Here is a 72,089-nt window from a genome sequence, read left to right on the forward strand (position 1 = left end):
GCTGGCACAACACTGATCATCAGGTGTTGATGTGTGATTGAAATGCCTTCTAAATGCCCTCGAGGAAATACGGTTCCATAGCGGAACTTAGCTGTAAATATCTTCAGTAATGTCTCCAAGGATTCCTGCCACCATCCTAACCTACTTCGCAACGCATTTAATTCCAGTAAGAGCGAAAGTTTCTAGTATGAAGCAGAGAAAATCGGAACATACTCGGAGGCCGGCTTTAGACAGCTCCATTTAACGCATTCGCCGGTAATGCTGAAGTTTTCACACAGGCAAGGTTGTCATATTTCTCAGATCAAAATAAGGAATATTAGCATACAATTAGCCTTTAACATACGCCAGAAAAATTCATATTACGAAAGAAATTATCTTGCTCAAAAATGTAATAAACAGACGAAAACTGTGCATTCATTTGGATTTTCAGTCACTCTCCTAAACATTCAAGATCAGATTTTGCACATCTAAATAAATACACAAGCGTTTATTATATTTCAGCACATGAATAACAAATATCTATGAAATCTACAGCAGTCAAAGTTTAAGCAAACCGTGATAGATACATGTATTTGCTTCATACATATTTTTCTAAAATACGATGTTTTTTAAAAAGATGCAATGTATGTATGATGAGTTTTCTGCAATACATTGCAAATGTGTAAAAAAAAATTAAATGTTTCAAATAATCACCCTCTTTCATTCTTACAAAAACGTAGCCGAATATACTAACTAAATATAAAATAAGAGTTTTGTCTGTTCATTGCTCGGAACTTAAAAAGGGTGGTATTTCTGTATCGGTCGTGCCGACAGTAACAAGGAAATGCACTTCATAATTTTACGTAATTTGTCTGTCTGTGTGTATGTACACGCATCACTAGAAAACGTCTAAAGACAAGTCGCAACAACCTAGGCCAAAAATAATTTTATTCACGCCGAGAGAAATGGTAGTTTAGGGGAAGGCCTAATTTTTAAAATTCTTAAATATGTGTTATTAGTGGTCCTGTCGATAAATACTGGATAAATGAAGTTATATAGTATTAAATTTCCGATCATTTATGTCTTCAACATTTTTACCGTACCGGCTATGAAGAGAGATATTCATGAATTTGGATTTTTGCTGCTTAAGTCCATATCAGCGCCGAGTCACAAAAAATGAATGAAGAGAATTTAATGAAAATCGGAATGTTAAGTCGGGGAATAAGGAACTTTAGTCTACGCGCCGTAATATCACAGAGTCGAAAGAAAACTAAATGTGAAGGCCTACGATATAGAAAGCTTATAAAATGAATCAACAATAACATTACATTGGCCATTGTTTATTGTGATGTGCTTTGTGTCTTCTGTTGCCACTCATCTCCAATAGATGGGATTAACGTTGCGTACCGATTTTTTAAAATTTGCTTTACGTAGCACAGACAGATATGTCTTATGGCAGAGGAGCGTTCATGGCTATCTGCGGCCTGGTCATTCCAGCACTGGGACTTTGGACTGTTAGATCGGCACCGTAGTAGTGTTCGTTAAAAGTGAGAAAATATGCGGTTTTTCATTTGATCGAGTATTTTATATGATAGCATTGCTTTTAATCGCTACATTCCTACTGACGTTTTTGTAATGACCTATGTTGACTTCAGTTAGAAAACCACACAGACAGTCTTTCTGAGACTCCAGTAGCGAAGCACGGGTACATCAACTAGTACTAAATAAAGTAACCAAGATTACCGTTCTAGTTGTTCTTCTTCTTCGCTCCATATTATTATTATTATTATTATTATTAGCCTACCAAGCGGAATGGCACTGCATTCGGGAGACACGTGGGTTCGAACCCCAGAGAATGGTTTTCTGTGGTTTCCCATTTTCACTTCCAGGCAAATACCGGAACAGGTAGTAATGATGATTCTTGTTTTAAGGGGAAGTACAATTGGGCAACCATCCTCTATAACTCTAAGGGTCCGTCACTTCGAAAATGAAGGTATCGGTCATAGAAAGACAAAGGCATCGAAGGGCGTGAAAATGAATGACTCGGAAACCTAATACCGTCGAGGTCGGAAAAGAACAAAAGTTGGCCATGCGAGCTCGGATAAGATAGATGAAAGTAAGGAGCCTGGCACCAGGCCCCGTGGTCGCCAACCCATGCTCGCAAGTTGAGAGCCACTGGGGTACCATTTAGCCGCCTATTACAACAGTCCGGGGATACCGCCTCCACCCACAGTGGAACAATACTGAGACGCTCTATTTGGAATTCTGACAAGCCGCTGTATCTTTTTTTTTTTTTTTAAGGGGCTGCCTGGCCGAGGCGGTAAAGGCGTGGTCGGTTCGCCTGGAAGGACGTGGGTTCGAATCCCCGTCAGGAAATCGTAAAATTTAAGAAACGAGATTTCCACTCCCGGAGTTACACATGGCCCTGAGGTTCACTCAGCCTACACAAAAAATGAGTACCAGGTTAATTCCTGGGGGCAAAGGCGGCCGGGCGTAGAGCTAACCACTCCACCCCATCAAGTGCCGAGGTTACGGATAGTGGAAGCCTTTACCTTCCACCCCTCCAACGGCCTTCATGGCCTGAACGGAGATGACTTTGCTTTGCATTTTTAATTTCTCTTCTTTTTTTTTTCTTACAATTATTCGCTTTACATCGCACTAACACAGGAAGATCTCACGGCGACGATGTGGTAGCAAGGGGCTAGGAGTGGGAAGGAAGCGACCCTGGCCCTAATTAAGTTACAGCCCCAGCCAGCATTTGCCTGGTGTGGAAATAGGAAACCACGGAAAACCATCTTCAAGGCTGCCGACAGCGGAGTTCGAACTCACTATCTCCTGAATGCAAGATCACATCTGCGCGCCCCTAAACGCATGGTCAACTCGCCCGATATATGTTTTCTTCTTCGCATCATTATTATTCTTATTAACGTTTTCATTATTAAATTAACTAATACTGATCCACAGTTTTTAAAATTAAATGATTCATTGTAATATGTTACAATAATAATGTTATTGTTTTGTTTACAGCCCCCTAATTACTTTTGCGGTTTTCGGAGACGCAGATGTGCTGAATTACGTCACGCAGTTCTTTTTCGCGCCAGTAAACCTACTAACACGAGGCTGACGGGTTTGAACACCTCCAAATACCAGCGGAATGAGCTAGGATGGAACCTGCCAAGTTGGGGTCAGAAGGCCAGCGCCTCAACAGTCTGAACCGCTCAGTCCAACTATAGTATATTTTCAAAGATTGTTGTTGTTATTATTACTATTATTAATATTGTTATCATTTGTGTTAATTTCTACATAGGCCTAGCAATTACATAATTATCGTATTTACAAAGCAGTATGCTATTTTATTTCTTGTCTCTTATGTAGTATATTATACTTTTTATGTACAGGCCAATTATTTCAATATATCAGTCCAGGAATTCTGACAGGTTCAGATGTTATTTTGGTTAGATGTAAGACAGGGACAAGTGCTCCTATCTTCGCCATGTAAAATACATAATCTGTATATTATCTATTCTCTTGAATGTGTTTTCGATTCTGACATATATTTTATCGTCCATGCGTCAATCACCAGTAGCGGCGATTGGGATTTAGAAGTGGTGGTGGTGGGGGGAGCACAAAAATATGTAGACAACAAAAATTACCCGCGTCCAATAGACATAGCCCGCGGGGGAGGATCAACATTGAAAAGAAAAAAACATTGCTGTAAGAAGTTTTTGATGTCCTCTGAGCGAATTTCGATAGAGACGTAAAGGTTGACAGTCTACCAACTTAAGTGTGGTAATAAAAGTACTATACAGTAACGCTCTCAACTCTCACCAAAAGAACAATAATTACGCATCTAGAAATACGGCGTGATTTATACAGTCAAAAAGTAATTTAGTATTTGCCTACACACTAGATAGAACTGAACAGACACATTGATTGAGTGGGATTGCCAGGCAGACGAACGTGGGTAACCTTGTTAAAAATATACCCCTGCTACCCTTTGTGACAGAGCATGCTACACATTGCTCCGCGGGCCTCCACTACTTGCTGTGGTGATGTACAATTCGGTTAGCAGCGACGAACGCTTTTTTTGGGCCATTTTCCGCTAAACATTTTTCCTCATTATAAAATAAATTAAAGGAAAGAATTTGCTGAAAAGACATCCACGTCTGTTATGTAGTTGTTACCGTGATTAGCTGCCACCACCGGAGGTCGGGTTCGATTCGCGGCTCTGCCACGAAATTTGAAATGTAGTACGAGGGCTGGAACGGGGTCCACTCAGCCTCGGGAGGTCAACTGAGTAGAGGGAGGTTCGATTCTCACTTCAGGCATCCTGGAAGTTGTTATCTGTGGTTTCCCACTTCATCTCCAGGCAAATGCCAGGATGGTACCTAACTTAAGGCCACGGCCGCTTCCTTCCCTCTTCCTTGTCTATCCCTTCCAATCTTCCCATCCCCCTACAAGAAAAGCAGCTCGATTTGTTCTGGGTGATTTCCGACAAAAGAGTAGCGTTACAAAAATGTTGCAAAGTTTGGGTTGGGAAGAATTGAGAGAAAGAAGAAGAGCTGCTCGACTAAGTGGTATGTTCCGAGCTGTCAGCGGAGAGATGGCGTGGAATGACATTAATAGACGAATAAGTTTGAGTAGCGTTTATAAAAGTAGGAAAGATCACAATACGAAGATAAAGTTGGAATTCAAGAGGACAAACTGGGGCAAATATTCATTTATAGAAAGGGGAGGTAGGGATTGGAATAACTTACCAAGGGAGACGTTCAATAAATTTCCTATGTCTTTGAAATCATTTAGGAAAAGGCTAGGAAAGCAACAGATAGGGAATCTGCCACCTGGGCGACTGCCCTAAATGCAGATCAGTATTCATTCATTCATTCATCCTGTTCGGCATAGCAGGTTAGGCCGCCTGGGCGAGGTACTGGTCTTTCTCCCCAGCTTTATCCCCACCAACCCAATGTCTCAAGCTCCAGGACACTGCCCTTGAGGCGGTAGAGGTGGGATCCCTCGATGAGTCCGAGTGAAAAAAACAACCCTGGAGCGTAAACAGACTAAGAAAGAAAGAAAGAAAGAAAGAAAGAAAAGACACCAGGGTAGGCAAATTTTAAAAATAATCATTCCGTTTCAGGTGGCTAAAATGGAATAAAAATGTTATTTTTGCTCCACAAAGTGGGTGGGGGACTGCCACCCCTCATCGCCACTACTGTCAATCACTCACCACTATGTGCATTCAGGACAGTCGTCCATATGGCAGATTCCCTACCAAGTGTTTACCCAGTCTTTTAAAAATAATTTCAAAAAACTTGGAAATTTAACGAATATCTTCCTTGTTAATTTATTCTAATTCCTAACACCACTTCCTATTAATGAATATTTGCTCAAATTTGTCATCTTGAATTCCAACTTCATCTTCATATTATGGCCTTTTCTACTTTCAAAAACACCACTCATCGTCTACTTATGTCTTTCCACTCCACTGTCAGCTCGATACATACCACTTAATAATGCCAATACTGTTGGTCCGTTATTGGACATTATGTATTAATAAATTTTAACCACATGAAATAGTGGATGATATTGTATTGTATTGAACAGGTGGACCTATAAATATTACAATAAAATGCTCTAGCCATGCGTCTTGGTGGGTGTGCTAAGTACCAACTGATTAGCCCAACTTAGCACACAGGGGTGAAACGCTGGCAACCAGGAACGAGTGAGCTGGAAAATTTATAATGTCCAATAACGGACCATTATATTGGTATTACATTAGGTCAAGTTTGTTGTTTCTTAAATTTTTCAGCTTTCTAATGGGGTGAATCAAACCCATGTCCTGGGTGAACCAAGCATACCTTTACGGCTTTGGCCAGAAGCCCTGTTTATCAACGTAGGAAGTAGGGAAGGACTACAAAGTGTGAAAAATGCCATCGGGTTTGGAACAGAAAAAGGGTATGTATAAACTTTAACCACATGAAATAGTGGATTATATTGTATTGTATTGAACAGGTGGATCTATAAATATTATAATAATATTTGAGATATACGTCAACTTCAATACGGAACCAAAATGGGAATAGTTACCTGTAACTTGGCTAGAGCATACCGTGGAGGCCACTGCATAGGCTACGTGGAGCCACCAGCAGTGCCAATGCACTATGAGAGACTTTGTCCTCATTACCAAAAATTGATGACTGCTTGGCCATCAGACGATATAGATGTTGATTCCCATAGGGAATCTGAAATATTTGTCCCGAATGAGTAAATTTATAATACCAATATAATGGTCTGTTATTGGACATTATAAATTTTCCAGCTAACTCATTCCTGGTTGCCAGAGTTTCACCCCCATATGCTAAGTTGGGCTCATCAGTTGGTACTTAGCATACCCACTAAGACGCATGGCAGATCCCTGTCACCCAACCACAAATCTTGCATCCAGTTTCCCCTCATACTCACTCCATAGTCTCATTTAAATACCTGATCATCCTTCAGTAAATATCCTTCGTTGATAGCTGGTTTCAGTTGACCAAGAGAGGTCAGATAGGAAAGATAAGAGGAGGATGGCACACACAAGTTCGAAGCCCCTATTAGTTGCCTGTTGGAGATACCATGGATGTATTTAAGGCTTCCAGCCAAAGGAGGAAATTTCTCTTTGTATGCATTGACTCTCGTGTTTCAAACCCCAAAGTGTTTATTCCTCGGAGTGTAAATCTTGGCAGCCTCTTATCTGTTGCCTGTGTCTCTTTTATATTATTATTATATAATGTTGGTATTTTAATCACGACAGAGGTTCCTCCTAACAGTTCTCGTCTACACGATATCAACTGGCCTTGACCTTCAAGGTTGCCTGTCACTGATACCATGGCACAGCCAGCAGCTGAACAGAAGGGTGAAAGACATCATTCAGCAGTGAACAACACCAGAGGTAAGTAGCTCTTCTTTTACACCAGAGTAAAAAATGCAGAGTTGTTTTAAATGTTATGGCAGAAATATTGGTGAATAAAACTGTAGATAAGCCCAGACCCGAGATATACTGTCTAGAGTGCACTGTGTCTTTCAGAGGCATAACGAATCACCTGCAGAAATTATAGTTTGATAGCCCCTCACAAGAATTGTACAAAACCAATCAATAACACACACAAACTTAACTGCAGGAAATACGAACAAAACTTTTAACGCAAACTATATCGCTTTAATACAGTACAGTAATTGAAAGATTAAAACACTAATTCATAGATTTTATTTTTAAAGTATCTTGCAGGGATTGAAATACATCTACTATCACTTGTTTTTCAATTTTTAAAACTCACATCAAAGTCTAACGAAACTGGGCCAAGCAGCATGCGGTTTGGGATGCTAAAGATTTTTAACGTATACTTTTGTTCCTCGACTACGGGTATATCACCCAGAGTATTTAACTTACGATTATGTTTAATGTCTCGATTGAAGATGAAAGAGCAGGCAACCCGTTGCTAAAAAACTGAAAATGTGAAACGTAGTTTTCATGAAATAGCAGTTTAAAGTAAGGCAAAATTTGTGCAAAATATGTGACGTCACACGCATACTCCATTATAAGATGGTAGTGTGGGCTCAGTTGGAGGTTAGCTGTCGTCGTGAATATGTCGTGGTCAGTTGTATACAAACACACATTTAATAATGGAAAAGAAATATTTGATCTAATAAGTCTATAAAACCCTCAAAAACTGCGGCCATTACATTAGTGACAGCCTACCGCCTATTCTTTTCCTTTTATTTACAATTTGTTTCACGTCGCACCAACACAGATAGGTCTTATGGCGACAATGGGACAGGAAAGGATCAGGACTGAGAAGGAAGCAACGATTGCCTTAATTAAGGTACAGTCCCAGCATTTACCCAGTATGAAAATGGGAAGCAACGGAAAACCATCTTTAGGGTTGCCGACAGAGGGGTTCGAACCCACTATCTCTCGAATGCAACCTGATATCTGTGTGTCCCAAACAAAAGTATTTACGATTTCATTGAAACTGTCTTGGGTAATATCACTTCATAGTTAGTTCTTTGTCAGTTCTAGTTCAAAAATGATTGTTTGGCAGACGAAGTGGTAACGGTAAGAGCTAGAAACTGATTAAATGCTGTTCATAAGTCTGGGACACTTACAGCTATGACTAAGTTATCTACTACTAGAGTAATAGCTTTGTTAAGCCTGTTACAGAGATTGTCAAGATGATAGATCGGATCCCAGTAATTATTGGGGTATATCTCTGCTTGCTGCCTGCTGTCATTTCTTGATGGATACAGTACTTTGGATCCATCTCTTGGCACAGGCCAGAGCAAAGTGTAGCTTCCAATGAAGTCCAATTCTCATCCATGGCTGCTGGGGTATGGGTGGTGCTGATTAATGACATCCAGAGCACAACCAGTGTGTCTGAGTGTCATGAAAGGTGTTGCTCATAGGGTTAGTTGTGCTAAAATAGCACTGTCTGGCCCAGTGAGGAAAGCAATGGCAAACTACCTCACTCCTCATCTTGCCTAGTACACCTCATTTTGGTACTGCCTTTGGTTTTTGTGGTTTCCCTATAACTGCATAGCCTTTGGTGATGCTATTTGAGGATCCAACCAGCCTCTGGGCTGATGACCTAACAGACACAGACATCTCTGCTTGATGTTACTTATAAGATTTTATTTTAAAATTACATAAACAAGAATTCAGGAACAACTTGACCAGGAACTGGGAGAATATCAGGGAGGATTTCGACCAGAACGAAGCTGTCCCGATCAAATCATCAGTCTTAAGTGGATCATGAAACACCATAGAGTTTGGAACAAGAGATTAATCATCACTTTTGTTGACGTCAAAAATGCTTATGACAGTATTCATCGTGAGTCACTACTAAAAGTCCTTAAAGAATTTGGTTTACACCAAAAAGCTCATCAATCTTATTGGAATCTCTCAAGAATACTAAGTCGAAAGTCAACTTTAGAGGTGAATTGTCTGAGCCATTTGAAATCCACACTGGACTTCGACAGGGAGATGGACTCTCACCATTACTGTTTAACTGTGCCCTGGAGAAAGTCATGCAAAAATGGGTAAAGAAATGTCATTCAAACATGAAGATAAGCAGAAATGTTAAACTTAATTGCCTAGCATTCGCAGATGATCTTGCATTACTAGCAAGTAGTACGGAAGAAGCTAAATTTCAAATTGAAGAACTTGAGAAAATTTCAGCAAGAATTGGACTGCAAATCTTGTCTGAAACACCAGCCATTCACCTCAACAATGGCAAACAAATTAAGATTGTGAATAAGTTCAAATATCTGGGGAAATTATAACCTGGAACTCAAAAGAGAAAACAATGATCGACAGCAGAACATCTAAACTGAAAACACCTGGCCAACTTATATTTAAAAAAATTCTCTCTCCACAAATGCTAAATTTTGACATTACAATACAGTTGTAAAACCTGAAGCAACTTATGCTAGTGAAAACTCTTCAAGCTGAACACTAAATCAACAACCGATAAATTGCAGAATGTAGATAGAAGAATCATCAGGACAATCATCAATAAGAAACACCAAGTTGATGGCTAATGTAGATTATTACCTAATGAAGTGGTATATTGTGAAAGCAAATCAATAATAGATACAATGCGGAAAAGGAGAACAGCCTTATTTTTGTCATACATTCAGACTACCAGAAACCCGACTAGTGAAGCAGTTATTTAATTACTTCTGGAAAAACAAAACAAAAAACACTTGGTTCACAGAGATCATGAATGATTTAAAAGAATGAAATTTATCAATGCTCCAAATTGAAGGCACAAGGAATAAACACCTACGATTTAAACTCATAACATTTGAACGAAGCAAATACACCATTACTGACAACCAAAGTGCAGCCAGGTCCGAGAGGATGACGTTTTGGGAGCAGAAGAAGAAGAAGCTGAAAAGCTGACTATTTAGTACTATTAGACTTTAATGTATACGACTGATTAAAATGCTCCAATGGGGGGAGTATGTATGCTGGGTATTCAGCCCGAAGGCTGGTTTGATCCTCTGCAGCTCCGCCAACAGCCGTCATAAATAGCCTAGGCGTCACTGAAAAGGCGTACTAGGGAAATGAGGAGTGAGGTAGTTTCCCGTTGCTTTCCTCACCGAGCCAGCCATTGATATTACATATCAGTCTGCCAAGCCCACTGAAATGCATGCACCAACCGACCTTATGAGCGATATTTTCACACCATTCATAAAAGGGACTGGCTGCATAAGGAATGGTATTACTAGCATCACTCATACCTCAGTCACTTTCATATTGTCAAAGCCAAGGATGAGACTGAGACAGGTCAATGAAAGTAACAAATTTGATATAGCCCATACCAGAAGATATAGTGGACTGTAAACACTACATCTCGCCAGCAAAAGCATATGGGGGGAGTAAACTAAGTTAAATTTTTTTAAAAAAATCTGGATCTATAAGTTCAATGACTTAGTTTCTTTCAACCATTAGTGTCTTTTTCCATCCTTGTAAGGTCTTGAGTCATATGCCGTCTCCTTTTGTTCATTTTCTTCTCAACTCCTAGTTCTTTCTTGACAATGAATTCCTAATTCTGTGGTTCATGACTTATGATGCCTAAGTTTTGGAAAATTAGAAACTGGTCTGGCTGCTATATACAATAGACCTTTCATCACTGTGATAGAAAAAAAATTATCACCATAAGTTTAATTTCTTGACTTCTTATTCACTTATTTATATACTTTTTTCTTGACTGGTTGATACCCTGTATTACTGCTGAATGGTTTGAACTATCAATGAACTGGTACTGTTGTTAGTCACCAGCTGGCTCACTATCGAATACGTACTGAGCAGTAGTTCACGTTGCCATTTCCACACCGAGTTTGATGTTTTCTCAGCTGTGAGTTTGGAAATAACTGTCATCAAATTAATTTAAAAAGGAGGAAAATAAAATGTTTGAGCCTAATGACTTAACTGAATTTACTCAATTCAACTGACATTCAATGTAATCTTGCACGGTGGAAATTGTAGGAAACCTGAAGGAAACAGCAATGAAAGAAGAAATTCCATACTAAGAGTATGCATCTTAATAAAACTTAATTTAAAACAATACAGAAAATTGTTCACGAAAGATGTTATGGTCAAAATACAACGAACTAAATTCTACATGTAACATATCCATAAAAAATGCAGCTTACGTTCAATATTAACTTTCTTAAGCTATAAGTTAAAACTTCCCATAACACAGTGTAGCTAAAAGAGTAACATATATACAATAAATCAGACAAAGGACAGATTAAACAAGAACTGGAAGACATATTTATTATTGTTGGCACGTTTCGTTTCGTTTCGTTTCGTTCCGTTCCGTTCCATCTCCTTCACAGATCAAGCTTCCACCTCGACAGGATTCCTGAAAGTAAAAGCAAAATAATCACTATTACTACACTGAAGTAAGTTCAATCTGCAATGAGGCTTGTTATTTGTATTACATCGCACCAACTCAGACGAAGGGACAGGACTGGGAAGGAAGCAATGAGGCCTTAATTAAGGTACAGCCCCAATGTTTGTCCGGTAAAAAAAAAAAAGAGGCATATCACTTGAGGACTGCCATCAACGAGGTTCGAACCCAGATTGTATTGCATTAATTGTTCTGGGCGATTTCTGTCAAAAGCATAGTCTTGAGAAAATGTTGCAAACTCTGTGCTGGGAAGACTTGGAAGTAAGGAGACGAGCTGCTCGACTAAACGGTACATATTACAAATTACAAACTTCATAATTGTTCTGCATTGACTGAGATATGTAGAATAAAAGACATGAGGATTTCCACCTTTTGAATGCAATTTTAATCACATATGACGACTAAATTTCATTATCAAACTTACCAGTACAGGTTTCGTCTCGTGAGAGTTATCTTCAGCTGCTTGTTAATAGTTTGGATTAAAGTAGACATAACAGGCATTAGCACATAATACAAAATAGTCAAAAACATTTTAAATTCCTGAAACTTTAAAAAGCATGCAGTGAGTACACTTGAAATAAAAATTTGTGCTTATAAGTAATGATCAGAGTCTGAACAGAGAAACACCACCCATTTCTTCAAGTTACATTTAAAATACAACTTTAAAAAATATTTCCATAAGGTAAAACTGTCCTTGAATTTGGTCAAAGGAGCAATAAGAGGACACCCATTTTCGAATACTGCATTTTATGCATTCCACAGCAGTAAGTTACCTGTAATAATCCAATACAGTTGTTTTTCCTTCGACTTTGAAGACTGCCCCCTCTTCAACGAGGATCAATTGTCTCCACAAGTACATATGTGTCAGCAAAAATATCATGAATAATGGGTTCATATTAACCAAATGGTAGGGCAATTTTACCTTAAGAAAAGATTTGTTTAAGTGTATTTTAAATGTAACATGAAGACACGGATGGTGTTTTTCTGTTAACAGTCGGATCATTAGTTCTAAGCATGAATTTTCATTTCAAGTTTTCTCAGTGCATGATTGTTAAGTTTTAGGAATTTTAAATTTTTTTGACTATCTGTTAATGTCTGTTATGTCTTACTTTAATATAAACTATTAACAAGCTGCTGAAGATGTGTTTCACAAGACTAAACATGTACTGCTAAGTTTGATAATGTAACTGAATCACCAAAGTGTGATTAGAATTATATTGAAAAGGTGGAAATCCTCAAAACTTTTATTCTAGAGCAAGCAGTATGTTCCGAGCTGACAGTGGAGAGATGGTGTGGAATAACATTAGTAGATAAATAAACCTGAACGGAACTTTTAAAAGGTAGGAAAGATCATAATATTGTTATTAAAACAACTTCCCCCAATGAGGAGGCTACCACAAGGTCAAAGTATACAGATTACAAAATGTTCCAAGTCATTGGTGAATTTGCCAGAATATGTCAGACAGAAATAGCAAAGAACACAAAGCTCAGAAATAAATTTGGAAATATAGCACGATGTACAGCTCATCAAATGCTATATAAATGATCGAGGAGTACGGTTATAGAATCTCGTATGCGGTGATATACATGTCGTGAAGCCACGTCTGGTTGAGACCAAGAGAACCCCACAGCTGTACGAGAAATTTAGGGATTGTACCTCAAGAACCGGTCATGAGCCCATGGATGGAGATATTGTCTAGGTGATATTTGCTTTTATAATAATTTACAGTTGGCTGATAAATCGACATCATCTTGGCGTCCACCTCATCAGGCGGCCAATGTGCGACTCGAAGAGTACTGTGGGATATACGATCAATCGTTACAAATTTCATTGTGGTCCTATTCACAGTTATCAGCTACAAAACAAAATGTTAATTAAGGTCAACCTAATCAATACTTGTATTACTCATGAGGAGTTACAATTGGTCAGTTCATATTTTGGCTTGTTTCAAGCCATTATCAGCTGACAAATATTTTTCTCTCTTATAAACTAAACAGACATACATAAAATATGCATTAAAAACATATGAACCTTCACGAGGATGACCTAAAATGAGCATTGTTTAAATCAATGTGCATAAAATAACAGACACTTCTTAGGAATTCTAGAAGTTAAGTCATGTTAAAACTCTGTGCATGAATTTGGCGATGAGAGCATGAACGAAACGACCTTGGCCTTAATTAAGGTACAGCTCCAGCATTTTGGCTGGTGTGAAAAAGGAAAACCACGGAAAACCATCCTCAGGGACGCTAACAGTGGGGTTCGAACACTATCTCTCAAATACGGTTAACAGGGCCATGAATAACAACTTCACTACTTCTAAACATATAAGAAGATATGGAATAACTAACACTTATATTTCATTTCCACAGAACATTCCAGGTCTCTGCAGCAATGGGCTCTTGCATCAAGACAGGATGTTCCTTATTACGACTGAGCCAGACGTTAGGTAAGTAACAAAAGGTACTGCTAAAATAACTTTTACATCTCCGTTCTTGTGCATGGTTTCAAGCCAAATTAATAGAAAATCTAAGGCAGGGTTGGCCAAACGGTGCATAGTACAATGTGTGAACACAGTACTTCGCATGTGTGAAACGTATCCGAGTGTCTGCTGTGCGACAGACATGGGTGGAGGGGAAGTAGCTGGCAGTCAGGCATGTTATTAGACTGATGGGTGTCTTCTGCTTTAGTCTGTCTTATCTCAGAGTTACACTTACCACCTGGAGATACGCAAAATGCATTTTCTAAAAGCAAAACACAGACACTTCACAACCCTTTAAAAACAACTGGGCTTAGAATACGGATTCTTTGGTTGTATCCCTGTGAGTATCTTACAGCATGCAGAGGGGTACAGTTCCAATAAATCAAAACAAAAATGAGTGTATCCACAAAAGAATGGCAAAGGTCATGAACTGTGACTAAATGAAAGACATTCTAGATCTCGTAAATATAATTCTAAGGATGTTGGCATCTGAGAGGATGAAGAAATATTGGAAGCATATAAAAGCTAAAGTTTCTTTGTATAATTGACTGGAGTGATCGTATGTTGGCCATGAAATGTAAAATATAATAAACAAATTATTATTATTATTATTATTAGCCGGCACTGTGGTGTACAGGAAGCACGCCTATCTGTTATTTCAAGGCCATGGGTTAGTTTTCACCCAGTTCAAGGAATTTAATTCTGGACTGAGGAGAAGAACGGGGTTCACTTGATACAAGATTTTTCTCAAGTTCTTAGTTACATGAAGAAAGTGCACAGTCAGAAGATGATGTTACTGACCTAGTGTACATAGGCCAACAGTGGTTGCTATGGTTACAATGGTGTCGGGAAATTAAAGAGGCTAATTCCAGACAACTACCAGCCCAAAAACATAATATTAGTGTTTTTTAATTTTTATATTTAGAATTTGCTTTATGACTCAAAGCTGGCCTCGTGGTGTAGGGGTAGTGTGCCGGCCTCTTACCCAGAGGCCCTGGGTTTGATTCCTGGCCAGGACAGGGATTTTTACCTGAATCTGAGGGCTGGTTCGAGGTCCACGCAGCCTATGTGATTACAATTGAGGAGCTATATGACGGTGCAATGGCGGTCCTGGTCTAGATAGCCAAGAATAACAGCCGAGAGGATTCATCGTGCTAACCACACGACACCTCGCATTCTGCAGGTCTTCGGGCTAAGCAGCGGTCACTTGGTAGGTCAAGGCCTTTCAGAGCTGTTGCGCCATGGGGTTTGGTTTGGCTTGGTTTGACAACACACAGACAGGTCTCATGGCAACAATGGGATAGGAAAGGCCAAGGAGTGGGAAGGAAGCAGCCATGAATTTAAGGTAAAGCCCCCAGCATTTACCTGGTGTGAAAATGGGAAACCAGGGAAAACCATCTTCAGGGTTGCCAACACTGGGGTTCAAACCCAGTATCTGCCGGATGCAAGCTCACAGCTGTGCGCCACTAGCCACACGGCCAACTTGCCCGGTAATATCAATGTTAATACACAGAAAAACACAAGGACATGTCTTCAAACAGATAGGTTCTCTCCACAACAATCCTTATTGCACTCTTGTGTTTTCACGTTTGTCTTTGCCTTCTGTTTCTCTTGCTTCCTCTTCCTTCACTGATCTGTCCTTGTTGTGTGTTCTGTTACACATGATTCCTCACACATTTAGTTCACTCCTGAAGGCGAACATATGATCTTTGTCTCCCACAGGATTATGCACATCAAGACGGGCAAGTACTGCGGGCGGTATCAAGAAGACAACACAACTGAAAAATCTCCTAGCTTCTCCTCAACTCAGCTTCTTGATGGAAGCTCACTCAGGACTCAGTGCTCGCATTGTAGAGGAGGCAGGTAAGCAAAGGCTTCATACATAACATCCTAAGGGCGGGTCCTACCATTTTCTGGAAAAGGAGCTCTCCTGTCATGTAAAAATGTTATTTCCAGGTAATGCTACCGGCAGCATAAATCCAAGATGCTACCCCTCCATGTAGTTTATCTCCAGTTTACTATTACAAGGCACTTTGAGAGCCAGATTAAAGTTGTTTTAAAAGTTATTCTCCAAGCTGATAATAACTGTATGAAGGGGGACACAAAAATAACCAGACGTAATTTGATGCGCACGTTGCTCTTGTAGTTCGGGCTTCTCCCTCTAGATGGATGTTAACTCGCCCCTCCTCAGCCAGTATGCCAAGCGGCATGGCTAGAGTCAGTTATAGCGAGCCCCTGTGACAGTTTTTGTGCAACGTGTTTATCGACCTCTTGAATTTTTCTGATTTTGTGAAATGGCTCATATTCGAGCCCAAAACTTGCACAAAAGTCTGAAAACATTTTTGGAATGGTGCCTTTACAGTATACCAGCAACTCGGTAACCATGACACTGGTGACGTTGCAGGTCTTAAAATAGTTTGCTATAGGCTCGTTCATTCGTAAATCGTTCTACTGACTGCTGAGCAGTCATTACTTCATTAAATTCATAATTTCTATGTTCCTATGTTTTTCTTGACACAATCCGTAGAGGTAGGCCAGCGAGCTTCTTCACTTGATCTAACCATCTACTTGTTCTTCCTCATGGTCTCCTATAGAGCTATAGGCTCAGTCTTCAAAATTTACCCCATACATCGTGCTGGAATCCCACCTTTTACACTTCATTCTCAGAATATTCAATTCATGGTCAGCAATACTTGAAAGAAAAGTTTTTTTACTTGTTCCAGATAGGGTCATTAATCTCTCTTTACCCTTTACTTGCTAGTTTTGCAAAGTACCTCCGCTCTTCAGACCTGTACCGTTGAACAGTAATGAACATCCTTTAGTTCTGGAAAATTTTGTTCATAGTTTTACACTGTCCTTGGTGTATTGAAGTGTCTGTGCAATTAAAATTAGGTTTAAGTGAAAACCACACTTTATTTTTGGATAAATCATAAATCTTAACGAAGCAGGACATATAGACCGTTCTTGATGAGAAACAACTTGCCGATTCAGTGGGCAAACTATAGTAAAAAATTAAGAATAATAATTCTAAAATAATCTTGATTCAGTTGGTACAATTCACCATTGAGAGGATGCACGCGGAGGAAAGTAAAATGCAGGATGGCCCAATTGGGTTGAAGCATGTGAACATAATTATTGCAATGTTTACTGTTTAATTTTTGGGATTACAATACACTGAATGGTGGATATTTAATTGTATTTATACTGTGATACTATCAATCAATAAGTAACAAAATATTAATTTTTCTCATAATGCAGGAAAGATGACAATTTGGAGAAAATGTCTTCTTCAGTCCTGGAACTCAACAATACTTTGTGTACCTGCTGTGCTATACATACAGTTGGTTGTATTCATCTTAATACGAGGTTAACACGTGACCCTTTGAAGAGAATGTTACTAGGGCATCATTCTACATTTATTAATGTGTAAATTCTTCCTTTGGGGAATATGCGATCACTCGACTTCATGCCCAGAGGACCATGTATCGCTAAAGTGCAAGTCAACTCAAGAGCTGAGGGAAAGTATCCTTCCGCGTGAGCATGTCCTGTTTCCCCTTCCATCTCAGTTCTCCTTTTCTGACACAACCGGCTTATTATTACCGTCGAGCATTTATCTTATGAATACTTAATTCTCAATTACTGTAGCATCAAAAGAAATTACTTCTTTTCACATTGTTGTACTTTGATTACATACCGTACCTATTAATTTGTTTATTGATTGTGTAAAACCTACAGATTACTGACGAATACCAAGGCAAGAAAAGTAAGGTTTATTTTTATTTCATGATACAATTTGTGTGAGGCACATGGGGTCTTACAATGAAAAGTACGACAACTTAAGTATACAATCCCACTCTCGTGCAACAACTTTCAGTGGTAGTTTCTCATAGTTCAACAAGATAGAAAACCCACCTGAGAGTGGGATTGCAAAATACAGTCTTTCCAGGAATGTTGTAAATATTGTGGTCTCGTCATTCAGACGGTAAAAATGAACTCAACATTCCCTCACGACAACATTTCTGCAGGTGGAAGACAGTTACGAATATTAAGTACAAATTAATTATTATTTCGAGTACGCTGAGGATTCTATACCCACACCGTGTTATTAAGGCTCTTCCTGTTTTACTTACGGCGAATGCAGAGTTCGAACTGAGCTGACACATAAGCCTACTGACGAACAACCAAACGAACAAACTTTTTCTGTCACATAAAACTGGCAGGCAGCTTAGTTCAGTTACGTTTTATTTTACTGTCCTTATCGCCATCATTGCTTGTTTACATAATTCAGACACTTTCTTAAATCAAAAACTAAATTTTCGGCAACTTTAGGAAGAAGTGCTATCAGAAACACTCACGGCATATAGGTATAAACAACCACAGGACAGCATATACGATGAAATGAAATGGCATATGGCTTTCAGCACCAGGAGTGACAAAGGACAAGTATGGCTAGCCACATGCAAGTCTTTCGATTTGGCGTCCATAGGCGACCTGCACGTCATGATGATGAAATGGTGATGAAGACGACACATACACCCAGCCCCTGTGCCAGCTGAATTAACCAATAATGGTTAAAATTCCCGACCGACAATAACTATTCACAGTGATCTGTGTATGAAAGATAAGAGTTGGTAACAAATCTGAATAACATACAAGTTGTGAAATATTTTCCACATTTTCACAGGGCAAAAGATTTTAATTGCTCAACTCAGTTCATCAGAACATCTAACCAAACACAAGCTTCTGACTTCAGAAACAAGCAACAAACCTAGGAACTATTTACCACTGCAGAAGCCTCTTCACTGACCAGAAGTCTGTCTAACATCAAAAGGACTGCTTAGGTTTTGTGTTGATTCTCAGTATACAAGGGTCCTCCTCCATCGGGCTCTGTTCTCTCCCTGCCATCCTCAGTCAGCTCAATGGCAATCTAAAGCAGGTCCTTGCGAAGTCTATCCATTACTCTATCTCTTCCATGGCCCACCTAGAGGGATCTATCCCCAAGGAATGAAATCCATCAGTATAACAGGCCATCGAAGGTTGCTCATCCACACGACATGACAAGCCCACTCTAGTCTACTCCGCATTGGGCCCTCTATGTTCGTACCATGCAGAGGTCTTCCAGCTCCCGACTGCATTAGATACACCATTTTCCCAGGGCTGCTTGAATGTTGCAAATGCAACACTACTATTTATGAAACCACAGATTAGGTCACAATTGTGATGTTTGCCAGTTCTGTTAACTAAACCCAGAAAATCATATTCCCTTGCAAATACTTACAACTGTTGAGGTTACAGATAATATAACAATTTTTTGCAATTGGCTTTATGTCACACCAACACATACGTCTTACGGCGATGATGGGATAGGAAAGGCCTAAGAATGGGAAGGAAGCAGCCGTGGCCTTAATTAAGGTAGAGACCCAGGATTTGCCTGGTGTAAAAATTGGAAAAACATCTTCAGGGCTGCCAACAGTGGGGTTCGAACCCACTATCTCCTGGGTGCAAGCTCACAGTTGCATGTCCCTAACCACACAGCCAACTTGCCCGGTTATAATAAAACAATACAGTTATCAAAATTGTCTATGTTCCAGGAAGAGTTGGATTAAGAAGAACATTTCATGTAGTAATTTGTTTTTGTGTACATTGTGATTGATGTGAACAGGCTTCTCTGGCATTTGGGGCAGTGGACTGGCAATCTCGGCCCAGCTTGGAGTAAGAGACAGCAATGAAGCCTCCTGGACTCAAGTACTTGAAGTGGTGGAGTTCATGGCAGACGCAACAGACATTCCAATACTTCTAGATGCTGATACAGGCTATGGAAATTTCAACAATGCCAGGCGTCTAGTTCGTAAACTGGAGGATCGTGGTGTAGCAGGTACTGGTTCCATCAAACAGCTCGGTTAGTACCAAGAATATGGCACGTAGGTCTAACATTCTCTCTGAGCTTTCAGGGTGCTGCATCGAGGACAAATGCTTTCCAAAGACCAACTCGCTACTAGATGGAAGAGTGCAGCCTCTAGCAGATGCACAGGAATTTGCTCTTAAAATAAAGGTACTTAAGATCACATAGGAATAGAGATAAGCTATATTCACTATTAAATTTTATGTATTCACCAAGTTGAAATTATGACACCCCACTCTCAGGTATGCTACAATTTATGCCAACAAGGGGAACAAAGATGAAGGAGAATTATAAAGTTTTATTTATATAGAATGATAGGAAATTGGCTGGGAACACATTAGTATAAACACAATGACAGATCAGAATGGGAAGAGGGAGCAGCGGAAAGAAGAGACATGGATGATTAATACACATGTATGGCCTTGTGAATATTTAATGTGAACAAGCAGGTAAATTTAGTTTAGTAAATAATAAAGAGGTAGCAACTGCTCATGCTTGGCATATGTTTGTAGCAGTATGTAAATTCCCGTATTTTTAATCAGTCATAATGGATATCACACCAAAGAAGAGATAAGATTATAACCCTCCACAAATTTAGTGGTATGACTCAGACAAATATCAGATTAATATAATGTAAGTTTGGGTGCTATATGTGGAAGGAAAAATGAGACCTCAAAGGAAAGGGTGACGTGGCAATAAATGGAAAACCTCAAGGAAAGATGATGCCTATCTCATCATAACAAGCAAAATTAATCCTGAATAGAATAGTTTTGAATTAAAAAATGATTTGGAGTGTGCAGGAGTAAAAATATTCTTCAACAGTATGCAAGCGGCTATTAAAAGCTGAAAGGAAACCTATCAGAAAACAGCTATTAACGTGTCCCATTAGAATGGGATTAGAATGGGCAAGAAAATATCAGAAATGGACACAAGAAGAGTAGCGAAGTGTCCTACTCAGTGATGAAGGTCACTTCGAAGTGCAAGGTTGTAACATCTCACATGTAAGGAGAAGCAATAATGAGAAAATCTTGGCGAAGCACATCAGACAGACAGATGATGTTTTGGGACTATTTTACATTCACAGGCCCTAAATGTTTGGTTCCTGTTGATGGAATGATGAACAGCGACAAGTACATCCCAATTTTAGAGAGAGAAAAGCTGTCCCAGAACTGAATAGATTTGCTGAGGAACTGAATGTCGAAGAAGCGATTTTCCAGCAAGACCTCACCCCTTGCCACGTATAAAAAAAAGTCAATGACTTTATGATGAAAAACAATTTCCAGTGTTTGGAATGGCCTGGAAATTCACTGGACATTAACCCTATAGAAAATCTTTGGGCAATTATCAAGAAACAGATGAAGAAAATGGACTGCACTACCAAAGAAGAGATGTTTTGTGCTGTAGTAAAAGTGTAGTTTTGTTACCAAGAAATAAGGGAAATATGTAAGAAACTCATTGAGTCTATGCCAAAACGAGTGGGAATGTTAACTAAAGCCAAGGGTGGACATATTAAATACTAAAACATTGTTTAATAAGAAATAACCTTGATGATTTTTAATTTCAAAAAAGTAACATTCTATCTCTTAACATTAATATGCACGAGACTGTATGTCTACCTCTTACCCCCATTTCTCGATACAGGGTCAGGGACGAGGCGAAATGAAATTATATGGCATGCTTTTATGGCCGGATACCCCTCCTGCCACCAATCTCGGTTGAGGAGCTAGGAAAGATTAAATGAATGATGGTGAATGAAAAGGAGGTAAAAGGAATAGGCTGTGGCTTGGAAATGGAAATTGGAAACCACAGAAAAGCATTCCCAGGACAGCCGACGGTGGAGTTCAAACCAACTCATCTCCCAAAAGCACAGCGCGACTCCTTAGCCAGGGTGTGTTTACATGTGCGACCATTCCGCTCGGTACATGGACGATTAATATAAAAACACAAAAGGACAAGGACTACTGCCTCTGTACACTGTTGTCATCATAGACGGGCTCTCCTCTTATCAAACCTACAATTCGTTATTTCTCCTCAGCCTTTCACTACCCCATTTCTGCTTCACTGGTAGGAGGGTTGTTTCATCCAAACAATTAATATATCTATTCTTCAGAACTGTGTTTTCATGTTCGTCCTTGGCTTTCTCTGTCACTTCATTTGTCCACAGAAATGTGCGGCTCGGGCATAAACATCTCATTCGTAACGTAAAACATCACTTTCTGTGGCTCCTGTGTAAATAACTATTAGAATTCCATCGCATTCTTTCATCTAATGCACTAGTCAACGCCGCACTCTTGTTAGAGACGTCCGCTACTGCACTCTAATAACTGTCACTAGATGTTTGCTTGCTAGCACAACATGGTGACCCCTTTTCTTTAACTTGAGGCTGCATGCCCTACAGCAAGGGTTCTCAACCTGAGGGGTGCAAAACCCTGCGGAGGCGTTGGAGAATTTCAGGTGAGGCGTGGTGAGCAATGAAAAACACATATGAATTTGCTAAACAGTAAAAGTTGTGACAAAGAAAAGAATTTACTACAAAAACTTATCTTCATCACCGCTAAATCATTCACTCAGAAAAAAAAAATTGCTAAAATTATTATATTTTATAGTAACGTTGGGTCAAGGAATTCTTGGTTATGAACTGTGTAATGAAATGTATAAAAAATTATAAGAATACAAGAATTTTTATCATGTGTTACGAGCTCTTTTCTCTTACCTTACGTGATTTCACCGCTTCGATTTGGTGCACGTTATACTGCGCGACTCTACGAACTGTCTGCTTGCTAGTATGTCTTACTACTGCTTGGGCCGTTGCCCCTCTCTGCGCATCCACCCTGACGTCATCTGCCCCAGTAATTTCTAGATTTCGCTCCCTGCCGTGTATATATACTCGCCGCTTTCCTTCGTTCGGCGATCAGCTGTGATCTCGGACACTGTAATAGGCAGTGGGAGTTGTAGTAGTGTACACAGCTGGACCATGTGGATTTTAACTTCACTTCGTTCTTCTCCACTGACTGGGTGAGCAGATACTTATTATTACCACCATCATGTTCTCATAACTGCCCTTTTTTTTCCTGCATGGGCTTTGCTACTACTGAAACTTTGAACTCTAGTCCCTTCAGCTGTGATGCACTAATATCTTGCATTTGGACTTTATTATTTGGAATGTGGAGGCAAAGGAGTGCTGGACTTGCAACCAAATAGTAACTTGTAAACTTCTCGGGTGGTGTAATGAACATTGCTCTCCGTCATCTTGAGCTGGGGACTCGGCAGCCTGATCTTCCCAGGACTTCCAATCCCATCGTTCTCGCTTACTTACTTTTCTTTCTTGCTCCTTTTTTTTTTTACTCCCTTTCCTCCCTCCTTTCCCGATTTCTTATCAGTTAGATTTAATCATAGCGAGGAAGTGATTGTGGAAATGTTGTGGTCTGCCTATTCGATTGTAACTTTAATGTTTACCTTTTGAACATTCTAGCATATTGCCCCTTTCAAGTAAGCGTGTTAGAGCTTTGGGGGATCAGATGTCATTTATACTTGCTCGTTCACTAGCCTTGGGAATGTTCGTTTCAAAACTTGTTGTTTTTGAGGGTCACGATTCTTGTCAAAGTCTCCGTTTTGAATCTCAAATGTAATAATAATAATAATAATAATAATAATAAAAAGAACTCACATGGTTCTCCTTTGTACCTGTGCTTACCAAAGATGAGCGTAATAACGAGTGTAATTTCTCTTTCATTGTGTCCTTGTATATAGACTACTCAAAGCAATTGTAACTTATATTTTTTGCCTTGTTTTCGTGTTCCTATTTGCCAATGATAGATATATGTAAATTTTAGCTACGCATACCAAAGACAACAATAATAAGTAGTGTATTCTCCCTTTTTCCAGTATCTGTATGCACCTGCGATAATAATATCAACTTGTGTGATTTGCACTTAACTCATACTTGTATGTACCCGAAGATGATACATTTTATCAGTTCCTGTGGAAATATCTGTCATTACCTTTGATATTGTTCAATATATTTGTTATTTTCAAAACCTGTTGTTTGGGGAATTCTTTCTTACATGATCCCTTCCTCTTTATTACCTTATATGTACCTACTGCGGATTTCCTCTAGGGTTATGGCCCAAAATACTCCTTGCACGTTGCTTTGTTAATTTATTGCGATCTGTGGTGACTTAAACACGGCCTTCGAACTGTGTAAATATTTGAGTACTTTACGCTTCCCTGCGCTCTGCTTACTCCTGGGCACATTTGACCTTTGATTTATGAGATTCGCTTCCACATTAGTTGAAGTGTTGTTTTGAATTGGCCTGCTTAACTACAACTACTAGGGACTATATCATAATTTATATATTGTTTATTACAATACTCATACTAAAGGGGATCGCGACACATGGTATAGGAAAAATTATTCCATTTTTATATATTTTTTTGCACAAACTTTTTCTACGTGTATAAGAAATGTAATAAAATGACAAAAAATGAAAAAGTAATAAATCAACTGATAAATATGAATATACTACAAAATTACAGGAATTAATTTCAACATTTTATTTTCAAATTGTATTGGTCATTTTCCATCCCTGTGTTGTCACGACTTAGGTACGGTTTGCAGACTTAGTGCTGACTTATGACATGTACATGTAATATATTTGCTTGTATTATTATCTATATGAATCTGTGTTTTCTCTGCTGGCTTACACCAAATCAAAATGCCAAGCATGGCTAAATGTTGAAAGGGATCTGAGATGTGCACCATCATGGTTGGAACGAAATATTAAGAAAGTTGTGAAAGAAAAACAGTGCCAGTCCTCTCATTAATCATTAATTCTGCTCTTACAAAATCAAATCAAATGATGCAGTTTGAAATGTTAATTATAGTGAGTGCAGAATCCTCCGTAATATATTTACAGTAATTTGTATTCTTCTCTTGTATTATTATTTGTGTTATGAATAACTTTCTTTGTAAAGTGATTGCATTATAATTATTATTTACAAAAATGTAATATTATGTATTAAGCACTCATAATTAATAATAATAAAAAATCATTATAAAACATTTTTGAGATATTAACCCTAACAGAAAAGTAGAACTTTTGTAAACCAATAATTCATTAGGGGTCAAGAAAAAATTTAGGGATGCAAAGGGGGCACAGTCCCACAAAGGTTGAGTGAAAAGCAGGCCCACCTAAAAAATATGCTCTAGATGCAGAACACCTTAACCCAATCACTACAGATCACTCCATGTTAAGAAACAGTATTGTTCTTGTGGACATACGAGTGAACACACCCCCCTCTTAGACATCCATAATTCCTTGTGATTAATTAAGGAATATTATAATTTATTTCATATTATGCAAAAAACAAGGACAAGGCATTTTTTACTCTGCGTTATTAAAATAACTACTGAAGATTTTCTATTTTTTAAATACATTTGCAGGGAGGCAGCACAATGGTGGGAACGGCCATCGCTTTGTTGCCATAATTTTCCTTCTGCATCGTTCTGGTAAATGCAACGCATAAACCGTTACTCTGTAAATCACTGGCAACTTATCGCTGTTCTAGAGAAGTTGTCTATTTTTGTGCTGCATATGTTTTCCAGTCTTTATATCAGTGCGTACTTATCTTGAACTTAAATACTGCGTTTCACCAACGTATATGGCGCTATTTTCCCCGTTACTCTGCGAATACCAAAACGAGCCTCCTCTAAACCTCCGGTACCCTTGAGTTCATAAAAATAATTCTCAGCAGTTTCTTCCCCATTTTATCTTGAACTTAAATAGTGAGTTTCACAAATTTACATGCCAGTTTTCCTGTGATTCCGTTAAACAGAGACATTCGATATAGCAATGCTATTGTCATAAGAGCAATACTGTTTTCTTCACACAGAATGATCTTTATATAGTGAAAACTTTTTAAATTCGAAGTTGGTTAATTCGAAATACACGTATTTCGAAGCAAATGCCATTCCCCGAATTCAAATATAGGCCTTCATGTGTTATTTCGATCGGTTAATTCAAAATACGGTTAATATGTAATTCAAAGTTCTCATCAGGCCCTTAACTATGTAATTCGAAATCAGTACTGCAATCTGGTTGCTGCAGAGCAGCTAACAAATGAAGTCAATGTAGACGACGGTTAATGACACCGAGCGACTGTCTCGTATCCCTCATTGTCGCGTACGCCCTACTTCCGTTTTTCAGGAATTAAAGCTTATATTACTGCTTCTTTGTTACTTTTTTTTATGGCATTGTCAACAATGCGTGTCGTGAGGTACACGTGTGATATGGTTGCGGAGTTATCTTTGTTCAAGTTTCGTAGAATCTAAATTCGTTCATAATGGAATTGCAACCAGATGAAACATCGGAAACAGAGTCTCTTCTCATCCGCCCGCCAACGACAATTTGGTGGCGCAATTAACCCAATTTCTGGCCTGTCAACCGTGCATAACTCATTAATTTCAATCTTCTTGCCGCGGCCACATTTTATTACTGTATTCTTTTCGAGATTGAAGACACGGCCTCTGAATTGTTGCCAACTGTCTAAAGGAATTTGCTACAATGGCACATCCTTTCTGCCGATAGCAGATGATAGACGATAGTTTTATTGCTTCAGTTTATCGTTTTGTATTTACGAAAAAAGTAATCAAAATAATGGATAGGTGTATTCTAAACATTCAAGAAGAGCAGGTCAGTCTATTTTAAGACTGGTGAACCCTGGACTTCTTTATTATTAGGCAAGTCTCTGTACCGTATATCCAATTATTATAGACTTCCTTTTATTCTTGACTGAAAAAAAAAAAAAAACTGGAATTATTATCTTTCATACAATTTCTGCTCTATTCATCTTGAGGATCAGAGGATTCTGGATTCAAGTCGCGAAAACAACACTAACTTACACATTTTCAATTTTTTTTCTTTTCGTTATGCAGAAATTGGTTTAATTGGAAGTCAAATATTTTTGGTCCCGATCACTTCGAAATATCACAAGTTTTACTGTACTGGTCTCATTTTAACACACATAAAACAAGGCACTTTCAGTATGGTAATATTTTATTGTATACTTCACAGGCCTGCAAGGATCATCAGAAAGATCCCGACTTCTGTGTGGTTGCTCGAGTAGAAGCCTTTATAGCCGGCTGGGGCGTGGACATGGCCCTGGAGCGAGCACAGATATACAGAGAGGCTGGAGCTGACGCTGTGCTTATCCATAGCAAGAGGTCTGACCCGTCTGAAATTGAGGCCTTTATGGCCAAGTGGAAAAACAAGGTATAAATAAGCTTACAGGTCATTTATAATTTTCTAGCTCTTTTTATTTAGATCATTTGAGTGTTTTTTTTAATTAAAGAGACTGCAACCTGCAAGTTTTATAGCCTATATAAACACACATCTTCATCTTCATTATAGACTGTTTCACTCTCTCTGTGGTCAGTGGTAGTCTGTCGGCTTCTTGATTTTTGAAGGACGAAAGAAAGTCTATTCCACAGTCTGTGTCACACATGTTTCTGGTGAAATGTTCGATTTTTACCCAACAAAATCAATGAAAACTCAGCCCAAGATCAACAAAAAGAGATCCAGTTTACCCCGTCACCCAAAAAATAAAATGGAACATGAAAACTGATGCGTAGGCAGCCTAAAAGGCTTCAAATTAAAATGGCTGCACAAGTTAGCTCAGACCATACTACTACTACTACTACTACTACTACTACTACTACTACCACCACCACCACCACCACCACCATCTATTAAGCCTTTCATGCCCAACTGCAGCATTCTCGGTAAACATTAGGCATTACATGTAACAACTCTCATCCACCAACGGCCGTAGCCGTGTTGAAACACCGGATCCCGTGAGATCTCCGAAGTTAAGCAACATTGGGCATGGTTAGGAGTTGGATGGTTTGCCACGCGCTGTTGGTGGGGGGGTAAGGGAATGGTGGAGTGGAAAAGAACTGGCCACCCTACCACACGTAAACTCCGGCTCAGGAACACCTCTGCGGAGGTTCGGACCTGCCTTCGGGCAGAACAACCCTTACCTTCCTACTCTCATTATTGTTCCGTATTGAAGATGACGTTAGGCATAGAATCTCAAGGATAATTGAATAAAAACCACTTATTCAATACTTTCCACGTTTAATGTGGTTTGAATCTACATGAATTTATGTAGACTTATCAGGTTAGGTACATGTTTCAACCATTATTTTGGGCACCTTCAGCCTGTAGACAACCTTTAGGTCAAGGTTTGGGACCTTTTTAACCAATATATAGTATAATATACAAACATGAATAATCTCTTAAGACTAACATGCCAGGATAATAATTTTTAAAATGTGAACTGAACATAACTGTGGGTAACATAAGTTAATGGTGTTTTAACACATTAAAACTTGTCGGTCCTATTCTATCTAACTTGAAAATATGCCCAAAACTAAAATGGATTTTCTTCCTCCATCATAAGTCTTGGGTAAAGAGGATATTGCATACCGGGGTCCATTTGACCCCTATATCATTTCATGTTCTTGACGTGCCGTAACTAATGTCAGAATGTGTTGTCAACAACAAGTGGAGATTTTGAACTGAATATTAATTGTAGGCTGGTCAAGATTGAAAATATAAATTTAAATTAACAGTGTTTTTACACATTTAAAACTTGGCAGTTCTATTCTATTTAACTTAAAAATATGTTCAAAACTATAATGGATCTTCTTCACTATAAGTCTTGAGAAAGGAGGATACTGATACTGGGGCTTATTTAACCCATATGTTTCATTTTCATGTTCCTGACGTAACTAATATTGAAATGTGTTGTCAAACACTAGTGGAGATTTAAAACCTATTGTTATAAATAGACTGGTCAAGAACGTTGTTGTGAATGAAAGTGTAAGCGTCTTGACTTCGGGTCTCGTGTAACGTCAAAGAATTGTAAAGAGTACAATATTAAGCTGTTTCTTGGTTTTAGGCTGCTGCTTAATTGAGAAGGAACATCCTAGACACTTGATACAGTCTTGTATGAATATCAATCCCGTTGATGTGTTGCTTGTACAACACAACCAGGAGTAGAAAGGTTAATAAGACAGGCACTGCCGCAACAGACAGGTCCATCTACTGATGATGATGATGATGATGATGATGCTTGTTGTTTAAAGGGGCCTAACATCGAGGTCATCGGCCCCTAATGGTACGAAATGGAAGAACAAAAATGTCAAATTCATCCACTGACCAAACAAAATAATAATGTCATGAAGAATGAATAGATGGACATGAACCCAACAAAAAAAAGAGAAAAAAGAAAAAGAAAAAGGAAACAAACAAAATACAGTGGATCAGACTCAAACAAATATCATACATAATTGATTACTGACCAAGGGACCACTCATAAAGCACGATGATGCTTGATGTCTAAAGAGGTGCAAAATTCATGTCTAAGGCCCCACAGAATGGTACATGTCGCGAGTAAAGTAGAACCATGCTATTTGTCATGTTGGGGTACTAATCAAAAGTAGCGAAACTCACGGTGTTCCACACAAGACTATACTACTCACAAGTATTGTACTTCGTACAGGTAACGCAGACCTATGGTGTTTCTCACACAATGGCGCCACTCATAGCCAACGCAAACCAATGAGTTTCCTCACCTAGGTGTACTAGGCACGGATGCCGGTCCCACGGGCTCCATGGTGTTCCTCACATAGTGGATACTAATCAAAGGCAACGCAGACCCACGGTGTCGCTCATATAGTGGTACAACTCACAGGCTACGCCCAGACCTGCGGTGGTGCTCACATGGGTACGACGCACGGGTACTGGAAACCCCCAGGCCAAGCTCATGACTACTACTAAACACAAACCCATTTCGTACCGAACATAGTGGTAAAACTCGCAAGTACAGGCAATCCAGGGTGTTCCCCGCGTGATGGTACGAATCAAAAGTAGGTTCATGGTTCTAATTCAATCATCCCTTGGTCGCCCCTTTTAGTCACCTCTCACGACAGGCAGGGGATACCGTGGGTGTATTATTCGTCAGCCTCCCCCACCCACAGGGGGTGTGTGTTTGGTCCGCGAGAGGTATTTTATTTCCCTCAAGTCCGCCGGCAAGCCGGTTAGGACCCTCCTATCCGCCACCTGGGATCCGCCACGTGGGAGTATCACTTCTCCCCTGCTACGCCAACGTAGCAAGTTCGTGGGGTCCATCTAGTATGAATTGAACAAATAATCTTAAGATCACTCCCAAAGACGAAACATATACCAATTTTAACCATTAAATTGCCTTAAGCAAACATTGTATCGACTAGGTGGAAAATAAATAAATACTTAGTTGTGCAAACAGAGTAAAATCCCCACTCGGATGAGTCTAGTGTCAGACCTAAGATGAAACGCTGGTTAATAGAGCAAACGCCTGAAAAGCCTTACATCTGATATGTTTTTTACATTTTTGACAACATTAATATATTCCTGATAGAAATTATGGTATACTGTATGTTTCTCTTCTTCTTATGTATGTATCCCACTGCTAGTCCAAGAACCACAATGGCTGTTTGCCTTACCTCCATGTTAAAACAAAATGCTATCAAACCTTGCCAAATCTTGTCGAACCTTCAGTAATGTTGAACAATCTTTGACAAAATCTGACCACTTTTCTAGTGAAGTATTCTACTGAAAGAAACATTTGACAGTGAACAACAGACATAAGAGTAGATGTAGAAAACAGTGGAGTATTATTTTACAAAAGAGTGTTCATACCGTTATCTCAACAGATATCGATACCCTAGAAAAGTAAAAGTCAGATGAGACCCTTGGTAATGTCATATTACTGAAAGTGAAAACAGACCTTTGATACTTTGAATGGTTTGCAAGTCATTTCTAGTGAACATTTTGCTGACCACCCTCTCTATTAAACATCAGTTCTCTGTTCTTAGGGTCCCGTCGTAATCGTGCCGACCAAGTACCACACCACACCAACCTCGAAGTTTCAAGAACTCGGGATCTCAACAGTAATCTGGGCCAATCACAACATGAGAGCGTCCGTAACAGCAATGCAGAACGTCAGTCGACAGATCATGAAAGATCAGAGTCTGGTCAACATTGAAACTCAGGTATGTAAACCTTCACTAGGTCCATGCTTCTTACATCCCATGTTCCTAGTATTCTTTACAAGACATTTTACCTGGCTAGAGTTCCAAAGAAATTACAATATTCTTATTCATTAACATGTCGCCTATGATGTCCAGCTACCACAAGCAAGTAATTAAACTGATGATAATTCATATACTAGTGAAGTCCGGCTCCTTGGCAGGGCGGTTAGCACCGTAGCGTTTGGTTCAGATGGCCCAGGCTTGATTCACGACCAAGCCAGAGATTTATTTGGGTATTTGTCTTAATACACATTCACATTACATACCGCAAAAGCTTAAAAAATACATATACAGTATATCTCGATGTTGCGTGACCTCAATTTAACGTAAACCTGCATTTAACAGAAGAAATTTCCAGTCCCGAAAAGTATTCCATAAGAACAATGCTATTTTATATTATTTTAATGTAATAGGGCAAAACCCACATTTAGCATTAAGGAAATGTTAAAATTCTCAAATATTTATTTCTATTCGTTTTGGTTATGCGACATTAAGAACCTATGAAAAAGATGTCATAAGCTTGCTAAGGATGATTCAAGGCAGAAGAGGAAATTAGAGCTCGGGCACTTAGGGCTAGAGTAAGATGTCTGACTCAGATGCACATCCGACCGCTGTAACAGAACAGAACAGAACCCCCGTTTTAATGACAATGTTATTATGCCCCTCCTATATTAATCTGTGCAATTTCCTTCGGTTACAATGAGAACCCTTTTACAGATTCATCTGTTATTACGGGCAAATTTGGGCGCATTAATTTGTATCCGTTATCAAATTCATACACTATACAGTATCTGACTCTACTCCAGCGTTTATACTGAACGTGATTGTTCACCTTCCATATCAATTCCATGCTTCACGCGAGCAAGTCGATCTTCAGCGAGCCTGAGGTCTCCTCACAACTCTGAGTCTGACTCGTGTAAACAAACATCGGAATAATATGTTTTTGCAATAAGTGCAATGCCAGCAGTTAACTCTTTAGAAATAAAAGCTGAAGTAAACAATTGCTTAATTTTAATACTAAGTACTGGAATAAAATAAGAATGTGATGCTACTACTCAAGATACAGCAATGTGTGTAACTAATTTCAGAGGTTATTCGTAAATCTCTGGCAATTCAGTACCGGGAATCGAACTGAGGCTCCCGAGAACGGCAGCTAATTGTATTATCCATTACGCTGGTGGACATTCTTAACTACAAAACACAGATGTACCGCACGACTTCAACATGTGTTTGCATTGCGTGGGTCGTACGGACGAAACTATTCACAAATTTGTGTAATGTCATCTCAGAGCTGCATAAGGCTTGTACTCTCTTTGAAGCAGAATTGTTCTTCTCTGATGAATTATCTTGGGGGGTCTTGTATGCAAGATTTATTTTTTCATTTTCTTCATCTCGAAAAGCCAAGGGGGGGTCTAATACAGGAGTAAATACGGTACTATGAAGTTAAATGGAGGTAAATTACTAACATGCAGTCAGTACCTTAAGGTTGTTGAAATTCAGTTAGCTAACCGGACGATTCATTAAATTCGCCTTAAATCCCCAAGACTTCCAGGAAAGAAAAAAGTCTGTTTGACACATATTAAAGCAGATACTTGCAGCATGCACTTCTGCTTGTATCTGCTGAAACCATTCCAACACAGCTTTATCCAGTGATAATCTGCCAGTTTTCAATAGTATATCATGATGCTTGTTTAAATATTACATATTTCAATACATATTTTACCTAATGTACATAATCACACCTTGATATTACATGAAAATCCTAGCCCTATTTATGAGCCAAGATGTAATTAATGTATCAGATACACAAAGCATTTAATGTTTTCTTCTCCTACTTGTCATTCCCTCAATAGTGAAGATAGTGATTTGGGATTTTATATAAATTTCCATCCTTCACTTTATTCCGCCAAATGCATTACTTCTGTGAGGAATGTCCTGGTTGTCTGTCCATGTAGAAGCTTCTCCATATTCCCTTTACCCCAGGGACATTTCCTGGAATCAAGTGTTTTCCAAAACTCCCTTTTCCACATCACATGATGTGAGCTTGTAAGAATTGGAGAGCTCTCTGTTCACAAATTGCCGATAGCCTGATCAGTTCCTTGAGGATGGACTCACCGGTATAAAATGCTATCCAAGAAATCAAAACAGTCTTCCCCAGAACCACATCTCATATCTGCAGCACTTAACGGTCTAAGTTTCAGCGCTGCAGAAAACGAGAGAATACTAATCTGGACTAATCTCACTTTCAGACTTACTGAAATGGATCACTCTTTCCAAATATGAGATCGTTGACATGTCAAGTTGTTGGCCATGGTGATCTTATCTCCACTTTGCAGTTGTTATTAGTTTTAACAGCAACAAAGTACCTGTAACTGTTTATTTGCCTGAAGGCACCACATACATTCAATTTTCCTGTCCTATCAACTACAATCATATTTCTGTTTAGCATGATCTGATCCTCTTATTTCTGAAAAGTCCTTAAACTCTGTCATTTCAGTCTCATCCACAGCATTGTGAACAAAACTTAATGTTTCTGGTAGAAAATTACCAAATAAAATGTTGAAGATTACTTCTAATCCATTACAGGTGGCCAGTGTGAAGGAAGTGTTCAGACTGCAGCGAGACGAAGAACTGAAGGCAGCTGAAGACCGTTACCTTCCAAAGAAGTAACTTGTACAAAGATAATAAAACTACTGTACAACAACCATGTGTGTGTTTTTGACACTACGCAGCCAGACTATTAAAAATGGCATAACCCCCTGAGCCGGTCCAATTTAGACTTTCATAAAAATAATTCTAGTTCTATCAGCTTTATCATCATCATCATTTCCCCTTTTCAAGCAGAGCCGGATGGAGGCAAACAGGGTTGTTCCTCTCCACTTTATCCTGTCTCTCAACAATTCCTCATCCAACATATGTGTTCATGTCCAGGATCTTTGTCCTATCTTGTTCTTCAGATAGTCCATTTATCATAGCCTTCGTCACCGTCGTCCTCTGCCTTTCCAGAGCTTGTCTTGGCAGTCTTTCTTCTTTCATCCAATTGACATGTCCAAACCACCTCAATCTCTTCTGTTCCAGATTGTCATTTAGTTTGTATGTCTACCAAAGCACAAAGTAATGAAACAAGACATTAGGATCCACCTATTCAATACTAAATTATGTGAGAGATTATTAAATCATCACAAATACATTTATTTATTCTCATGGTACCAGTTTCGGCAAAGTGATTGCCATCATCAGCCTAGGGAATTTCTACAAAGACATTCGAAATTACATTAACATGTGACTCTTATAGTTAATAACTTAAAAGGGATATCCATGTAAAAGCTTAATAATGTTATTTACAAGTATTACATGATAGTCGTTGAGCATTTACATTTTCCGGTTTACACCTTAACAATCATATAATTGAAAAGAAATTGACAGGCTGAAATTTTGAGTGACTGACTTAAAATATACACTTTGTGATTAAAATATAACTTATCAATCACTAGTAGTACATACTAGTACTAGGACGAATTTAGTTGTAAGTGTGGGTTCAACCCAAGAAGGTGTATGAATATTAAGAGCTCAGATGGAAAGCCACTTCTAGGGAAAGAAGACAAAGCAGAAAGATGGCAGGAGCATATCCAACAGTTGTATGAAGGTAAAGATGTAGATAATTTGGTTCTGGAACATGAAGAGGCTGTTAATGCTGATGAAATGGGAGACCCAATTTTGAGGTCAAAGTTTGACAGAGCTGTGAGTGACCTCAATAGGAACAAGGCACCTAGAATTGATGATATTCCCTCTGAATTACTGACTGCCTCAGGAGAAACCAGCATGGCAAGGTTATTTCATTTAGTGTGCAAGATGTATGAGACAGGAGAAGTCCCATCCGATTTTCGGAAGAATCTCGTTATACCTATTCCCAAGAAAGCTGGTGCTGACAGGTGTGAAAACTACCGCACCATTAGTTTAGTATCTCATGCCTGCAAAATTTTAACACGTATTATTTACAGAAGAATGGAAAAACAAGTTGAAGCTGAGTTGGGAGAAGATCAATTTGGCTTCAGAAGAAATGTAGGAACACGTGAAGCAATCCTGACTTTACGTATGATCTTAGAGGATCGAATCAAGAAGGACAAGCCCACGTACATGGCATTCGTAGATCTAGAAAAGGCATTCGATAATGATGATTGGACCAAGCTATTTATGATTCTGAAGACGATAGGGATCAGATACCGAGAACGAAGATTTATCTACAATCTGTATAAAAATCAGTCTGCAGTGATAAGAATCGAGGGCTTTAAAAAAGAAGCAGCAATCCAGAAAGGAGTGAGGCAAGACTGCAGTTTGTCCCCTCTCCTTTTCAATGTTTACATAGAACAGGCAGTAAAGGAAATCAAAGAGAAATTTGGAAAGGGAATCACAGTCCAAGGAGAGGAAATCAAAACCTTGAGATTTGCCGATGATATTGTTATTTTATCTGAGACTGCAGAAGATCTCGAGAAGTTGCTGAATGGTATGGAGGAAGTCTTGGGTAAGGAGTACAAGATGAAAATAAATAAGTCCAAAACAAAAGTAATGGAGTGCAGTCGAACGAAGGCAGGTGATGTAGGAAATACTAGATTAGGTAATGAAGTCTTAAAGGAAGTACATGAATATTGTTACTTGGGTAGTAAAATAACTAACGATGGCAGAAGTAAGGAGGACATAAAATGCAGACTAGCACAAGCAAGGAAGAGCTTTCTTAAGAAAAGAAATTTGCTCACTTCAAACATTGATATCGGAATTAGAAAGATGTTTTTGAAAACTTTCGTGTGGAGCGTGGCATTGTATGAAAGTGAAACATAGACGATAACTAGCTCAGAAAGAAGAGAATAGAAGCTTTTGAAATGTGGTGTTACAGAAGAATGCTGAAGGTGAGATGGATAGATCGAATCACGAATGAAGAGATACTGAATCGAATTGGTGAGAGGAGATCGATTTGGCTAAATTTGACGAGAAGAAGAGATAGAATGATAGGACATATTTTAAGACACCCAGGACTTGTTCAGTTGGTTTTTGAAGGAAGTGTAGGTGGTAAGAACGGTAGGGGTAGACCAAGGTATGAATATGACAAGCAGAGTAGAGCAGATGTAGGATGCAATAGTTACGTAGAAATGAAAAGGTTAGCACAGGACAGGGTGGTATGGAGGGCTGCATCAAACCAGTCTATGGACTGATGACTCAAACAACAAGGGATCAGTGTCACAACATCCAATTTCATAGCTGACTGTTCAGCGTCTTGGCCTTCGGTCTCGTGGTGCTAGGTTCAATTCCTTGACGGGTCTTGGGATTTTAATTCTAATCGGTTAATTCCCTGGGGATTGGGTATTTATGCTGTTCTCAACTTTCCTCTACGTCAATTACCACACACAACAATACCATCCACCACATTAACACACACATTCTAACATGTCAGACGCTGCCCACTGTCAGAGGGTCTAGCGAACGCCACACACAATTATTATTAGTGTCAGAACATTGCAAAGAAAAGACATTCTTAAATGTACCAGTAAATCTAGTGACAAGGATCCCTAGCTTTTAACACCTCTGGGCGCACGCTACTCCATTCTTTCCTGCGGACAAGGCAACTGAAGTACACCTAGCACGAGAAGTAGGATAAAACAAATACTTGTAACATTTAAATGACATGAGATAAATGATTGAAACTTCAGTAAGTTTTCCCGGATTGTAGTCCTAAATCTAAGCCTGCCACACCACGGGATCATGGATTCATCACGAGAAAGTTGCTGCATAGGTTTATAGAGAGACTGAAACATAGTAAGTAAATAGTCCAAAATAGGTCTAATTTTGTCGAGTCTGCCCGAAACATGGTTACCGGTCAAATTATCGCTGAAATACAAAAAACAAATCATTCCAGTTCAAAATTATTTTGGCTCATAACTTCAGCAAAACCAGGCGTTCACATCTATTTATTTGTTCTTCAACAGCCCCTTGTAGTGTCCTTTCTAACTTGGTCCACTGAAATTATTAAAGCCAAGAACTTTAATTCTGCTGAATTTACATTTATCCATTTCATGGATTTGGAAGAATTTTTATACCTTCTGGAATTTTGTTCAGAACAGAGATTTGATGGTTCCACAAAAAGCTAAAACACGACATTGCCAAGGAAACTATCTACTACCTGCGGAATACTTGCAAGGTTATTGGCCATATAAATAAGGCCAATAAAACCTGTAAATGGTTCTAGAACTGTGTTTTCACCCTCATTTGTCCATCCATCAACCTCACTGTCACTACTATCATTGTCATCTTCACTTGTTTTATCGCCGTCAACACACTCGTCTGAATTGAATATCGCGCTTTCAGTTCCGCGTTGCTGACGAACACACATCTACACAATTACTAATACTTACACTCTCGCAATCACTTGTGATATCAGATAAACTATCAGCATGCAACTTTTCCAATATTTCATCATCATTCAAGCTGTATTTGCTACGGCACACCTTGCTGACACCTGAAAATACATGCGTGGTCACCAAAGTACTGAGAGTTATGAAACCACAGTTCCTGTGCCAAAAGCATTGTCAAGGAAAGAATATACTTAATCTAAATTTCAATCAACAAAGGCTTTACTTTGTAAACAACACATAATATTTCGATTAATGAACGGCAGAGAGGAGGAAATAAGACAAGAATGAAACAATCCGAGAAAATGTTACTTTACGTAGCTGGTCATCCGCGTACCAATACGAAACTACGTTAATTAACATAGCCCATCATCAATGTGTTAAGAACTCTTAAAGGCCAACTCACTTCTTTGGGATTCGAACTAGTAAATTGAGCTAAGAGGCTAGTGCCTAAAGCACTTCACTATCCAACCAGCAACATCTGTATGAATGAGCAATATTAAAAATGTCATGGCTCATAGTCATCAATCAGAGGAATACCTACGTAGTTTTTGGTCCTTCCAAATAGTCCACAATCTGCTTTGCATTTGGCCTATCATTTAAATCTGCTTCAGTACACCAGTTAAAAACATGGACCACAGGGTCGTGTTCATCGTCCAAAGGATAAGTAGGTAAACATGGCCTTGTACCTGCAAGAAATAAGGAATGTGTGTTCTGATGAACTATAGTATCTAATCATCCACAAACACAAAATAAACATACTCGGCAAGACACACCAAGGTTGGACAACATTTAAATAATAATAATAATAATAATAATAATAATAATAATAATAATAATAATAATAATAATAACAACAACAACAACAACAACACAGTTTTAAAAATTCCAGTTTAACTATGTTCAAGCCCATTAGTTCAGCTTATAATTTAGATTCTTTTTACAGTAAATGACCGGTTATTTTACAATTTGCTTTACCTTGCACCAACACAGATAGTTATTATGGTGACAATGGGATAGGAAAAGGCTAGGTGTGGGAGCGAAGCGACCGTGACCTCAATTAAGGTACAGCTCCAGCATCTGCCTGGTGTGAAAATGGGAAGCCATGGAAAACCATCTTCAGGGCTGCTGAGGTTCGAACTCAGTATATCCCAAATGCTGACAGCTACGTGGCCCAAATTGCACAGCCACTCGCTCTGTAGTGACTGGTATATATTTTTTTTTCATATGGAACAAATGATATACATTATTTAACACAAGTATGTACGCAATAAATTAAAAATGAATATCAAGACCCTTCAGCCAGGAAAGTGCTGGAGCTGATAATTTCATGAACTCTTCCCAAACACCTGTGAATCTGCACTGTGGACACTCCTGAATGATGTAGTTCATCGCCTGTTCTTGAGCTCCGCAGTTGAAAGTAGGTGAATCTAGCCATCCCCATTTGTGCAGTGTTGCTTTGCACCTACCATGACCAGTTCGTACGCAGTTTAGTTGGCACCACGTAGCTCTTGGTAGATCAGTTCCTGGAACATGCTGGGAAGGATCATCTAAGTGGATTTGACGAGATGAGGAAAAAATCTCTCCACCCTTCTTTCCAGACATTTTTGATGTTGAAAGGCCCTGGCTGCTTAAGAATGTTATCATCCCAAATAGGCTTCTTGGATTTCAGACGCATGGTTGGTGGATTACTCAGCACTGAGTGAATCGGAAGGTGTTTAAAGTCAGGACAGATGTAAGTTTTCAAGTTTGGGCAGCAGCTTGTTGTCTTCTCAGTTGTGGAGGAGGTATACTTGCCAGTAAGTGCAACCATGGCACAGGGGTTGATCGTAATGTGCCCGTTACGATCCTTAAGGTCTCACTGAGCTGAGTATCCACTCTGTGGACATGGGCACTTCTATACCATACCGGTGCACAGTATTCGGCAACAGAGTAGACCAGTGCAAGGCTTGCCATACGAAGAGTACTTGCATCAGCACCCCATGTTGTGCCGGCTAGTTTGCGAATGATGTTATTCCTGGTCCTAAGTTTTCCTGCAGTATTCTCGAGGTGTTTTCTGTAAGTCAGAGAGCGGTCCAAAGTAACTCCCAGGTATTACAATTTTGTCTGTACATTTCAGAATTTTGCCTTGCACTTCATTTTATATTGGATTAAGCAAACAAAAGTTAAAAGTGGCTTCTGTTCAATTTCTATCTGTCCGGACCTTCACAACTGTCTTAGGCCTCTTCAGAAATTCTCAAATAAATTTATGCTCAAGGCACTTGCCTTGATAAATATATATAATAAGAGTTTTGACTTGCTAAAAATTTAAAAAAGAACGGCATTTCTGTATCGGTCATGTCCACAGTAACAAAGAAATGCACTTTTTAATTTTCTATCATTTCTGTCCATCTGTATGGGCATCACGAGAAAATGGCTGAAGAGAATTTAATGAAAATCGGTTCATATATTTGGGGAATGACACACTACAATCTAGGCTATAAATAATTTTCTACGCGCTGAGTGAAATGGTAGTTTGGGGGAAGGCCTAAAATTTAATTCTCAAATATTCATGTTATTAATGGTCCTATCAATAAATAATACATAACTAAAGTTACATAGAATTAAATTTAGAGGAAGGTGCCTAAAATTAAATTTTTTAAATACGTATATTATTGGTCCTATCGAAAAGTATTACAAACTATAACAGAAGTTCCAATCATTTATGTACGGTTTAGAGACATGTACCCTACTAAACAAAGACTTCAGTAGAATCCAAGCAACTGAAATGAGATTCATTAGAACCATGAACCAAACAACCAGAAAGGACAAGATCAGAAATGAAGTGAATAGGAAAGTAGCTGGTATTGAGGTTCCTATTATCAGTGTCATAAAGAAACGCGAACCTTAGTGGTATGGGCACATAATGAGAATGAACAGGGAAAGACCTGCCAGAAAATATTTCGACCTTAATCTCATAGGAAGAAGACCACAGGGAAGACCAAGAAAACATTTGATAGAGACTGTAAGATCAGATGTGGAGGAGAGAGGATACAAATGGGAGGATGTACTGGATCAGAAGATGTATGAAGACAGGAGATGGCGAGCGCTTGTACACCACACCCGGGAAACTGGAGTTGGGAAATGATGATGATGATGATGACAGTTTTACCATACCAACTATGAAAATAGAATAATGAATTTAGAATCTTGTTACTCAGTCCATATCAATGCCAAGCATTGTTAACATGGAAATATTGTTTAATCGTGTTAACTGACAATGGTTTTTGTGATGATTGTCTTACGGTGTAAAACCGTGTGGTCATTGATCCGTATTGACAAGGAAAAATATGAAGACGATTATTAAAAAAATGAGAAATAATCGTTAAGGAACGATCATTTGCAGAATAAGACAAGAGAGAATCATGAAAGAAGGAAGGACTGCTCTAATATCACAGAGTCGGAAGAAAACTAAATGTGAAGGCCTACAATATCGAAAGCTCATGCAACTAATCAACATTATATTGACCAATGTTGTGATGTGATAGTCTCTTCTGCTACCACTCATCTCCGATAGATGGGATTACTGCAGCGTCCCAAGTAAATCAGCATGCCCGAATATACGGGTTTAGAGTTAGATAACTCTGCACATTCTACATGATTGATCTGTCAATGACAGGTACTGCAGCTAGTAGATTCTACGGTTAAAAGATTTTTTTAAAACAAATTCTTTATCAGAATGTACTGATATGAACTGTGTTTTGATCCTTGTAAATATGCTAAAAATGTCTCACTATTGACATTACTATGTGGAAAAGATAAGATAAAACAGCATTACGTCACAGCTTCTGTCATGTTCAAGATCACCACCAGCTAACTGCATCTGCCTTGCCATTGCCCACTAAACATCAGTTCTCTCCAGCTACTGAAATCTCGAGGAAAAACGTGGGATTTTCAAACAATAAAGGAATGTAAAATCTGCTCTCAAAATTGGGAGATAAGTTTCTGCGGTCAGGAGAGAGGCATCCTGTATATTGAAAGCTTTACAATGGGAACAACTGTTAACATTTTTTGTTTTTTTAAACTGTCTTACAGTTCCATCCGAAAAGTAATAAATATGATTTAACGTTATGGCAACTATTAGAGGTCTAGTAATTTAGCTAAACATTGTAATACTGAATTCGTTATGTATGTTCATTATTTTATAATACTCATCATCATGAATTCCTTCCAGCGAGCCAGGTAGGATGTTTTTGAACGATGTGCCTCCATTTATAACGGTTTTAGTATGTTTCTTTTATCTCTAGGGCATCCCATGTTTCTCCTCTCTTCTCTTATCTGGTCTAACCATCTTTTTCTGGGGCGTCCAATAGATCTTTGTCCTGAAACACTCCTTTCAAAATACTTCTTTCGAGTTTGAGTCGTCTGCATCCGCTTACTGTGTCCTAGCCACTTCAAACTTGCAAACATTTAGCCTTTCCTCCATGGTCAAGGTGACCTTCAGGTCTCCTCGTATCTAATCATCCCTAATCCTACCCTTCCAATTTATGTACAGCTGACATAAGAAACTTTCATTTCACAAGCTTGCAGTTGACTTATTTCTCTTTTATGTATGATCCAACTCCCCAGACTATATGTCATGATGGGCAGGAGATGTCTTAAACATGGTCTGTTTAGCCCTCTGAGGAACTCCCTTGTCCCATACCATGATCTGTTTTGATGGAAGAAGTTGGATTCTATTTTGCACCCTGTTCACCACTTCGTTCTTGGCACTTCCATCATTTGATATTGTACTCCCAGATATTTCAATCTTATCTCCTGCGAGGGTGAAGTTACAAGGTGTATTTCCTGCTAACTTTCATTATCACTGTTTTGCTCATGCTCACAGTTAACTTGTATGCTTTAAACTTGGTGATCCAATCTCCTCTGAACGTCTCTCTCAGTTTCTCCCAAAATGCCAACATCATCAGCAAAAACAAATGCTTTAAGATCTTCCTTATCCATTCTTCTGAGTTCCTTTATAAGGATCCAGGAGCAAAATTAATGCGATTACAGATAGCACCTCTTCTTGTTTTAAACCAATACCTTGGAGCTGGAATCAAACAGCCTCCTTAACGCAGTCCATGAGACGTCACGAGATGACCTGCGTCTACATGGACAAATCCTGTCAGGCCCATCCACACCGCGGAGGTGGGCTATGGTACTGTAGTTGAAGCTACGGTAGCGGCCAAGTTCTGGTGGGGACCCATTCCCATGAGGTATAAAAATGGGCCCATGCAGAGGGATACATACGAAGACATTAGCGGCAGTAAAGGCGTAAAATGGAAGTTTTCAGTGCAGCTGAACTGGCGGAGGAGGCAACCCATCAATCTGGGGATAGTACAGAAGGAACCCATTGCCTTGTTGGAAGAGGAGAGATCCTCAAAGGCTAAGGGAGTAAACCATGAAAGAAAATCCTCTGATGCATTAGGCTTAGCAGGTCAGCAGAAGAGTGTTTTGTGTTGCTTTCAATCTAAGAAGAGTATTTTATAATATAAGGCTAATACCGTATTTACATGAATAATACCCGCATATTTTTTTTTTTAATTTGAGGCACGAAATTGTGGTGCAGGTTTTATTTGCATCACTGTTGCCATTATTTTTTCAAAATCAGCTTTCCTAAAGTTAGGATGCAGGAATTATTCGATGGTGGGGATTATTTGCGTAAATACGGTATTTAAATTTAATTTTCCCCTATCAAAAGGGCCTAATAAAAGAAGAAAACAAGTTATGGCTAATAAATGCTATTTTTCAAATAATTAATGTCATATGCAATTTTAATATAATTCTATCCATAAATTGAAAAAAACTGATTTCTGGGTATTCTGGGTATTCCTTTCATCTTCCTAAGAATCCTGGAATGATCAGCAGATCCCCAGCCAACTCGCTTACCTATTTTGGCAAGAAAGCTCTCTTCACTGAAACTGACATCAGTCATATCGCTGCTTATATCAGCGTCAAGATCATCCATATGTGGGACAGAAAGGGAAAGCATCTCCCACAGTGTCAGACCATATGCAAAGATGTCTGCTTTAGTGGAGACGATGCAATTATCCTCATCCACGAGTTCTGGGGCTTTCCAACACTCCGTCCCAACGTAGCCCATGTTAGCGCCGGGGGCTGCCGCATCCATCATGCCGTTCGCATCCACTCGGATGCACACACCAAAATCACACAGCTTAGCAATTTCAAAATCACCTGGAAAACCATATTCCTTCATATAGATAGAGATGGATAAATGTCTTTATTATTGGTGTAGTTAAGGCCATTACAACTTCTACACTAAACCAATTAATATACATTAGAGTCATAATTAATACTACTGTAATTAATACCAAATAAAACACAAATATAAACAATCAAAATATAGAACTGAAATCAAATTCCACCCCAGTGAGATGATGATGATGATAATAATAATAATAATGATAATATAACAGCACATTCAATGAAAGACCAGAAATGCACAGTTCACTCGTATCCTGCTGTACATTTTAACGCTCCTTTAAATGAGTATTCTTCTGACGTCATCCAGTAAATGGTTCCATTCTCTTGCAGCTAACACACAAAATGAGTTGTTATACGCAGCAGTTCGATTGTGAGGAATGACGAGCAGGTTTGATGTTTGAGCCCTTGTGTCTCCATTATGAACATCTGAGAAGTAATGGAAACGCTAAGAGAGGCACGATGGGGAAGATGTAGTACGAACTCTGTGGAAGAGAGACAAAGTACGATTGTTCTGACACCCATGGGGTTGTGACCACTCTAGTTCTAGGAAAGATGATGCGTGGTCATATTTTCTTAAATTGCATATATATCTCACGTATCTCAAATTCGTATGATTATTGTTCTGAGAGAGTTGTAATTGATACAAAGCCCATCAGTTCCTTGAAAAGATGAGGCCATTACGACTTCTCCTACACTAAACCAATTAGTATACATTAGAGTCATAATTAATACTACCGTAATTAACACCAGATAAAACACAAATAAATACAACCAAAACATAAAATTGAAATCAAATTCTAACCCAGTGAGGCATATAACAGCAATAATAATAATAATAATAATAATAATAATAATAATAATAATAATAATAATAATAATAAAAACAACAACAACAACAACAACAATAATAATAATAATAATAATAATAATACAACAGCACTATCAATGAAAGACCAGAAATGCACAGTTCACTCGTATCCTGCTGTACATCCTGTATGGGAAACCATGTTCAAATGCTCAGGTACTTGGATACAAATACACTGGCCATGTAGAAAATTTGCAAACATAGCTGTGTTATATGTCAATTGAAACCAACTTAAGTTTGTAACTGACCAAGTTACACTAATACAGTAAATAGGACACTTTTTGTGTAAAATCTCTATTTTTTTCAATTCTTTAAACCTCTAAGGCCCGGTTTCATCAACACATGTTAAATATATACTAACAAGTAGTTAGTTAATACGGAGTTAGAAATTTAACATCTTGTTAGGTTTCTTGCGTTTCATCAAACTTTTCTTGTGAAATGTTAACTAATCGACTGTTAACTCTCCCAATATTACGAACTGGTGCGAATCAAGGAGGCAGTGGTACGAACATGCTGTTTTACAACGCGCTCCGATGCGCTTTTGTTTGAGCACAGCTGTAAAATATGGCGCGTGAAGTGAAACAGAATCGTAGTTCTAATTTTTCCTCCTTCGAAAAAGAGTTGTTAATTGAATTAGTTAGTAAATATATATATAAGTTATTGAGTGCAAGCGCACAGATGGCTTGACGATAAAAGAAAAGGACGAGGCGCGGGAAAAGTCCGCGAGGGTTTCAATGGGGGTAAACAGATACTTTTTTTAGCGGGAATCCGCTGTCACTTAACAAAATCACTTCGTTAATTGTCCCACTTCAAACTGTGCTCCGATATGGGAGTTATTAAATACTGTATTGTCGTGTGCAGAACCAGACCACCTAGCAAGTATATCCTTGATTTGGAGGTTAGGCTCACTAATCACCTGAACATTAAAACATTAACAGAGAAATATCCCTTTCGATTACGATATATTTCGGCCCAGTTGCATCCAGGTGATTGGATTCTTACATGTGTTCAATCTATTGCACGTAGAACAAACACCAGGAAAACGGCTTATTTCATAGAAGTCGCGGATAATTTGCTGACGCTCTTGTACTGAAGGGAATGTTATACACCTCCTTCTCATTGATGCTATTGCTGCAGACACTGGACAAACAACTTTATTAACAGTGGCTTTAGAAATTCCAGCATTGTCTCCGGCCATTATGTGAAAATAACCAGTAGCAAAAACTCGTAATATTATCAGTGCCTGCAACATTGGAGAAAGAGGTAAGTTTCTCTTCGTAGGATATTCTAACCTCACTTGAATTTCGTCAACAACCTTAGCAACGACTGTTTTCGATAACCTGTATCTATGAAGAAATTTCGTATCCGTCAAATTTTCAAAGTCATTACGTCGCTGAACTCTTTTTCGATCAGGATTGTTTTGTAAAAGATCTAAATAGAGCAATTCCGCCTCGAAAGCGAGATTCACAGCAGCCATTTTGGAACAGGTTGCTAAATGCTAATGTTAGTCATTTAACATTGGAAATGGCTGATGTTAACTTTAATACGCAGTTTAACATTTGTTAATGTTAACATTTGTTGATGAAACGCAAATTTTCTTAAATCGTATGTTAAAATGATTTAACACCTTGTTAAGTACTAACATGTGTTGATGAAACCGGGCCTAAGTATTACACCTATACTCCGTACGGCTCTACATCTAAATTGACGTTTTAGCAGATTTTGGCTCTGTCTGGTGGTTATAATAATATATTTAATGCAGCCAAATAGCCATAACAGAGAATATAGGATTACATTGATGGGTTACATATTTGCATAATCACTTATAGACATTGTTCTTCTTGTACAGAATTCAATGTGGTACTGTTCACACGTTTTTCCACATAGTTTACACTCACAGTCTATACTTGGGTCATGGAAGTGTTTTGATTTGCAGAGTAGGTGATGAAAACCGTGAACTGCTAATCTTGTAATGACATGTCTTAATTCAAAATTAGCTTTTGTCCACGAGCGATCTATCATTGCCCCTGTGCCATAGAAGTCTGGTTGGACTTCTTCTCTCTTCTCAGTCAGATTTGCTAGCAGTTTCTTTGATGCACCGGTGTTCGGTAGTGGCATACTTGTCCTGAGATCTTCTATGAGAAATGATTCCCTTGCGAGGAGATATACAAGTCTAGATCGTGTCGTTTTTGATACACCTATCACCTTCTTTATATAGTTCGCTTTCACCTTTTCCAAGGTTGATAAGTTCCTCGTTGTTAAATGTGTCCAGATAATTTCAATGCCATAAGTCATTATTGGAAGAATTTTTACTCTGAATAGCAACATTGCTGTCTCCAGACTAAGTGATCTAATGTCTTTTATTTCATGCATTGCCATCATTGCTTGAGTTGCCTTTTCTGTGACATGTTTTGTGAAACAATATGCGCTCGATTGCAGGGTGATGCCTAAATATTTGAAGTCTGATACTATCTTTAATTTTTTATCCTGAATGAAGGTCTCTGCTGAGGCGGGTACTCTCCCTCCTTTCCTGAACACCATGGTGTCTGTTTTTGAGATGTTTATGAACAGCTTGTTTTCGGAGCACCAGTTTTGGACGTCATTTACAGTTTCCTGTAATTTTGTTATGTCTCTTGAGCCAATTACAATATCATCAGCATACGCGCAAGAAAATACTCCCTCCTTTTGGGTAATTCTTAGGATATCTGCGGTTGCAACTATAAACAGCAAAGGACTCAGTGGGTCACCCTGTAGGACCCCGTTTGATTGAGCTATTGGATCTGATAGAGTGAGGTTATCTGAAACTCGTACTTCGTTCCATTGCAGTATTGACGTGATGAGATAGGTCCATATGTTGTTCGTGCCTAGCATCTCCTTAAGCTTGTCTATCACTAGCTTCCTGTTTATCAGGTCAAAAGCTTTAGTAAAATCTATGAAGATGGTGTAATATTTTCCGTTGTCTTCTAAGGCATCCCAGATTTGGTTTAGCAGGAGTTCAATAGCGTTTAGGGTAGATCGTCCCTTCCTAAAACCAAATTGGTTCTCTGGCAGATGCTCATTTATTTCCTCATTTATTTTTCCTGTTATAATTTTGGTGAATATTTTGAAGGGGCAGTTTTCCAGTGCTATGCCTCTGTACTTATTGGGATCTCTTGGGTCTCCTTTGCCTTTATATAGAACTTTTACAATTGACTTTCTCCACTGGTCGGGAATGGAAGCAGTTTCTATACATTTGTTATATAATTTTGTCCATATAGGGGCTAGCAGGTGTGCAGTGTCTTTTACATATTCATTATAGATCCCGTCCGGACCTGCGGCTTTCTTGTTTTTGGTGCTGTCTATAGCGGTTCTAGTTTCCTCTATGGTCAGGGGTACCCAGTCTAATTGTATATGTGGAGTAGTGGTATGTAGATCATTTCTGGGGTGCGCTGGACCTTCGATGTTGAGAATCTTACTAAAGTGTGATTCCCAGATTTCCATGTCTATGTAGTGCGTCTGTTGTTGTTTCTTTGGGTGTAGGGCTATGAACGGATTTTTCTTGGCTTCCTCTGCTAGCTTCTTGCTCTCCGATTCTAAGTAGGCGCGTTTCTTTTCTTTCAGTGTTCTTTTGTAGAGTTTCCTCTTCTCATTGTATATGTATATTAGACTTTGATTATTCAAGTTCTGCCTTAACTGTTGCAATTTATCTAGGGTCTCCCTCCTCAGCCTATAGCACTCACTATCAAACCATATCTTTGTTCTTCTTGTGGCCCGTGGAATGGCGGCCTTTTGTAGGATTTCTTCTATTATTCCTGTTGCATCATCCAATCTTGAATTATCTATTAATGTGTCTAGATGTGTAGTTGAATCTAGCATATCTTTAACTTTCTCAACATCTATTTTCCTTGAAAGGGGGTGAATTGTCTTTTTCTGTAGTTTTTCCCACTCCCCTTGGATACGTATTTCAATTGGTAAGTGTTTCCTAATCACGGCTTGGTTTGTTGTCCATATTGTAGTCATGATGCCTGTTATTGGTCCTTTCGTAAGTGCAATATCTATTGTGCTCTTTCCATTATGTGAGATGTATGTAGGGATAGTGGGGTTGTTTAGCAGGATGAAGCCTTCTTCTTCCAGTTTCTCGAGGACTAGCTTTGCTTTGTAATTCGGAATGTCCAGTCTGCAGTTAAGGTCACCTGCTATAATTATTGGTTTATCTTGCTTTGTCTGAGTGATCATTTGGCCTAGCTCGTCCATTATGTCGATCGCTGTTATGTTCGGTTGGAAGTAAGCGGCTATAATTACCAGGCCGCCTATTTCCAGTAGTAGGGTATGGTTCTGTTGCCTTTTTGATAATATTGGGGTTAGGTGTGGTTTTATGAGGATAGTTATCCCACCAGAAGGTCTTCCTTTTTCTCCCTGTCTAGCTGTAAGATGAAAACCATAGAAGTCTGGGTGTTGCCAGTCGTCAGTGACGAATGTTTCCAATAAAATTGCTATATCGTACCCTAGTAGAAAGTTTTCCGGGCTCATATTCATTGCACCTTTTAGCCCTTCTATATTCCACATCATGATTCTTAGACTTCTTGAAGCGTCTTTTAAGTTTTGGCTCCTTCTTTCAACTATTTTATTTTCCGAATTGTTCGAAGGAGCGTCCATTGTCTCGTATGGGGCGAAAGGATCGAAATTGAAAACGTTTGATAGTAATCCCTTTCGGCCAGAATTCCTCTTCATATACCCTGTCCATTAGATCAAATGGAATCCCCACTTTGAAAGCTTTCGTGTCGTAATTGGTTATTATTTCTTCACACGTAACGTCGTCTTTGATTCCTCTGTTTTCTAGGTATTTCTTTATGACATCGGAGGTTGTGTGCGGGCTCAAACGCCCCATAAAGAGCCAAGCTTTCTTCTTTGCCGCTTGCAATTCTTCAACTCTTGGACCTGTGCTTATAATTGCGTATTGCTGTCTAGTTTGCTTTCTACTTGATTTGCTGGCAACTTGCTCCGGAAAATTGGCATATTCCAGGTCTGGAGTTTTTACTTGCACCAACTCATATTCCTTTCTCGGCGGTGTTTCTGCTTGAGCTTCGTTAGGACGACGGATTTGCATATTACTCCTTTGTGGTGGTGTTGGTCTAGGCCTCCATGTCATCTGAGTATTATACTTGTCTATCCCGCTGTTGTCTGAGGTTTTGTGTACAAGACTATCTTCGTCCATTTTCTGCATTCTTCTTTTCCCACCATTCTTCCACGCGTTATCGCGATCGCCATTCCCTTTCTCTCCATTCGTGCTCATTTTGGCTGCTGTTACGAACGAGTTCATTATTATCTGTTCCGCTGGCGAGATGTCATTTATTTCTTTTGCACTATTCGCATTGTTGTGTCCGTTGTCCTCCTGGCCGTTGTTGTTCATATCCTCCATGTGGTGCATCTGGTGGCGCACCACTTTGTCCTCTGGCATGGTTTGTTGCATTGTCTCCTTCTCCGCTTCGTTGTGCCTTGTGACTGCAGTTGTGACTCTTCCATGGTTGATTTGGGTGTTGTTTCCACTTCCTTCCCTTCCCTTTTTGGTTACTTCTGGTTCAATTGGTTCTTTTTGGTATAGGCGGTGGGCCCCCATCGTGTTTTCCAGCTCAGCCCTGACGGCATTACTGATTCGCTTTTCTAGCTCAGTTTCCATTTGCTGGGTCAAGTATTCCCTCAAATCGTCTGGTGGTTATGCGCTGAAGCATAGACATCCAACCAATCCCAAGCTGCCATTCATATCGATTTATATCGGCAGAGCACGATCTCGAAACCTAGTTGCCAACTCTAATATTTACATTCGCCACGTGGTTAACCTATCTCGCTCAGCGTGTATGGTATTCGGTACCGTTCGCGATCTTTTGCATTTTCTTTCAGTATTTAGTGTGTTTTCCATATTGTTGGAGGGTTACAGTGACTCTGAGATCAGTAGTGTGTTCCCCTTGTAGGCCATAACCTCCTTTCTGTGCCAGCCATTAGCCGTTAGTGATGTGTTATTTCCTCATTCTCTTTTATTGTTAATAATATATTCTCTTTTAGTGCCAGATATTGTTAGAAAGTGTAGGTCTTGTGAGTTTGTTTTCAATCCATATTCATTAGTTTTTCTGAGTACTGTATTACAGTTTAAAAGGGCTGTTTACCGCGGTCATATTCCATCAGCTGTTCTCGCAGGCGTAGCGCGCTGGCAACAGAGGGAAGGCGATGCTCATTTGTTTTGCGAAACTTCAATTTAGAAGTAAGGCCGTGCGGAGTATAGGGACCTACAATTTTCTTATGAGTGATTTCTTCTATTATATCCATAACTCTACCAAACTTTGTTGAGATCAGAGTTCGTAAGCCTGTGAATCACATAATTTGGCATTGAATGACTCGTGTAGAATTTGTTAACATACAGAAGTTTTGCTCTTGATCCTTCTTACACACCAGTACTACACCAATAAGCAATAACAGAATGTAGATCAAGTTACAAGCATACAACTCGTATTAACCAACTGAAAAATGGAAAATATTCATGAAAAGACGTACCTTTAATGAGTACATTGTTGGATTTTACATCCCCATGCATAATACGAGCTTCAGTATGCAGGTAATCCAGAGCTTTTGAAATATCTACAGCAACCCTCAGGATTGGTTCAGCTGGAAATGGGCCGTAACATTTATCCGAGCGTGCTTCGATCAGGTCGTTCAACGAAATTTCACACTCTTCCATGGCAAGGCACAACCGTCCATCCTTCCCAGGCACGTAAGCCCTGAAGCCAATGACATTGGGATGCTTCAATCTCCTGAGGATATCTGCCTCTGCAGAAAGTCGAGACTGGTAAACACTTTCTGAGAGAGCATGCTTGGAGACTCTTTTCACTGCCCAGGGAGATCGTTTAGAGCCAATATGCGATGAACGCTCAAAACTGTAAACCTTGACACCTGAAACAACATGTGTACAACATACAAATGAAATCGCTTCATACGTAGACTATAACTAACTCTGAAGCTAAATTCAAAAGTATTTTGATAAAATTTGTAGACAGGGGTTGCCAATTGACTGCCATGACGAATGCTGAGTAACAGAAATCAGAATGATGTATCTTTTTGTGGAGACAATACCAATCACAATTTTGGCGGAGTGAATCGAAGTGGAGCGAATAATACTTTTTACACAAGTAGCAGAATAATTTGGGTTAAGAAATTGTTGACATTGGTTCAAATTGCTTTGAACTGCTTGCCAACAGACATCAAAACAATAACTGTGAAGATTAACTCTTACTTCAGTATTTACATTATCAGAGTCATTTGGACTTACAAGAATTTTTTGTAAAGCAGCCGAGTCAGAATACAAGCAGTTGAAATAATTCTGAGAATCTTTCCAGGCCTGAAGCATTACTTTCAGTCTCAGGCAAAGTATCCAAATATTATAAAGATTATTTCTTAATCCTTGCACCAAACATGGCAAAGTTGTACCTTGTACTATGCAACATTAGTACAAGGAGTCACCATTTGCAGCGCAGATATCTAGGCATCATACGACTGTCGTTTGTTTCTTTCTCGCAGACGATGTGATCACGCGGTGCACAAGGCTGCCAACCTAGGAACTAGGAACAAGACGACTGCTGTCCATCGTTAGGTGCGGCGGCTGTTGACATAACCAGTGGTCTGGATTGTTTAGGAGGTTGGGAGGGGGTCAAACAAAGGGAGTCTGTCAATGTAAGCCCCCACGTTACACATTTGGGCCACAAAGTGGCTGTTAGGCCTTTAGTATTTCATAGGGCGATAGCAGCGCATTCCATGTGAACTAGTGGTGAAAAGCTTAATTAATATAAAATCAGCAATTCTTGGATACCTATCATACATAGATTAAGAAATGCAGACCACAACATAAACACGAAGGACGAACCTCAAATTATGTAACAGCACAGACAAGTTCCACCACCTGGCTGTGGCATACATTCCAGAATTCTCACGAGACAGCCAGGAGGCTTACATCAGCAAGAGACTGTAGGATATATAAGGCCAAGGTAAGTAACTACTCTAGTAGTGGCATACCCGACTGAGCGAGTGAAGAAGGAGCTCTGAGAAGAACTGGTACACTCTGACTCACCCTGGAGCGGAGCCAACAGCAGCAGCGAGCAGCGTGGACAAGGTCGCCCTAGTGCCGTTCCCCACTGAGTCACCAGCAGCACAGCCCAGGCTGTAACCAGCACCGAGACTTCCAAAAGAGCTAATTTGTCTGTCTCATGGTGCTCTGTCGCAGTGTCTGCTTGCTTCTTGCCGGGGAGATACCCATAAAAAACTGTTCCCCGAAGCAACGACTCTGAACAGGCACACTCTTGTCTTGTGCATGGTCCACCTACAGGTATTTAACCTGCCCTCCCCTGCTATCAGACCAGCCCCGCACCCTTGGTCATTCAGATAGCTCATACAGCGTGCAACTAGGTAGGATTACACAACCTGGTGCACACTACTCACCTACACTGCAAGGCATGTCAGGCCACACTCGCCAAAACACCACTTCCGGCAAGTCTGGCTAGTCTGGGGTGGATCGAGCAGCCTCGGCCCATTCCGACTGTGCCGGATATACACCAGCACAGGGAAACCAATGAAGAATCACAGCACATGACCACTGAATCACGTCAGTGGGAAGGAGAAGAATACCATGGAGACGAAGCACTTAATCTTCTGACACTGCCTGAGAAGAAGAAAATGACCTGGGTGCAAGTGTCTAGCCATTAGGCACAGAAATGGCCCTCTTCCTCCTCACAGGGAGAAGCTGGCGAGCCTAATGCCTTAAAGAAGAGAACGTTTGCAGACACGTCACCTGTCATAAGTGAGGAACCCCAGCTTCAGCCCAAAGAACTACATTCCCGGACAATTCACTGCGCGGGCGGTCCGAAATAATGTGGTCAAGTACCAAATGGCCACAATGGAGGACTACCACACAATAGTGAAGGCGCTCAAGGAGCAAGAAGTAGTGTTCTACATGCATCCCATCGAACCAACCAGTACTATTCAAGCGATGATCAGAGATCTCCCGTTAGACACTAAACTGGAAAATATAACCACTGCAATGTCTGACAAAGGTTACCCAATCTGTCAGACAGTGCACCTGACTAAGCCGTACAGGATAAGGAGAACCAGAGGAGAAAGCGGCGCAGAAAAAGACGAGATTAGGGAGACAAAGCATATTCCGCTGTACGCAGCAACACTAAAATACCCCGAAATGGAATGTCCCAGGAGCCAGGAGACCGTCGTATATCGCCACCTGTTTATCCAGCGGTAAACAAAAGGCTATCAAACCTGAAATAGGTCAATACATTACCACCTCAAGGACATTACAATTGTAAATATATTTCAATATACACACTCACTATCAGTAATTAATATTAGACATCAGGCTTGTACATATAATTAGTAATAGGTCTTATTTTAATATTAGCTTAATTTATATTTATATACACCTTATAACACTCCTGGTCACCAGGAAAGAATGTACAGTTGCAAACTAGCTTAGAACTTTGCACTACTGTAAGTTGCACATGGCTCGTGCAGAAAATCAGTTGTGCTCTGTAACCCATCCCCCCTCCAAAAAAAATATTTAGAAACATATGTGGTTTTCAAAAGGTTCTCCACTGAGTTTTCCATACTGAACAAACACGCAAACAACCTCAACACATAGGCCTATATGCCTACACATTCCTCACACAAAACTAATTTAACACACAATAACACCTGCAATGACGAAACATTCATAGACTCAGGAACACTTTGTGTGAGCGCATAAAATCAGAACTTCTCAATGTTACCAAAATTATTGAAATAAAATCAGCAACATCGTAATGCAAAATTACATGTTATGCTGTTATAGTGAAATTTATAAACTAGACATTTTGTAATTAAAGAAAATCATATCATGTCCTTATTTTGACAACATACAAAGCACAATTTGTATAGTTATTTGATTTACAAATGTGGCTATGGAATAGGCAAGTTGAGAGTATTAAAAGACCTGGCAGGAACAACTGATATCTTGCTCTACAGTATTTTGTTTTTCCCGTTTGCTTTGTGTGATCCCCTCTTAAATACTACCGCTGAATCAAGAGGGTGCCACCTGCCACGTTCTCATTTCGGTTGAAAAGCAAGTGTGACCAGTACTGCCTCTCTGTGGTCAAACGAAGACTTGCTGTGAAGTGATGTCTTTGGCTGCTGTTTTCACAGCACATCGGAAAAGTTGAGCACGCATGCGCAAAAGGCAGAGTTCCTGCTTTCTGACAAAAACTTAGAAATTCTCGCTGAGCTATGATCTGCACAGCACCCGGAGACTAGTTACCTGGTTGTGAGGGGAGCTGACTGATTTCCTATTCTTTGGCTGATGTCTTTTTTCAATGTATTGTATTTGATTGTAGATAATAATATTAAAGTAATTTGAAGCCTCCGTGGCTCAGGCGGCAGCACGCCGGCCTCTCACCGCTGGATACCATGGTTCAAATCCCGGTCACTCCATGTGAGATTTGTGCTAGACAAAGCAGAGGCAGCACAGGTTTTTCTCTGGGTACTCTGGTTTTCCCTGTCATCTTTCATTCCAGCAACACTCTCCAATATCATTTCATTTCATCTGTCAGTCATTAATCATTGCCCCAGAGGAGTGCGACAGGCTTCGGCAGCTGGCACAATTCCTATCCTCGCTGCTAGATGGGGGCTTCATTCATTCCATTCCGGACCCAGTCGAATGACTGGAAACAGGCTCTGGATTTTCATTTCAATATTAAAATAATTAGTTTTTCAAATAGACAATGTGCTGTAACACTTCAGTACATAAGGTACAGCCGCCCATGTCTACGAGCTTCATATAATAGTAGAATGTAAGGACGTAACTGGTCGGTACTTCCATATTAACCAAAGCTGCAGCTCTTCAAGTGGCAGCAGTCGCAAAGCGAGAACAGAACAGAACTGCTCTCATAGTGCGACTGCTGCCTGGGAGACCAATTACCTTGGATCAAGTACGGGTATTTCAGTCGCCTGAATACTGTTATATATCTGAAACATCGGCAAACTCTACGGAATGTACAGAAAACAACAACACATTTCAAACCGGAAGAACTAAACTCGACACACCATAGAAGCTTCACTTCTAAGATATGAATAGAATGTAGTTTTAATTATTTTATCTCAAACATTCCAAGTATGTGTAATATTTAAGTGTTGTTGGCAAAAAGTAACTTCTCAATATGTTGCAACTCAAGAGTTAATGAGTCGTGTCTGGATGTCCATATGTTTTTGAACACTCGTCTGAACCTTCTGAAGAGAACTGTTTCATCTGAAAAGGACCAAAGGAGCAATTTTTTTTTTTTTTCTACTTGTTTTACCTTGCACCGACACAGATATGTCTTATGGCGATGATGGGACAGGAAAGGCCTAGGAATGGGAAGGAAGCGTCCGTGGCCTTAGTTAAGGTACAGCCCCAGCATTTGCCTGGTGTGAAAAGGGAAACCACGGAAAACCATCTTCAGGGCTGCCGACAGTGGGGTTCGAACCCACTATCTCCCAAATACTGAATACTGGCCGCACTTAAGCGACTGCAGCTATTGAGCTTGGTGGAGCAACAACAGATGGCGAATGTGACTAAATTCATCAACTTTACTAAATAAAAATAGAGATATTCCTAGGGATTAAAAACCTATGAAAAGATTGTCACATATTGAATTATTATTATTATTATTATTATTAATTTGATTTTAAAGCAATGTGATTCTAACTGTCATGTTCAAATTGTAAATAATAACCATGATACATAATCTGACAAACTGAATTTTCCTCCACGATTCGAGTACCACCTTTCAAAACCTAAATTTCAGGGGAGTGAGGACGGAAAGAGAAAAATGTCCCCATTACTGCTGGTGTCTGTCTGAAAGAAGTCGTTAATAAACTACCACCACAGTTCTGATGAAAACTAGATGAAATGGAAAGGAGTTTGGCTAGATACTTCGTGGTGGTGTCTGCGATCTGACTACAAAACATAGAGGTGGTGTGCAGTTGCAAGTTAATTCTTTTGGAAGCCTTATTTCTAAAGGCTAATTAACAGGACGACACTAGGTTTTGCAACTAATTTTTTGAAAGTTAATTGCATGGATGGTTGTTCTTATGAAAACACTAGTGCCTACTGTAGTTTCATATCTTCTGCATTTCACTTCAGTATTGTCTAATTATTATAGATACTGGTATTACTTCAGTCCGGCTGTCATCTTATTTGTAATGTTATATTAAGTGGAGGAGAGATGTGTTCATTGCGATGTCCAGGAATCCACCATCCCGGACGAAGAAATACATTTACTTCTATAAAATAACGAAGACTGTTATACGCCATTTTCATTTCTGAAGTAGCTACTCGCATTCCTATTGGCCAATGCAAAGTGCACGTAATCTCGTTCCCGTCAATACTGTTAATCATAATCCGTTACCAACCCCGACCAATGGTCTTGTCCTGGTCTTGTCCTAACCGTCCGCACGGCAAGAATCAGTCCAGATCAATCGTGTTTCCACACGAAAGTAGAGGCCTAGGGTCGCTTCGTGGCTTCTAACCTGGGGGGCTTACGCCCTCAGACCCCCTTTGCTTGTCCCTATATCACTGGTCTTGTCCAGATCCTATCCTAACCGTCCACACAGCAAGAACCTCTCCAGACCAATGGTCTTGTCCAGGTCTCATCCTAACCGTCCGCATGGCAAGAACCAGTCCAGACCAATCGTGTTCCCACACGAAACTAAAGGCCTAGGGCCGCTTCGCGGCTTCTAACCTGGGAGCTTAAGCCCCCAGACCCCCTTTGCTTGTCCCTCCAGCTATCGAAGCACCAATCACTCATTGGTTCCTATGTACAGAGTTTGTCAGCACTGAGAACAGTTTGACAACATCATTCCCGAGAAGGCCACGAGCGTGTAAACAAACGGCAATCGTTTCGCGGGTGTGAAAGAAACGACAGTTGTTGCATGGGTGAGAAAATTTTGACAGCCGGGCTGAATTAATAATTAGATACTCATGTCCTTGCAGTAACTACAGTAGTGGCAGAGAAAGGCTTAGAAAAGAAACATGAGTATGGAATAGGGAATGGTTAAATAGAAGATCACATTTAGGATGTCCTGCAACCTTACTGAAAAGATAAAAAGAAAATAGTTAACTGTATATCTTAATGTGATATTCTGTAAACGTTAATTAGTGATGCGAAATAAATTTAAATAAATTCTTTGGAAACTATTTTCATTAGGAGGGAGTCCGCAATGTTCAACTAGGAAATTCTTCGCTTATATTTCTGTGCCACTACTGGACCAATTACTATTCTCTATCTACCTTATTGTGAGTTCATTCATGTAGGTATTCATAACAGAATGGATTTTATTCTTGAATTCATCAACTACTACTAAAATGTTTTCATTCCTTCCTTCCCTAAAGGGGGAGGCAGACCTCGACGGTGACGCACTCTCTCAGGCCGGGAGATTTGTTGCGGTGAAGGAGATGTTCCGAGAAGGTGAGGGGGTTGGCAGCCGTGGCTTTTACTAGGAACTGTCCCGGCATTTGCCTTAATGCAGTAGAATGGAAAACCACGGAAAACCATTCTCGGGACAGCCGACGGTTGGCGGCAGCCATGAGGTCCAGCCCTGTCCCATCTCCCGAATGCAGAGGCGTAGAGCCACAGTAGAGCCGTGGCCACTTATGGGCAGAGACCCACTCTGCATCTACCGACAATTAAATGGATGAAAACCATAATGGTGTGACATTTTTTTTTTTTTTTAATGAGTTAAGTGCAGGATGTAACTCCGGGAGGATGTATCCTTTCACCAGCAGAGATACAAGTGATAGCGGTAATATTCTGCACTCTAGTGATGGGTGGTATAACTACAAATAGCATGATTTATATGGGTGGTGGCGATGTTTAAATGCCTTCTTCTCTGAATGACCAAAATGCTACTTATACCGTTATGGTTTTCATCCATTCAATTCATCGACTATCAGTCAATTTAAATTACTACCTTTCAGAAGGATTCAATACTAGTAGTGCATTCGACTTTATTTTTAAAATAACCATCATTAAACCCCATGAACACGCCTAGATGTGTACAAACCGAGACATTTTCACTACCGGTATTTCTTTACCCCACTTTATTTTGCAAACAAATGAATCAAAACGTTTTTAAGCTTAAAGTTACCAGTTTGAGAAGCTGGACAAGACCCAATCAAGAACTGAGGAATGCCATAATATGTCTAGCAGTAACATATCAGGTGTAAGATTTTTCAGGCGTTTGCTCTTACACCTGATATGTTTTTGACATGCTCTATTGGTGAAAAATATCTAATTCCCTCCATGGGAATTTAGAATTTTCCACACGTCTAGCAGTACACGGTTTCAATCACAGATTCTGCAACAATGGTCCGGCTCCATAGCTAAATGGTTAGCGTGCTGGCCTTTGGTCACATGGGTCCCGGGTTCGATTCCCGGCAGGGTCGGGAATTTTAACCTTAATTGGTTCATTTCGCTGGCACGGGGGCTGGGTGTACGTGCCATCTTCATCCTCATCACGACGCGCAGGTCGCATAACGGCGTCAAATCAAAAGACCAGCATCTGGCGAGCCGAACTTGTCCTCGAACACTCCCGGCACTAAAAGCAATACGCGATTTCATTTTTCTGCAACAATTCCTATTACACCTTCATCAACCAAACGAAAAGTGCGTGTGTGCTGCTTATGTATGAAAAGCTGCGAAAATATCCTTTTGATAAATTTGAAAAAGGAACGAAATCACTTTCCTAGATGTGGAATATGATTACTGTAAATTGGAAGTGATAAATAATTTATATTCGTACCTGTACCCATTCCAAGAAGATTCATGTGAGGTGAATCTGGAATAGTAACCGGTGACCCGACGGACTTATCCTCTTTCAGTCTCGATACAAATTTGTTTGCAATAGGAGTCGCGAATCCTTCCATGCTCAGTAGTTGAGACAACACGAGCTTCGGAGTTATAATAGTTCAACTTCGGATTAGAAAAATTCAGCAGAATGGCAGTTGATAGTCCGTCAAATTTTCAAGTTGTATCGCGGCAACCTTTAAACAAGCATACCAACAGCAAGTACCAATGTCATGGTTATAAATTCCCTTCCCTGCGTTGAAAGTGCTGCAAACTTTGTCGACACTACTCTTTAAAAGAGTAATTATTGTGAATGTGGCCTATCATAAATAATTTCGCTCTTTTCTCAGAAAACGCCCTTAATTATAACAAAAATAGAGAGCATACGTGTGGTGTAAAGCGCGGAATACGCAATAATGCGCTTCCCGCTTCTCATTTGTCTCCATCCGTGGAGTACTGGTGTTCTGTGCTGGAGTATTATCAAATACAGTATTTGTATACAGTATACTGTATTTGGTATTATGTATCGTCGTCTACGAAATATGAGGTTTCGAAAAAAGCTTTTTATTTATACATAGAAAATGTCACACGTTCATAGTACATAGTCCTCTTTTGGCCCCAGGAGCAGGACAGACGAAACTGCGAAGTGCATGTGAGAGAGACCTTGCCATGCAGACTCGTCGATTTTTTTAAAAAAGTAGTGAACATAGTGATGATTATTGTTTTAAGAGGAAGTATATACATCTGGATAACCATCCTCTATTCACACTAATTAGGGAGGAAAATTCAAGGGGCGTCCGAGACTTCGAAAAATGAAGGTATCGGCCAGTGGAAAACAAGGGCCACAAAGGGCGTAAAAATGAAAGGCTTGAGTGCTCTAATAGGCTATCATCGGGGTCGGGAAAGAAGAGCTGACAAAGGAAGGTCGGATAAGATAGATAAAAGTGGCAGCCTGTCACAAGTAAGTGGAAGCAATGCCACAACACTGTCAGCAGCCCCGTGGTCGCCAATCCACGCTCCCAAGTTAAGAGCCCCTGGGTTTCCATTTAATCACTTCTTACGACAGGCAGAGGATACCATGGGTGTTATTCTACCGCCCACGCGCCCAGTCCAACGGGGATTTAAAAACAGGAAGGAACAATTATTATTTTCTTCCGACTCTGTGGTATTAGGGCATCCAATGTAAAGGAAGTCCTCCTTCCTCCTTTCGGGCTGATGACCCGCGGTTTTTCACCTTAAGACAATCACGACTAAAAGCACCACCATCGCCATATAACACGAATGAAAATTTCCTCATTAGCGATACACGGCATATGGACTCGGTAAGAAAAGCATATACCGTATTCATGAATATCTCTGTTATCATAGCCAGTGTCCGCCTCTGTAGCGTAATGGTTAGCACCATTAGCTGCCGTCGTCAGGGGCCTGGGTTCAATTTCCGGACGAATGGCAAGAGGGCTGGTATGTGGTAAAAATGGTACAAGCAGCTGCACCACCTCAGGGCAAGGACACGAATTTACTATAGCCAGTATGGTAGAACTGTATAAAATACAAAGGATTGGAGATGATATTCTCTATAACTTTTACTATGTAACATTTGTTGATAGGACCACTAATAACATAGATATCTGAGAATTAATTCACCCAGAGTGAATAAAATAAATTATGCCTGTAGTGCTTTATTCTCAGACTTAACATACAGATTTTTATTCAATTCTATTCAGCCATTTTCCCGTGATGCGCATATAAAGATATATTTGTAAGCTATAAATTTCATTTCTGTTCCGTGTTGAAGTGCAGTTATAAGAAATACGTTGACCTTTTTAATACAATATACCAAGTAAATAATATTATATATAATACTTTTAATTCTGCATTTCCCACACCTATAGGGTCGCGTGTATCTGAGATGGTTGGTAGTGTAGTGTGTTGTCTGAATATGAAGAAGAAAGTTTTGGAACAAACACCCAGTCCGAGCCAGAAAAATTAATCAAACACGATTAAAATCTCCGAGCCGGCCAGGAATCGAACCCGGGACCCTCTGAACCGAAGGCCTCAACGCTGACCATTCAGCCAATGAGTCAGACGTCTTATATTATACATAGAGATATGACAAAAAATGTTAATATGCATTTCCTTCTTCCTGCAGACACAACCAATATAGAAATACCATTCTTCTTTTAATTTTCAGGAATGTACAGACAAAACTCGTGTTTTTATATATGTTCTCATTCTTCAGATGCACGAATGGACCATGCGGAATCAACATTTGTTGAGCTTTCCTCCTAGCCCAATATTTCATTTTCATTGATTGTTGTAATTTCTGTTCTTCCGACCAAGTACGTTGTGTTGGTTTCTTCTCATCTACCTCAAATCTCCTTGTGCGAACAATTTTCTTGATTACATTTCTATCCAGCAGATTTCGTGATCCTAATTCAGTGAGATCTTTCTCTACTTGCTTATACCATTTTGATTTTGATATATATAAATGGGAATATTTAGTGATAGGATCATTCTTCGCAGTAGTGTTTTCAGCAAAAACTGAATAAACAAACTATAACATTTCCGATGGTTTGTGGAGTGGGTTACTGTAGTCACATCCTAGTTCATGAACCATGGGCAACAGCTGAGAGTGGCCTAGTAAGTGGACCTGGGAGTTGCAATGCCAGTTGCTATCAAACGGGAGTGGGGATCACGGACATATTCTGAGTCATGGCCCCTCCCAACAGCTGAGTGGCCTAGTAAGTGGACCTGGGAGTTGCGATACCAGTTGCTATGAAATGGGAGTGGGCATCACGGATATATTCTGAGTCATGGCCCCTTCCAGCAGCTGAGTGGCCTAGTGAGTGGACCTGGCAGTTGCAATACCAGTTACTATGAAATGGGAGTGGGCATCACGGATATATTCCGAGTCATGGCTCCTCTTTGAGCTCAGGTGGCTAGGACTATACAATCAACGAGCGGTTCCTAACCCGCTAGAAGAGAGATCCTCTCTGCGACTATGTGTAAGTAAGGTAGCATCCTGCTCAGCAGAATTTACAGAGGTCAGAATATTTTAAGTAAGCCTCGGACCTATGGGGTGTAACAGAGTCCCATTTCCATATGACAAGCGAGGGACTTTTTGGAAGCAACTTGGTGAACAAATTGAGATACAATGGAGAACAATCAATATTTTGATGCTCTCTGAGTGAATTTCGATAGAGACTTAAAGGTTGACAGTCTACCAAATTAAGGGCGGTAATAATCGTACTAAACAATATAACTTTCATCAAAGGAACAATAATTACACATATATTACAATTAAATAGAAGTATGGCATGATTAAAGTTAAAAAGGAATTTAGTATTTGACTACACACTAAAAAAGTAACACACTAGGTAGAACTGCACAGACACATTGACTGGGTGAGAATGCCAGACTGATAAATGCTCGCATCAAGCAGGTGACCTTGGCAAAAATATACTTCTGCTACCCTTCGTCGCAGAACATGCTACACATTGCTGCGTGGGCCCCCAATATTTGCTGTGGTGCTGTACAATTCGGTTAGCCGTGGTGAACAACATTTTGTGCGTGTTTCTGCTAAATATTTTTCTTAATAATAATTGTCCGGTCCCAAGTCCGGAATGAGAAAGGAGGAGGGTTTGCTGGTCTGGCACCCAGCTGTAAAATTGCCAACGCCGAGTGTTGGGCGGCGGGAAATAACCTGACTCCCTAAGGGGGCCAACAGCTTCGGGCGAATGAGCCCCTTTGGGTGGGGTGATGGTCCCCACAGTGGAGGAAATGCCACTGGAATCCATTATGCAGCGTCTGTTCTCCAGGTTAGGGGCGGCTGCACAAGGCGTCTGTACTCCAGAGGAGCGGCCTCATTATCACCTCACTGGATCACATCCAGAGTTGTAAACTGGGACCTAGTCCCACACAGGTGACACCTTGACAGTCAACCATGGAAGGTCTTTTAAGGAATACTCCACCGGCTGAACCAAGAGTTCCGAGAAGGCAGCATTCGGATACGGTGGGCTGCCACCTGAAAGATACCGTGAAGTCGGAGGCACGGAAATACCCCAGTACTACATACACGAATGAGACAAAATCAAGAATCAAACCAAAGCAGATAACATACTTCTCTACACACAACATAAACTCACTCATGCAAACCGGTACTCTAAAAGTGATCACCGACATAATGGACCAACACAAAATTCTTATCATGGGATTACAGGAAATTAGAAACACTGACCAGGATGCCTTGGAATCTCAAGGGTACAGACTTTATAAAGGTATACCCGGGAAGAGAGTGATGAAGAATGTCCCACAATTTGGAACAGGATTTTTGGTCAGCCTTAAAATAATAAACTCAGTTCAAGAATTCAGATCACAGTCTCCACGACTCTCAATGCTCACCTTAAAGGCATCTAATAAAATCTATACTATAATAAATGCCCATGCTCCCACTAATGATAAAAACAACTCCTCAAAAGACCAGGAGGAAACAGGAGAATTTTGGGACCTATTGGACCAGACCATAGATAACATCCCCAAACACCATATAAAATTATTAATAGGCGACTTCAACGCTCAACTAGGCAGAGAAAGAAAATACGTGACATCATCGGAAAATGGCCAGCACACAAGAAAACAAATAAAAATGGAGAGAGACTAGTTGAACTGTGTAGAAACCATAATTTAATCTCAAAATCTACATGTTTTAAGAGGAAACCTCAAAAACTCAAAACATGGAAACACCCTGACTACACTAAAGGAGAATGGCAACTGGATCACGTCTGCATGGACAAATACCACCACAAAGAGATCTATAACGTCAAAGTCCTCCGAGGAATAGACACAGGTTCAGATCACTACGTAATTAAAATTAAACTCACTCCCCAGAGGAGACAACAAAAGCAAGCCCTTAAAACTAAAAGAAAAATAGATCCTACCCAGCTAATCAACAACAAAAATTACCAGAAGGCAACTGAAAAAATAAAAATCACAGACAAACTTGAAGACGTAGTACACAGCCTTAAACAAATTGCAGAAGACCTAGCTCCAATTAAACCACGCAAAAAAAACACCAATGGTGGAACAGTGAATGTGATGAAACAGTGGAGAAAAGACATCAGGCATGGCTATTACATCAGTCCCAAAAGACAGAAATATCCTATCAAAAGCTAGTAAAACAGAGAAAAGAAACTACCCAAGTCTTAGGAAGAATAAAAAGACAACATCATAAGGACACCCTGCAGTTAATTGAAGAACAGTTCAGTAAAACTAAATCAAGGGACTACTACAAAACCTTCAGAAAGCAGCTCCAAAAATATGAACCCCCGACCCTACTAATGAAGGATGAAGATGGTAAGCTGGCCCGTAACAATAAAGACAATGCAGAAATTCTGGCTAAACATTTCAACAAGCTTTTAAATTGTGAGGAACCTACAGAACTCCTTCATTTGGACACCAACACCCCGATAAAAACATCACCAGAAAACATCAATCCCCCCACAATAAAGGAAGTCTATCAAGCTCTGAATAAATTAAAAAACTACAAAGCGCCAGGAGAAGATCAGACCTTTGCGGAAATCTGGAAATATGCAGGAACCTCAGCAAAAGTTGCCCTCCATCAACAACTTGTCTCTATCTGGATTAAAGAAGAACTACCAGAACACTGGACAGCAGCCCTCATTCATCCTCTGCACAAAAAAGGGGACAAAACCGACCCTAATAACTACAGGGGAATCTCGCTCCTAGACATAACATACAAAATATTTTCAATAATCGTCCTTAATAGGATAAGTTTACAACTTGAGAAAGAACTAGGAGAATATCAAGGAGGTTTCAGACCCTGGAGGAGCTGTCCTGATCAGATCATGGGTCTTAAGTTGATAATGGACTATAACAGGAGAAGAAACAGAGATATGGTGATAACATTTGTAGATTTCAAGAAAGCTTATGATTGCATCCATAGAGAATCTCTGTTTAAAATTTTAAGACACCTTGGACTACACCCCAAATTAATAAACATGATAAAATTGACTCTCACCAATACCAAGTCAAAAGTGAAGTTTAGGGGTGAAACATCAGAGACATTTGAAATTAAAACTGGACTACGGCAGGGAGATGGGCTCTCACCACTATTATTTAACTGTGCTCTAGAAATGGTAATGAGGGAATGGTTTAGAAAATGTCCCCCCAAAATAAAGATTGGCCGAAAAATCAAAACAAATTGCCTGGGTTTTGCTGACGATTTAGCATTACTAGCAGTGGACATAAAAGAAGCAAAAACCCAGATATCAGAACTTCAAAACATTGCAAATAAAATTGGCCTCAAAATGTAATTTGAAAAAACAGAAATTATGCCCCAAAAACCAACACAGCTAAAAGAAGTCACCATAAATGGTAATAAAATCAAAATAGTAACTCAGTTTAAATATCTTGGAGAAGTAATAACACATAACTTAAATGAAAAAATCTCAATCCAAGTAAGAACAAATAGATTAGCTAAAGCACAAAAATTAACATGGGATATCTACAAAAAGAAATGTCTATCAATAAATACAAAAATAAAACACTACAACACAGTTATAAAACCGGAAGCTACATATGCAGCAGAAACACTCTTTTACCTGAATAAACAATCAAAGACTGACAGACTTCAGAAAATTGAAAGGAGGATTGGAAGAACCTGTATCAACAAAAAATATCAGAAAGATGGACAGTGGCGGTTAATACCTAACAAAGTCGTGTACAAAGAGCTAGAACCCATTACAGATACTATGCGTAAGAGGAGACTGGGATTCTTTGGACATATCATGAGGATGCAGGACTCGAGACTTCTGAAACAACTGGTACAACACAATCTCGTCTCAAAAAATACCACAACAGGATGTAAATGGATCAGAGAAGTAAGAGAGGATCTGAAGGAAATAGGCCTTACAACAGAAGACACCAAAAATAAGATAAAATTGAATACAAAACTCAAGAATACAAACCTCCGCTTTACCCTTACACAAAACAAACCAACAACACGCACATTTTCAACTGAGGAAAGAGCACGAAGATCGGAGCGTCTGAAGAAGTACTGGGAGGACCGCAAAGCCCGAACAATCCCTTCAAAGAGACCTGAACGACGGACTGACTAAAGTGATCCTATGTGGTCATAAAAGAAGAAGAAGAAGAAAAGAAGAAAAGAAATTAAAGGAAAGAATTAGCTGAAAAGACAACAGGGTTTATACAAAAAAAAAAAAATCCCAGTTCCAGGTGGCTAAAATGGAATAAAAATGTAATTTTTCTCCACAAAGTGTGGGGGGGGGGGAGTGCCCCCCCCCCCCCGCGCCAACTCTCATTGTTACGAAACATCAATGATGACGTAACTTTGAACAATATTTAAAACATTATACTACTCAATTATATAATCTCTCTATTATTTATTCATTTATTTATAATACTTAAAAACTGCATGTTTCTGAGCTTTAGAACACATAACTCTTCATTGTAACTGCCTTAGGCCTCTTCATAAATTTCTGAACTAGATTTATGCTCAAATTACTGGGTTTGTTGAATGGGTTTTAAGGCTTAATTTTTTCCAGATTTTTTTTTTTTTTTTTTTTTTTTTTTTTTTTTGGAGGCTTTGGTCTGAATTGAGATTTTGTCCTTATATGTTAAAAAAATACTCTCACAGTTGGCACTGCTATGTGGAAATGATAAAATAAGAAGCATTACGTTAGAGATTCTGTCATATTTAAGAACACCACCAGCTGATTGGATCTGTCTTGCCAGGCCCACTGAACATCAAATCTTTCCAGATACTTAAAGAATAAGGTAAAAGCTTGGATTTTCAAAAATAATACAGGAATACTAAATCTGCTCTCAAAATCGGGAGATAAGTCTCTGCAAACAGGAGAGAGGGAGGAAGGACCAAACATAGGGAGTCTTCTGCTTAAATCGGGAAAGTTGGCATGTCTGCATTACATTATGATTATTTTCTACACAGGGTGTCTGAAAATAAGTTACAGAAAATTTATGGGCATAATACACCCAATAGTGTAAGAGAGGATCGGTCATCCTTTTTATCCTAAACCATTTGGTTAATTGCCAGAAGTAACTGATTTATATCTCTTATTTCCTGCAATGAAGTGCATTGAATTTGCAACAGAACTTTAACAGTGATGAGCGTTAATATTATCATTCAAAATTATTCCCAAGGAAAATGCATGGGGTATGTGCAGAAATGATTATAATCTTTACTAGCGAACGGAGTACAGACATGAGCGCGTGACTGAGGACCACACAGAACCGGCTGTTTACATGTGCTGTGCAGTTGGCAAACAACACTGTAGAGTATATTGCGTGACTGAACACATGCAGGAGATGGGAGTGGACAAGAGGAGCATCGGAAAGGAGAAATTTAAAGCACTATTTCCTGTATGTTTTTGCGCTCGGGTCCTGTGCTGGGTGATTTCCGACAAAAGAGTAGTGTTACAAAAATGTTGCAAAGTTTAGGCTGGGAAGACTTGGGAGAAAGGAGACGAGCTGCTGGACTAAGCGGTATGTTAAAGATGTTTCCGAGCTGTCAGTAGAGAGGTGGCGTGGATTGACATTAGTAGACAAATAAGTTTGAGTGGAGTCTTGAAAAATAGGAAAAATTACAATTTGAAGATAAAGTTATAATTCAAGAGGACAAATTGGGGCAAATATTGTTTATAGGAAGGGGAGTTAGGGATTGGAATAACTTACCAAGGGTGATGTTCATTAAATTTCCAGTTTCTTTCAAATCATTTAAGAATGGGCTAGGAAAACAACAGATAGGGAATCTGCCACCTGGGCAACTGCCCTAAATGCAGATCAGTAGTGATTAATTGAGAAACACACTACAATTATGATATAAAAATACCGATGTTCACAATATGTACAGTATATAAATACAGCAATTAACAGAAATCAATTATCACTAAACTAAACAATGGCTTACGGACTCTTAAAGTCGAACTGTAAAGGCAGGAAATCTAGATAATGTAAATAAGATGTTTGGCATTAATAGAAGTGTACATTTCTGACTCACACCTATCCAAACACAATAATAACATACGGAAATATTTTGGATTTAGATGTATTAGTCTATATCCTAGGATACTCTGTTCTGAACTTAACCTTTAATACCTGTAAATGCCACAGAACATGCTTGCAAAATTACTTTTATTACACAACTTAAGTTACGTGAGTATCACAATTATAAGGCCAGATTTCCCACCTAATCAATACTGGCCGCTAAGCGACTCAAACCGTGCAGACATTCGCTCAGTTCACACAGGACTGTATTTATACAAATATAGATGTCATCTGCAAGCTGCCAGGAATTTTGCCAATAACACACACTCACTCACTCAATCAATATTAACTAGGAGTCACATGTAGATTAACACTATAAGCCCAGACGAGTCAAGATAATGCCCCTACCCTGTGCCGGCATGATTTAAACTGTCAGAAAAAATCACAGTTTTGTCAATTTTTGCAGTATAAATAAACAAATTTACATACATATTCTAGAAAAAGTGAACTATCACATGAAATCAATTCAAAAATGCATACCTTCAGCACTGGATATAAAATCAGGCTACAATATTGGTACATTCTGTTATCCTAGTTCACGCACTTGAATTTTTAATTCACTCAGAAAAGTTAGATAGTTTTCAGTCACTGAACAACAGAATTACACACTGTTATTCCCAATACCTAGCTTTGGTATGGTAACGCTCAAAACATTCTCCTATGCAAAGACCTACGTCATATTTACGTCAATATACGGTCGTCATTTTCTTCACAGCACAGTCGGTGTTGTGTTAGGACTTGTCATAGCAAACCTTGCTGTGAGTGTCCTTCCTTCTTCAAGCCCACTGCAGTTATTCTGTGTGGAAAATAATCTCTACCTACCAGCCTTCCCGCAGATGATGTTCGTGATTCTTCACTAATTTCAGCAGCAATACTACTCACCAAATCATATGCCAAACGCTCACAAAATTTTGATAGGGGAAGAAAAACAGGCCTGTTCACAGGAGCAATACCTTGTTTCCATTGTGTACCCGTGCTTCTCATCTCCCTTTGTCTTTTTGCGACTTGTTCTTCTGGTGATGAATCTGATGATTCATCATCCTGAGGGGCTTGCAGATTTTCATTTTCTTTTTCACTATCACTTTCATACAGATCAGAATCTGTATCGTTAAAAGTTTCATAATAATCTGTTTACTTATCCGTGGGCTGTACGCACGTGTAGGATTTCCTTTACTTGTACTAGGTCCGGGATTCATATCTCAATATAAAGTATAAATCGACTACTTGAGAGATGATTGCAGACTGCTGACTCACTAGATTTTTATTCTAAATCTGTGAAGTCATATAATCCATTATTAGAACACGTGCACATAAATTTGAGCTTATCGAACCAGAGCGTGCGAGGAGTACGTATGTAAACAATTGGGTAAGATCTAGCTGAGTGCACATGGCTATGACACTTTGTCCCAAGGTTGCACCACCAATCACTATCAATCGATAACACCACCCATCAATAGTAAAGGAAATCGACAACACGTTAACCTTTTAAGTGCTGAGTAAGCAGTCGCCTGTTTGGTACCTCAGTGCTGAGATTTTCACTCATACGTAAACAATTTTATAGAAGCCTCAATTTTTTATTTATCAGCGGGGTTATTAGCTTAAAATGTTCATAAATGTTGGTATTTTATAAATGTAAATGCAAATGGAAAATCCTACGCTTATGTTCATTATTATTTTGAGTTCTCGTGCACCATCTATGGATGGGCGTAGCAGTGCTGGACCGGCCGCGTCAGCCCGTCTATAGGCGGGCGTAGCACTCATCAGGTTAAAACAAAAACTAATCTGATAGCTTTCAAAGTGACTGAATTTCAAATTTTGTGGTAGTAGTATCACTAACAGTGCCATAAAGGCGCAAGCTGCATGGTAGTAATATTACTACCGCCAGGTGCATAGTGTTAAGTTCTGTTATGGATGCAAATACTGTAATAATTTATTAAGATTCACAGAAGTGTCTCTGGTAGTTCAGTGGCATGGTTCTTTAATGTTCTGTGTCTGTCACATGCTTAACACAGAAATATTACAAGAATCTTCATATTTCAACTTCATACTAAATATATATGTACATTTTATACAATGAAAATAGTGTTAGAAAAACTCACTATTACAGCAGACACTAGATTATCCGCAGTAATTGAGGGGGTAGAGAAATCGTGGATAATTCACAAATGAGGTGAAAAGATATAGAAGAAGCAATTTGCAACATTAAAGTACTATGAAGGAGTTAATATACAGCACCTAACGTTTGTTCGAATCCTGTTAGCCAACCAGACATCTTCAATACGCAAGATCCAGAAAAACAAATTGGGCCTGTTCAGTGAATATAACTCTAGATACTTGAATACCTCCTGCTCGTTTCTGTCAAAAGTAGTCTACCATGGCTTCATCCAAGTTCTGTGTAAGCAGACATTCTTGAGCCATGTCAAGTGGGTTAAAATTCAGCATTGTACCCACAAATCCCCTAAGTGACTGAATGTATCAATGGAATGCATGCATATAGGGTAAGGCACAAGTTCATTTACTTACAGTGAATTTTAATGCATTTAACATGGCACAATTTTAATTTTCTTCCACCTTGACAAAGCTCTGGACAAGTCAGATGGTGGTGATGATTTTTGTTTTAAGAGGAAGTCCAACTAGGAGCTGCCTGCAAAACTTACAGTATTATCCTGTCTTTATTCTTCCAGATACTGTATATCAGATCGCTTCCCCCATGTCGTAAGTCAATGAGAGGTGATGTGTAGAACTGCCTTCTTCAAAGTTTAAACACCATTTCAAACTCCTGCTGTATCATTAACAAAACAAGTTTACATATTTCTGACACTGCTCCGAACGAACAGAAACCAATGAATAGTACTGTGTACTGAACTCCAACACTATCAAGGTCACTGCTTCTTTTTGCTAGGGGCTTTACGTCGCACCGACACAGATAGGTCTTATGGCGACGATGGGATAGGAAAGGCCTAGGAGATGGAAGGAAGCGGCCGTGGCCTTAATTAAGGTACAGCCCCAGCATTTGCCTGGTGTGAAAATGGGAAAAAAACGGAAAACCATCTTCAGGGCTGCCGATAGTGGGATTCGAACCTACTATCTCCCGGATGCAAGCTCACAGCCGCGCGCCTCTACGCGCACGGCCAACTCGCCCGGTAAGGTCACTGCTCTGTATAAATCAACTGAATGAAAGGTATGAGGATGAGTTACGGTCGTGGTGTACGCTCAAGTGCAATAAGTTTTAGTGCTTGGAACTTGTACTGGCTTTTTAAATTTGACATTCTTCTGGACCACAGAGGTTAATCTGTCTGTGTCCGGATAATCAAGAGTCTACCATATTAGACAATAAATAAAAATAAATAAATATGTAAATACAGGTTTATGAATCTTTAGTTATAAACAATGAAACAGTATAATATGTTAATGACTGGTGATAGTCTCCAAGAAGTAAATCCATTCCTCTACACTTACAGGAGAGAATGACTATCCCATATTGTGAAATCATACAGATTTAACATTACATAATACCTTAGTTGCCTGAAAAGCAGAGCAAAAAAAAACCCTCAACTTCTTTACAGAATACAAAAGCTTTCATCTGACAATACTCTGCATTTTTTAAGGGACAGGATCTCCTTGGTTTCAGTATATTTTATC

The 72,089-nt window shown here is 39.4% G+C and overlaps 2 protein-coding genes across 3 annotated transcripts; one reads left to right on the top strand and one right to left on the bottom strand.

Moving 5' to 3' along the window:
* Window positions 1-6,846: 6,846 nt before the first annotated feature.
* Window positions 6,847-34,461, top strand: LOC136885063 (phosphoenolpyruvate phosphomutase). The gene is made up of 8 exons (XM_067157458.2): window positions 6,847-6,907; window positions 13,806-13,882; window positions 15,638-15,778; window positions 19,578-19,790; window positions 19,867-19,967; window positions 26,891-27,088; window positions 30,736-30,912; window positions 33,538-34,461. The coding sequence occupies exons 2-8, from the start codon at window positions 13,828-13,830 to the stop codon at window positions 33,619-33,621; spliced, it is 969 nt and encodes a 322-aa protein (XP_067013559.2). The 5' UTR covers window positions 6,847-6,907; window positions 13,806-13,827; the 3' UTR covers window positions 33,622-34,461.
* Window positions 11,047-59,525, bottom strand: LOC136885062 (lymphokine-activated killer T-cell-originated protein kinase). Of its 2 annotated transcripts, XM_067157455.2 has the most exons (5): window positions 59,302-59,525; window positions 50,989-51,384; window positions 43,263-43,568; window positions 37,897-38,041; window positions 11,047-11,384 (listed from the first exon to the last, which is right to left on the bottom strand). In XM_067157455.2, the coding sequence occupies exons 1-5, from the start codon at window positions 59,423-59,425 to the stop codon at window positions 11,360-11,362; spliced, it is 996 nt and encodes a 331-aa protein (XP_067013556.2). In that variant the 5' UTR covers window positions 59,426-59,525; the 3' UTR covers window positions 11,047-11,359. The 2 variants fall into 2 exon arrangements, with proteins under 2 accessions (XP_067013556.2, XP_068086185.1); XM_068230084.1 differs by lacking the exons at window positions 11,047-11,384; window positions 37,897-38,041 and adding an exon at window positions 39,108-39,408.
* Window positions 59,526-72,089: the final 12,564 nt, after the last annotated feature.

Source organism: Anabrus simplex, chromosome 13, assembly GCF_040414725.1.
Source record: "Anabrus simplex isolate iqAnaSimp1 chromosome 13, ASM4041472v1, whole genome shotgun sequence".
NCBI lineage: Eukaryota > Metazoa > Arthropoda > Insecta > Orthoptera > Tettigoniidae > Anabrus > Anabrus simplex.

Coding starts and splice junctions, on each gene's coding strand:
- LOC136885063 (XM_067157458.2), top strand. CDS start 13,828: ATGGGCTCTTGCATCAAGACAGGATGTTCCTTATTACGACTGAGCCAG. Junction 13,883..15,637: donor ACGACTGAGCCAGACGTTAG/GTAAGTAACAAA, acceptor TGTCTCCCACAG/GATTATGCACATCAAGACGG. Junction 15,779..19,577: donor TCGCATTGTAGAGGAGGCAG/GTAAGCAAAGGC, acceptor TGATGTGAACAG/GCTTCTCTGGCATTTGGGGC.
- LOC136885062 (XM_067157455.2), bottom strand. CDS start 59,425: ATGGAAGGATTCGCGACTCCTATTGCAAACAAATTTGTATCGAGACTG. Junction 38,042..43,262: donor GAGCTTTCTTGCCAAAATAG/GTAAGCGAGTTG, acceptor TATTTCTTGCAG/GTACAAGGCCATGTTTACCT. Junction 11,385..37,896: donor TTGGAAGGACCAAAAACTAC/GTAGGTATTCCT, acceptor TTTTACTTTCAG/GAATCCTGTCGAGGTGGAAG.